This window comes from Dermacentor andersoni, chromosome 9, assembly GCF_023375885.2.
Source record: "Dermacentor andersoni chromosome 9, qqDerAnde1_hic_scaffold, whole genome shotgun sequence".
Lineage (NCBI taxonomy): Eukaryota > Metazoa > Arthropoda > Arachnida > Ixodida > Ixodidae > Dermacentor > Dermacentor andersoni.
The window spans coordinates 17,714,798-17,766,490 of record NC_092822.1 but is presented as its reverse complement, the minus strand read 5'-3'; the positions used below and the strand labels follow the sequence as shown (position 1 = coordinate 17,766,490).

General features: G+C 50.7%; 1 protein-coding gene across 2 annotated transcripts; it reads left to right on the top strand.

Annotated features, from left to right (window-relative positions):
- Positions 1 to 4,059: 4,059 nt before the first annotated feature.
- Positions 4,060 to 50,766, top strand: LOC126527476 (uncharacterized). Of its 2 annotated transcripts, XM_055068583.2 has the most exons (16): positions 4,060 to 4,455; positions 6,742 to 6,798; positions 6,910 to 7,947; positions 16,242 to 16,382; positions 17,348 to 17,383; positions 19,065 to 19,109; positions 23,757 to 23,813; positions 24,339 to 24,374; positions 25,271 to 25,288; positions 25,897 to 26,131; positions 27,209 to 27,365; positions 29,425 to 29,537; positions 32,146 to 32,281; positions 33,542 to 33,715; positions 40,356 to 40,478; positions 50,510 to 50,766. In XM_055068583.2, exons 3-16 carry the CDS (start codon positions 7,854 to 7,856, stop codon positions 50,699 to 50,701), a joined length of 1,557 nt encoding a protein of 518 aa, XP_054924558.1. In that variant the 5' UTR covers positions 4,060 to 4,455; positions 6,742 to 6,798; positions 6,910 to 7,853; the 3' UTR covers positions 50,702 to 50,766. The 2 variants fall into 2 exon arrangements, with proteins under 2 accessions (XP_054924558.1, XP_054924557.1); XM_055068582.2 differs by lacking the exon at positions 4,060 to 4,455 and having other exon boundaries at positions 6,570 to 7,039; positions 7,853 to 7,947.
- The last annotated feature ends 927 nt before the right edge of the window (positions 50,767 to 51,693 follow it).

The window sequence follows — 51,693 nt, the reverse complement described above, 5'->3', positions numbered from 1 at the left end:
TGAAAAAAGTGGCGAGAGCGAAGAGGCTTAGGAGGAAACCGGAGTGGAGGGGGCAGCGGAACCCTGAGGCAGAAAGCAGTGGTGGGTATGGCAAAAGGGTGAGGAGGAAAGTGGAGTGCTGGTGGCGACCAGGCGTGCGGCGAGTGTGTAAACAAAGCGCTGGCGTGAGCTTCGGATCCACTGCACATGTGCTACTTTGCCTGCGGCACCGCCACCGCTAGGGACCGCTCCCTGTGAGCCACGCATTCCCGTGTTCACGCTTGCTTTTTGAACAGTGAGCAATGCAACCGGTGGAAATGCTTCGCTTGCCGCTGCTGCTAAACGAGCTGCCTAAGCAGAAGCTCAGCGCCACCTCCGAGAACACTCTGTCGTTCAGAATCAAATTATTTGCCACAATATATCGTGAATTCAAAACACCTAAAGCTGTGCTCAAGGTTCACATTAGGGAGTATCGTAATTGTTGGTGAAATGTTTTTATGAATGATCTGCATTCACCATGCCTGGGCTATAGCGTCCTTGGTGGTGTTTGCCATTGTGAGAAAGCAACAAACACTCTTTATTTATTCATTTAAAGATAAACTGAAGGTATGTGTCTTACCGAAAATGTGCTTCAAGCTCAGATGATTATGTAATTGGGATGAGGAGCGTGCGAGTGCTTCAGTGGGTAGTGGGCATGGTGTGTCGGTACGGACATACTTGTGAAGTCGACACAGCAGAGCAATTGTGCCCCTAGTTTTCAGATTATGCAAAGAGATATCAAGCTTAATCTGTGTTATATACTAGAGTCTACTGCCACAGTTTCTGGAAATGTGCATTCGAACATGGCAGCTAAGTAATTTTGATATGGCAACCATGCAGACAAACCAAATTCGAGCTGCAGGCAGACAAATGTAAGGCATGCTGATTTACATACATAAGTATTTGAAGTTCACGGATTGCACCACAGAAGACAAGCGTTTTAAATGCAATAGCACAAATGGTGGTGATATGCAATGACCAAGAAAGGTTGGCCGCGAGATTCCTGCCAAGATAGTTATTATGGTTGTGTGTATACTGAATATTAAATTTCAAATCAAGTATCAAACCAAATGAAGAAAAAGGCCAAATAACCAAATCAAATTTTGCGAAGTGACTCGGCTGGCTGGCACAGAAAAGCAGTTGGAAATCGATGAAAATCGTACTTGATGCTAAACATAATGTGACTGGCGTAAAACTTACAACAGCACTGAAAGTAAACAGTTACTAGAAATCTAACAAAAAGGATTGGTAAAAGACTAAAAAGGGAGCAATTGTTGTAGTAATTGTTTACATTTAGTGCGTTCCCAAGTTTTAAACCTGTCAAGTCATGTTTCGTATGAAGTATGACTTGTACATTGATTTCTAACAGCTTTTCCATGCCGGCCGGCCGATCAAGTCAATTATAGTTAGCATTGTGCTCTTTTGTGTCATCTGCCTTGATGTTGCTTCCAATAAAGAATCGGTTGGTAGTCAGTGCATTGTCCTGTCCGTTTTTCACACCTCCCGTCGTCTGCACTGTTTCGCCATATGTAAACCAACAAGCCCAGCTAAAAACCCTCATGTTCATTATATGCTGATTTGTTATCTCCAGTGCAGGAAATGAGCCAGGAAGGAGTCCATTCATTAAAAACAAAACTCTGCATAATAGTGGCATTCATAAAGTTTGTATTATTGTTATAAATTTGTAACAATAGGCCATTTTTGTTTTGGTGCCCTAGCAGTGTTCCTCGATACCATATAGAGCACAATTTTTATATTCCACTAGCAGGACATGCACTTATTTTGATGCCTATCGTGTACACCTGCCCCACCCTCCCTTTATATTTGTGGTACCAATAATATGAACTTTATGAATGCCCCTCATAGTAGTTTACATCACAAAGGTATGCAGATATGAAACAGCATGTAATGGAAAATTGGCAACCAATAACTTGACTAGACCAACAGAGTAAGTAACCAGGAACCATACGACCAAAGAGCTCTTGAACATTGTCTGGGGGGTTATACTTTGTGTTCAAGCCAGCTCTGCTTTACGTTTACCTGAGCACTTTGGGACACCACATGCACTATCTGCTGTACGTGACAGTTGCGTGACTGCTTGCCGTATATAGTGTAGAAAGCTGTGCTAGTTGGAATGGATTCATACTTAAGATCTGTGCAGAAATTGACTGCAACATGGAAAGGCAGACATGGTGTTGTTTTCGTACCACAGTGTTCGTCTTGTGGCCAAGCAAGCCGCCCGTTTTACAGCGAAGAAATGCACAAAAATGTCAATAGTTTTCTGAAAAGCTAGACCACTCGCAATGTTTATATTTTGAGGAAATGTGGGAAACTGTAGTGGTGATACACAGGCAAATTTTTAATGTGTATGTGAAGTAGGGGTTAAGCGAAAATTTATAAACCCTCAATTTCGGCCTGTTTTGAGGCATTATATGAAATGCTTGCAAGATTTCCCACTTCCCTGGGGGCACAGGAAATGGCAGAGACTTCATATTTAGAAGAAATAAGTTATGCTGTATAGGTGACATGTATAGAAAGTTTTGAGTGTGTAGGTTAATTAGGTGATTTAAAGATTATTGTATGAATACTCATCTCCCAATTTGCTTGCATCATACGACGTGTGGAGTTTGTTTTCCCAGTCTGCGCAAGGCATGTTTGCATTTCGTTGAATTAGGAAGCATGTTGCGAGTGACAAACGATAAATGTTTAATCTCTGTAGGGTAATCACAGCCTTTGTTGGAACTTACTTATTCAAGCATTCCAGAGTGTCATACTGCCATTATTTGCAATATTTCCCAGAGATCTAAAACAACTGCACAAGGGTGCCAAGTTCAAGTTCAGTGAAAATAAGGGAATCTTAAGTGCAATATGTGGCAAAAATTTCATGTTCCTGACTTAATTGAAAGTGTTGCAAGAAAGTGAATGAACGCTCGTTTCTTTTTTCCCATTTTCATACTTTATATGTGCGAAGTTCTTATATAGCTTGTTTCCCTGTTGGACTAAACAAGGCACCTTGTTTATACTTGGCAAATATAAGGGGAACGTTGTGCTTAACGTGTAGGGAAACTTCAGAATGTATGGGTTAATTGCGGCCTTTGAAATAAATTATGTATGCAAGTGCTCTGGAGTGTTATGAGTGTGTTTATGGTCAATGTTTTTGGCGAAGTTGGCTGAGTGGAACCTGAACACTGCGTGTGCTGCGGTGACTGTGCTGCTATGTAGGTGAGCTAGCGGGACGCTGGTGATCATTGAGAGCATCGACGCACCATAGTTAAGCGGTCTCGATCTTCAGACAATGCCACGTGAGACACTACCTGCAGGAAGACACTCGTGGCCCATCAAGTAATGAATCAGACTTCTTGTTCGGTCGTAGATTTTTCTTTTTTCTACAAAGAAAGAAGTTCACCGACAGTTACGATACTTCCTAACACTAAATTTGAGCGCAGCCGTCTGTGTTTTCATTTAACGATATGTTGGCTGGCGCGGACAATCTGTCTCGTGCGGCATGTTGCAAATGGAGCGAAGTGTGACGCGACTGCCTCTCTAATCGGGAGATCGCGAGAGGCAGCGCGAGGCTGACGCGTGAGCGCAATTCCCAGCAACCGCCGCAGTCAAACCTCCGCTCATGCAGTGCTTTGTTTCCATGCAGACGACACGCGCTACTCTGACGCCAATGTCGTAGCCATCGTCGCCGCTAAGCCAATCTTTTCACTTTCGACATACCCTTCTCCTCCGCTTTCCTCCTCGCGCTCTCTTCGCTATTGCCGCCTCTGATCCGCGCTGCGCATTCGTTCTTTCATCCTTCGCTGTGCCAGTTCGCTCAGTTACGAGTACGCTGATGGACGACGCCGTCACTCGCCGCAGGAACGAGCTCCTGAGAGCTGTGCTCTAAAATACTTCTCGAGGCTCCGTTTCGACCAACTTGGACTTCCATTGACTTTCAATTTTGCTGTCTCTTGGGGCCTTGGCTCTGGGTTCAACCATGACTGTTAGCGGAATCGGAAGCGAAGGCTGGCAACATAGGAAAGAGAGATGGCGGCCGCGAAGGAAGGCAGTCGTCACGCCGTCTTGAACTCTTTTTTTGTCTTTTATCTATTAAAGAGTGCCCTTCTTTAAAATCTGTGTTCTACGAAGAAATTCCTAACACGACGATGTCTGCCTTTTAACCTGTAATTTCATTTGCAACATAAATAGCTTGTTGCTCTAATGTGACATACTGACATACGTACAACCTTACTTATTTTCTCTCTGCCTTGGAAATTGTCATGCAAATTTTATTTACTCATTTATTTTAAATGCATGCCACCCGCTTGACCCATCCCCAGTTGTGGGGTATGCGCCTTGTTTTGGGATGATCAGCATCACCAAGTAGGCAGCCGAAGGAGCATTTAGGCTGGTGTCCTGTGCCCCGGTCACCTTACTACAGCGATACGATGGGTGAGTGTTGGCGGTACTTTCCAAATGCGCTCTCTATGCATATACTGCGGTAACAAACTGACTTCTTCACGTTCGCCTTAAGAGCTGGCCGCAGCAATAATCCGGGGGTTGTCAAAAATGCGAGGCCGGTTGTGTTGCTGCCGAGTTATACGCACTGAGACGCATTTCACTATGGATAATACACGGTGCTATAATCAACATGGATGTGACGCAAAATGAAAAAAGAAATCATGCAGATCTCATACTGTGGAAATAAGTCTTAAGCACAGCTTTGACAACCGGCAAGACGAAATGGCGCACATCTCCATAAAATACGCACAGCCCGCCTTCCAACCGTCAGTCAAGGTGGTTGACGCCATGGAAAAGTGCCGTCCTGCATGCCTATTCATTTATTAGTTATTGCAATAGCAATTATATGGTCACTTCAGGCACATTTCTGCCGTCGGCGTCGCCGTGAGGTTTCGCATAAAGTCCAAGGGCGATAAAACCGTCGCCGGGCGCCGTATGCTGTATATGCGAGTGAACGCGTGCGAGGGGAAGCCGGCGAACGCGGCTCACCCTCGCACGGGGGTGAGGCGATGAACGGGGGGGGGGGGGGGGGGGGGGCGTTTTCGGCGCGGCCGTGCAGGTGCCGTATCTCGAAAGCGATCTGCGACGCGGCCAAAGTTCGCGCCTGGGCGGGCCTCGTCTTCCAAGCGATCTGCGATGTTTCCAGAGTGCCCGTAGTGCCGGTAGCTTCGTATGCGCTGTGCTTTCGACATTTCGTTCGCGTTGAAGCGAGAGATGCACGAAGGTCAATTCGGTCGCTGCTGCTGCCGCGATTCCTCACTCCAGCATTTTGACAGCGAGCTTCCGCGCTCATCGAGCGAGATGTGTTCACTTTTGCCTGTGCGCGCGTCACACCGTGCTTGTTAATTTAGTTAAAACACTTTGGCGGGCTGGTTGCTTTGAATCCGTGATATAATGCGTGAGCGCGACTGAACGAGGACGTAGGAAGAAACGAGACATACAGAGACCGCGCTGTCTCTGTGTGTCTATTTCTTTCTACGTCCTCGTTCAGTCGCGCTTACATATTATATCATTGTTAATTTAGTTGGTAAGCGAATGCTTACATGTTTATACGGCCGACAAAACTATACTATCCTTACTTCGTATAGCTATCTGCTACTTTGGTATCGCAATCGGCGTTTCGCCTTTCGGGCGAAACTGCGACTTTTTGTGCAGATCGACCGACTATATCACACTTGGTGCCGTAATTGCGTCGGTAGCAAAGTGACCATTAATATGTAGTGGCATTTTTTATTGTTCTTTGACGAGGTGCAACACAAGATCGTTCCTAACGCGATGCTGCTACATTCATAGCTGCTGCTGCTGTCAACAGTAGCTGCGCAGTAAACGATTCTACAGGGACAGAACAATACTGCATTTTATTCTCGTCGAGACCACTCGGCAGTCCCTGTCAGAAATTCATATTATACACTGGAAAATACCTCAACCAGCGCTTCCCTGTTTCCCCACTGGCCCTTTTCGCGGAGCAGTTTGTTCTAGAGAAACCAGATCTCGCTTTAGACGCACCGGCGTCATACAAACCCATTGTAAACACGGAGGCAGTTGAGGCAAGCAATGGACGCGTCACCACGTGATCAAACATGGCAGCGCCCACGGTATCGCTGCTGAAAGGGTCAATACGGGTGCCTATAGGGCCCACGTGACGTTTACGTCACGCAGCACACCTTTTTTCTCTCTCCTTTCTGCACGGCGTCGCATTTCCGCTAATGTTCTTGCGCACACAGCGTTGCGGAGAAATCTCAGAGTTCATTCACGTGTGGACTATATCGCGAGATGTAGAGGAAGACGGAGCGCAACGCAATAAATGTGAGGCCGGAAAGAATCGGTCCGACACGTGATCATAGAAGCACAGTAAGCTGGGCGAGATTGTATGATTGCGTCATGAAAACCAGCGCCCATACACACGGGACAGCGAAAACAATACAGCCAGCGAAGTGTCGTACACTTTTCTCCGTCCGTATGTTTGTGCGCTGGTTTTCATGACGTGATCATGCCACAGTAGGTTTTAGTCTCTCAGCCGCCCCCCTCCCTTCTCGATCCGTCAATCACCCTTGGTGAGGGTCTCTTTGGCACTTTATGCAGCGTAATGATTTACCACGTATCTTCTTGTCTCACAAGGACATATGCGCTCAAAGTGATCTACGTTAATTTTCAAATAAAATGCGCTAGTGACGTCATCTGTTACATCCTGCATTCCCTGTGTCATTCGGTATGCAGTTCACGAACGTGAAGAGGAGGATTCCGTAGAAGACAAGTCCGTAAGCACGGAAAGGCGTAAGTATGGGCTGTCGTCACAATTTTAATGTCTTTTTTTTTATCGTTCATTCTTAAACGACGAGAAAGAGTGGCAGAATGTAACTTTTTTTTTTCCTTTTTTCTATTTAGCGGCGAGGGGTGAAAACGATTCGCCCGAAGGTATGTGCTTGACGCTGGCATGCGACAACGTGTTCCCTCTGTGATTCTATTCAGTTCACGAACAAAAATAAACACTAATTGCAGAGGAGGGAGATGTCACGTAAGTATCTTCCCCATTACGTCGACCGAAATTTCGTAATCACATATGTTTATAGTGTAGCAGTCAGCTGTGTAGCTGTTCAATCGATTGCTGAATTTATTTGTATCCAGGTACCACTTTGTTTCGTTATGGCCTCAACACGCAAAGTGGCGGAGGGCGCTTAGAAAATATATATTTTGTCATAAACTAAGAAATAAACGCGTCAGCATAATTGAGAGCGTGAGAAGGTTTTGCCCTCTGTATTACTATCATGCAGTAATGTCAGTCGTCGCGCTGTCATTTGGCATAGTCTATCCCGCTGCCGCTCTAACGTGTTTATGTTAACACTTCATTATTGAGTTAATTGCAGCTAAAATTGAGATGAGTGATTATCCCAGGATTTCCGAGGTCCGCAAAAATTGTTTAATGTCTGGCCATATGAATAACCTCTTTATCTCTGCTGAAAATTCCTTCACAATATAACTGGTGGACTAGGATGTATATAAGTATAGGGGATCTTTATACGTTCTACCTGGGGCTGCTTTTGCACCACATTCGTGCATATCTGTCGTGTTTTAGGTATGCTAGGCAGCGTAAGCGGAGCGTAGTGCAATGCAGGGCAGGGAGGCAAATCGGGCTGGCGGCAGGTGTCATCTTGGCGTAAACGTAAATTTGCGTGGTCTAGGTACGCCCCATTCACTCCATGCCATAACGATCACGCCTGCACTAATCATATAGCCTAGCTCTACCATTTGCGTGTTGACAAAACCATCGGCCGCTTTTAAGTGCCCAAGTGTTCATATGCACTAACGCGCTCTTTGACGGCCACCACAGGATGGGCCTTGGCGCGATGGCGTGCACCGTGTGCAGTATCGCCATCTTGTTCGTGTTCCTCGCCGTCCTGGTGGGCCTGCTGCTGATGCCAGGAGGTGCGCTTCCATCGTTGCAGGCCCTTGACCCCAAACGAGGCCGTTCTAGCGTTCTCCTAAGCTTGGGACAGAATTCGCGAAGCTTTTCCCATATTACAGGGACACCAAAGAGAAAGTTGAGCTGGATTAGTCAATTAACATTCTACGATACAAAAAAAACAAAACAGAAAGACAATGTCACTCTTCTTGCCGTGAGATGAGGAATGGTAAGCGAGAAAATACACTAAAACGAGGGACCGGTGGCGACACCGGCTTCAAGTTCACGCACCATTGGCCGTGACGTCATATATTTTGAGGGCGTCTGCTCGGGCCTATAGTTAATTATTTATCGGTAAAGACTGACTGCAATGTACTTTAAAGAGCCGAAGACCGAAGCTGGAAAGTTTCCAGAATTTTTTTATCCGGTCCACGACGGCTAGAATGCGAAAAAAATACTGTGATCCCGTGACGCCACATTCACGCGAACTTAAAAAAAATAAAATAGAAATTTAGCATTTTTTATTTGCTAGTGATCAACCTCCTGCCGCATAATTAAGGAAAATGTAGTTTTAAAAGTATGTTATCAGTTTAGGCTGACTTAAAGTTTATCTTTAATGTCCCCTTAGCGAACATGTCTTACTGGCACGCTGAACGGCATCTCGACAAGCAAACTATAAGAAGCACACTGCGGTTAGGCAAATTCGGAATCTGGTTTGTTTTGTTTTGACATTTTAGCAGAAAACAATAATCGTCTTGACTGAATTCTGTGGTCACTGTTGCAGTGCACTATTTTTTGGAAGGAAACTACATAAACGTAATTTATAAATTTTATTAATTCCCACATCCAAGTGCATATCCCACTATAAAGAAAGGCTATTGGGATTTCCAGTTGAACCCATTGGTTTCTTTAGCACAATTTGACCCAATTGGACCCATTGAGACCAACTCGACCCAATTGGTTTCTCATTGGACTCACTGGTACCAATATGAATAAAAAACGAACACCCCGACACAGATACGACACGGATATGCTTGAAATTCCATTCGAGGAGCTTATGCATGCATCAACACACTATGGCAATTCTCTTCAACGACATATTCACCGGTCACCATTTCACTGTGAGAGATCTCTGCCATGTGCGCAAAATTTGGTTGACCAAGTGATGCCAATGGTGCAAAAGCAATCGGTCAGGTATCAACGCAGACTTTTAACTTAACGAAAAGCTAACTGCTTCTCTCCATTGGTCACACCAAAATACGTATACGCGTATTTTACAGCGCAGATGTGTGTGGCTAGGCTACCATAGACTTGTGTCCGCACACAAAAACTATCATCATCAATGGCTCATAGCCCCGTAAGGCAGAAGCTACAAGCACTCAGCCAAGTGACGCCAACAGTGCTTACATTCTTTCTAATCACGCATACAACATGCAGAACAGCATGCCGAAAACTGTCATCAATGGCTCATACCCCGTAAGCAAGTACAAATGCAATTGCTCATAGCCCCGTAAGGTTCATGGCTACTTCACTTTGTGTGGGTTAGTTGCGATTACGCTACTTCTGTAGTCGTTCTCGGTGATTTCAATGTGGATGTGTCAGGACCGAAAAGGGAGCGGTTCACGTGTTCCGTGTTGCAGACTCTTATCTCTTCTGATGCCACACCGATCCGGCCCAGCCGACCACCCAGCGGCGTGTGTGTATCGATTTGAGATTATCAAAGAATGTGTTTGCAGTTGCGAATGTGCCAATCAATGTGTATCATAGCGATCACAAAGCCATTGCGACCGTCGTCACTAAGTGTCAATGAATGCCTATAAAGTGCCAATGAGTGCCAATAAAGTCTTTATCGGAAGTTTTCTCACAACGATGTTTGCAGCTCCTCTGGTCATCTACCTTCGCAGGGCGGAATGGCCTTGAATTTTTTATTTGAAAACTCAGATTGCAATTATGCTATTATGTACATACCTGTACTATCAACTATTTTGTTGTTTCACGGGATTGCTCATCAATGACTTCCAATTAGGTCAAATTCGGACTAAGTGGCACCAACTGGACCTCCAGTTTTGTCCAATTAGTACCACTTGTGTCCCATTGAAATGCACAACTGGACTCAATGTCATCTCTCTCTCTTAACTGGGATTTGTGTTCTGCCGTCTTACAAGCTTAAGACCGCAGTATGCTTATTGTTGGAACGCCGCTGACAGAACAGAAAAAAAAAAAAAATTCAGATCCAACGAACTTTTTGGAACCTATATGAAGCGAGAAATGGGTTCGTTCTTATTCTGTAAATATGTAACGTGCTATCTTACGCAACGCTTGTGTTTATGCGTAGCATAGGTCACAGGTATACTATTTAACCACAGATTTAATCGTTTGCTCTCCGGAACGTCGCGCTTGCAGAAAATAGTTCCCTCGCAGCCACAGGTAACGCATATGCGGGGAGCGGAGGCGGTCGAAATGTCCAGCGACTATTCGAACACACCGCAGTCACGTGCCACTTACATTAACGGCCGGGATCGCCAAGTCACGTCCACTTTGCCAAGGGTGCAGTGAGAAGGACAGCTCGCATAGGCCAGACGCACGTGTAGCATGATGGGTGTACTTTTAAATGGTGCGAGCAGGTGTACACCTGACCTCGCCATGCTTCCACATTACGTTTTCGTGCTCAGTAACGAAGGTACACATGGGTATACAGAATGCAGTGATCCTTTCACAGAAAGGCGTATCGCTTGTACCCAAGTAACGACACACGCACGACAGCGCCTCCCTTGCTCAAAGGCGCCTGTTGGAATCGTACCGCTGGCACGAGTTGTTGGGGTCTCGGTGCTGACGCCCGTTATTGCCAATGGGTCGCAAGCCCCAAGGGTAGCGTTGGCCTGGCGGCCTGGGGCACTGGAAGCATCCGAAGGTCCCGGCAAAGCAAGAGAAGACTGGTAACAAAACAACTTGTTTATTCTAACATAGCAAAAGAGCGGCCGGTCAGGTCGACCGGAGTGGAGAGACGGGAGAGCACGTAACTCAATAGTACAAATCGGAGCCTCTCTTCTGGCGTCCGGGGGCAGCTGCTCTTATACCCTCGGCGTCGCGGTCCAAAAGGGAAGGAGGGAAGGTCACGGGATGAAGGTCACGGGACGGCGCAGCAGGGGCCCACGACGGCGCGAGCGGTTGAGCCGAGAGACCTCCAGGCCCCTAATTCGGGGAACTCCGCTCCCCGGCTGCCGCGCTTTGACAAGCGAGGGCACACACACACACACGCACACACGAAGACACGTGGCACTGAAACACGCCTGGACACGCTTGGCGGGTAGGCGTTGCGGCGTCGTTGAACAGGCCAAAATGTCCGCCGTTTTGAACAAAGCCCCGGCGTCCGTTGCATCCGCGCCGGCATTACCGCGCGTTGTAGGCGAAACGTAACAGACCGCCCCGCCGGGGGAAGGAGATCCCGATGGTCAGGGGACTGCATCCGCTGTCCGGAGGGATGTCGCTCGATGATGCTCATAACCGAAGTTGGGCGTCCTTGGCGTTTCTTGAGCGCAGCGCACAGAGAAGGCCTCGTTCTCACGTTCAGGTGCACACAGGACACTGCAAAGTGACTTCGGGAGAGTTGACATTTTTGTTCTCGTTTCCGGCAAGCGTTAGAACCACGCCTGAAAGTCAACCGCTCAGTCAGCAAGCACGGCACAACCCTCACTAAGCCCTGCCAGGCTCTTTCCCCTTTTATACTGCTGCCTAGTGCCTTACAGTAGTTTAGCAGCACTCAGAACGCGTCCACAAATCGGAAAAATTGCACTAAAAAGCACATCATCACTTTGAAACACTACACAAAAGCAATAAGTTAGAAAAAAATCCTGCCTCAGGAAGAAAAACATCAGTAACAAGCAATTTTGAGGCTGATTCCCACGTTAGGGGCTTCGACTTAAGCCATCGGCGTTACCGTTGAGACTCCCCTTTTTGTAACGCACCTCAAAGGAATATTGTTGCAAAGCGAGGCTCCAGCGCAGGAGGCGGCCATTTTTGGGAGAGATGGTCTGCAGCCATTGGAGAGGGCAGTGATCCGTTTCAATGATAAACCTCGAGCCGGCTAGGTAACATGACAATTTCTGAACGGCCCACACGATACACGCACACTCTTTCTCGGTGGCGCTATACGCCTGCTCACGACTGGTCAGCTTACGACTAGCATACAGGACGGGGTGTTCTACTTCTCCATTTTCCCGTTGGCACAGTACAACGCCCATGCCTCGCTCACTAGCATCACACTGAACAACGAACCCTTTTGTGTAGTCGGGCGATCGTAGCACAGGCTGGCTTGTTAGGGCGCTCTTTAGGGCGCTAAAAGCTCTTTCCTTCGTCTCATCCCAGACGACTGTTTGCGGCTCTGTCTTTCTTAGAGCATCCGTCAAGGGAGCCGCGATATCAGAGTACCTGGGAATGTACCTCTGATAATAGCCGGCGACACCTAAGAACGACCGAATATCGGTCTTCGTGCGCGGTTGCGGGAAGTCTCGCACAGCGGCCACTTTTATTTCAGAGGGGCGGCGACGACCCCGACCAATCACGTGTCCGAGGTAGACAACCTCGGCCTGTGCTAACTGGCACTTGGGAGCCTTGACTGTCAAGCCCGCATCGCGCAGGCGGGTTAGCACTGCCCGCAAGTGCGCCATATGTTCCGGCCAGGATGCGGAGAATATCGCTACGTCGTCTAGATACGGTAAAGCGAATTCTTGCTGTCCCCGCAACACTTTATCCATGAGGCTTGAAAAGCAGTATGGCGCGTTCTTCAAACCAAAACTCAAAACTTTAGGACGGAATGTCCCCATTGGTGAAATGAACGCCGCATACCTACTAGCCTCTTCTGTAAGTGGAACCTGCCAATAACCCCTGACAAGATCTAGGGTGGAAATAAACTGAGCGCTACTCACTCTCTCAAGGCGCTCCTCGATGTTAGGGATCGGATAAATTTGATCCTTAGTGATGGAATTAAGCCTGCGGTAGTCGACGCAAGGACGAGGTTCCTTGCCCGGTACCTCAACTAAAATCAAAGGGGAGGTATAATCACTCTCACCCGCTTCAATAACACCGAGCTGTAGCATTTTCTTTACCTCAGCCTCCATAATATCGCTCTGGCGGGGTGACACCCGGTACGCCTTGGATCGTACTGGCTCTGGGGAGGTAAGTTCTATGTCATGAGTAAGGACAGAAGTCCTACCAGGCCTCTCAGAGAACAGACCTTGAAACTCTTGTAAGAGCTGGTGTAGTTCTGTTTTCTGCTCAGGCGACAGCGATGCTTTACTTATTAAGTCACTAATGACTTGATCGGTGTCTTTCCTGTTTGTCACTGAGCCTAGTCCCGGAAGCTCGACCGGAAGCTCTTCTAACTTTCCCGCATCGGGAATTTCCTCTCCAGTATCTGGTACCCTTAACGCTACAGGCTCAATTTTATCCCGTTCGGGCGTGCTCCGAATACCAGCTTGCTGCGCCTCTGACCCTTTTTCATCGTTCAACAACGTCGGCCCCGCAACTACCGCCTTTGCAGCGAGCTCCCGAACCTTCGATCTGGTTAAGGCCTGAACGCTAGCCTCACCAAACAAAAGCCCCTTCTCGCGCAGGAGGTGATCGGACCTGTTCGAAAATAAGTACGGGTACTGGGGGGGCAGCATAGATGACACTGCGGCCTCCGTCTCAAGTGCTCCGAAAGGTCCTTCAATAAGCACTTTTGCTACCGGCAGACACACGCTATGAGCTTCCACAGCTTGCTTGATCCATGCGCACTCGCCCGTGAACATATCGGGTTCTACGTAAGAGGGGTGAACGACATCCATCGTAGCTGCGGTATCGCGAAGCACTCGGCACTCTTTCCCGTTCACGAGGAGGTCTCGCATGTAAGGCTCGAGAAGCTTGATGTTCTCGTCAGTGCTGCCTAATGAAAAAAACACGACTTTTGGTTTTGTTTCTGGGCACTGCGCCGAAAAGTGACCCGGCTTCTGGCACGTATAACACAGGCGCGCTTGCCTCGCCTCGAACCGCTTTCTGCGTTCGGCTTCGGCTGCCGCCGTCTCCTTACGTTCGGTCGGACACTGCGCCGAAAAGTGACCCGGCTTCTGGCACGTATAACAAACGCGCGCTTGCCTCATCTCGAACCGCCTTCTGCGTTCGGCTTCGGTTGCCGCCGTCTCCTTACGTTCGGTCGGACTGCTTTCACTCGCATCCGAACTACGTGTGTCCCCCTTTGCTCTCATGGGCGTGAACTTTGGCCTCTCAAACTTGGAGCCAAATTCACCCTTTTGACCGTCCTTAGCTCCACGAGCCCGACGCGTCACAAACTCCTCGGCTAACTCAGCGGCTCTAGCCACCGTACTAACGTCTGGCCTATCCAAGACCCAGTACCGCACGTTCTCAGGTAACCGACTATAAAACTGTTCTAGCCCGAAACACTGCAGAACTTTCTCATGGTCACCAAACGCTTTCTCTTCTTTGAGCCACTCCTGCATGTTTGACATAAGCCTGTACGCAAACTCTGTATATGACTCACTTCTGCCTTTCTCATTTTCCCGAAACTTCCGACGGAACGCCTCCGCTGACAGCCGGTACTTTTTTAGCAGACTCGATTTCACTTTGTCGAAATCCTCTGCCTCCTCTCTCTCCAAGCGAGCGACTACGTCGGCCGCCTCGCCGGGTAGCAAAGTGAGCAAGCGCTGTGGCCACGTTTCCCGAGAGAACCCCTGCTTCTCGCACGTTCGCTCAAAGTTAACCAGGAACAAACCAATGTCCTCTCCAAGCTTAAACGGCCGCATCAGGTCAGTCATTTTGAACAATACTCGTTCTCCTGCACCGTGTGCCTGACTTCCATTACGAGCGCGTTCCATCTCTAACTCGAGACGCTTCATTTCCAAAGCGTGTTGACGGTCGCGCTCTTCTTTTTTTTCTTGTTGCTCTCGTTCTATCTGTTCTTTACGTTCACGCTCTTCTTTTTCTTTCTGTTCTTTTCGTTCGCGCTCCTGTCTTTTTGCCGTCTCCCTCTCCTCAATGGTCTCAAGGCATTCCGACAGCTCGTCATCCTCAGCTTCTAACTCAAGAATAGCCCTTAGCAGTTCTGGTTTTCTGAGTTTGTCTGAGACATCCAGACCCAACTCTCTCGCAAGCTCCAACAATTTCGGTTTGCGCAACGACTTCAAATCCATGGCTGCTCTGAATGCTGCTTTCTCTACTGCCTACTATTGTCTTGCCGCAAACTAACCCGGTAGCAACGACAACCACAATTACCAGCTCTGTTTCTAACACTAACAAAAGCCTGGCAAAACTCAGAAGAAGAAAGTCCCGCACTCACCAAACCTTGCAGCCAAGACTTCAGCGCAGTCGTTCCGCTGCAGGCAACCAGTCATCACACAGGGCTCGTTGCGCTGCTCCCGGATGGTCGTTGTGCTGCTCAGCATACAGTCAACCGCATCTCTTCGCTGCTGGCCTCCGTTGTCGCGATCCCACCGCTGGCAACCAGATGTTGGAATCGTACCGCTGGCACGAGTTGTTGGGGTCTCGGTGCTGACGCCCGTTATTGCCAATGGGTCGCAAGCCCCAAGGGTAGCGTTGGCCTGGCGGCCTGGGGCACTGGAAGCATCCGAAGGTCCCGGCAAAGCAAGAGAAGACTGGTAACAAAACAACTTGTTTATTCTAACATAGCAAAAGAGCGGCCGGTCAGGTCGACCGGAGTGGAGAGACGGGAGAGCACGTAACTCAATAGTACAAATCGGAGCCTCTCTTCTGGCGTCCGGGGGCAGCTGCTCTTATACCCTCGGCGTCGCGGTCCAAAAGGGAAGGAGGGAAGGTCACGGGATGAAGGTCACGGGACGGCGCAGCAGGGGCCCACGACGGCGCGAGCGGTTGAGCCGAGAGACCTCCAGGCCCCTCATTCGGGGAACTCCGCTCCCCGGCTGCCGCGCTTTGACAAGCGAGGGCACACACACACACACGCACACACGAAGACACGTGGCACTGAAACACGCCTGGACACGCTTGGCGGGTAGGCGTTGCGGCGTCGTTGAACAGGCCAAAATGTCCGCCGTTTTGAACAAAGCCCCGGCGTCCGTTGCATCCGCGCCGGCATTACCGCGCGTTGTAGGCGAAACGTAACACGCCTCAGCAAGGCGAAGCGGGTAGCTGTAAACAGAAGGAAAGAACGAGAGAAAACCAAATGACGTGATTCGCTGCCGCATGTAGTATACATGTTGCCTTTGAGGGGCACTTGCCGCCGTATTCCTGTGCTACCATTGAGTGAACGGTATTGAATCGTTTCCATTTCTCTTTGCTCCCCGTTTAGCCTCCAAACCTGAGCACTTGAAGTCGGGAAACAGTAGCAACAAGGATGCCGTTGGTTCTGATGTGGCCGGCTTCAGCACGCCTGCCAACTCGTCTGCTTCGACTGCGACGCCAGCGAGCGGCCTACCAGGCCACACGCGACGTAGGTTTCGCGTGCTTACGGCGCGACCCGAGTGCCAATTAAGATCTCCAAGATCCAAGTAGGTGATCTCTGAGGCCGTGGCCACTAGGCAAACTTTTAGGAGGTGCTCCGACTCGCACTGGCATGGGGTGCCTCGATGCGCGCGGAGAGCGCGCACATAAAGGCACCATCCACTGACATAAAACCCCTGGATCTTACAAAAGTAGAGACTACTGCCGTCAGCGCCGCATGATTTGTGCCAAGAGATAAAGGTTTAAATTGCTCGCGCCTGGATGTGCCGCATTACATTAAGAGGTCGTTTGACAGCAGGCGAAAAATCAGCTGGCTCGGGGTCCCTACACAAAGCTGCTCGCTCCTGGCTATCCCTTTCCCTTTGCATGAACAATCGGGAGCTGAGTTCAGGGGGAGCCGGGTTCAGACAAGTCGCCGCGTGCCGATATGTGCACGTTTGCGATTGTGGAAGCTACGTATGAACGCTTGCTGATTGTTTGCGAACGGAAAACGATTGCATGCGCGGCGCGCATGACCTTTTAGCTTCTCCTGGCGCATATCTGTGGGCACGCTGAAGTTATCGTCCAATCGCGTAGCTCGACGGCGAGATCAAAGCCTTTCGCTACTTTTCAAAGATCCAGGGGCTTTACACTGGCGGTATATTGAATAGAGAGCCTTGATTAATAGGAACTCCAAATTGCTTTTCATTGTCGTGACCACATAAATAAACTCTTGTCGTACCTCGTGACGAATCTATGTGTTGTAACGTCGGAATGTTTTGTGATGAGAGCAAGTTTTAGCGACAAGGCTGCTGGAGCAATAAAATCACTAATTGTCACTACCACCACCTTCATGGCCGAAGAAATTATTATCGCAGAGATTGATGGATTGATTCATTCGTTCGTTATTATCCTGTGGCGTATCAATCACTGCATGAAGGGAGTCATGGAGCTTTCCTCTTGTTCCTTTTGCAGAGCGACTGACCCGGGTTTCGAAAAGTTCTACTGCAGGTATGTCGTCAGCATCATCGTTTCAAGTATGTGTGCGCACTTGAAGCCGGTCGGCGCTTAGGCATACTTACTCGGTAGGTGTCCCGAGGTTGGCTTCGGCGTTAGCTTCAGCGTATTCGTCCACGAACCTGCGGCGAAACGCATTGGCGCCCCACTTAGTCATCATGCACAGAAGCGTATGTTCATGTTCGCAGAAGGACGATTAAAGCCTTTGTCAGCGATCTCTAATGTCTCCCTGTCTTGGGATACAGGAAGGGGTCCTTTCACCTAGTTTCTTTTTTCTTGCGCAATTTTTACCCCATTTAAAATGTCTTTCGACAGCTGCTTTCGTGTTGTGCCTGCAATTTTTTGTATATCATTGCTTAATGAACAATGCAGAACAAACCTGTATGGAACACCCGGCAGACTTAGGTGGCGAATATGTCCCTAATACATTAAATTCTGGGATTTGAGGTGATAAAACCACGATCTGACTATGACGCATGCTGTAAGTTGGGGAGGAGAGAGGAGGGGCGGCGGATTATTTTTGGCCAACCGTGGTTCCGTAACGTGCACCTAAATCTAAGTACAGCGTTTCCTCGTCGTCGTGTCGTCTTTTCATCTTGTGTCCGTCCTTTTAGCGCTACCATCAGTTTTAAAGAATGCATCACCAACTAGCCCAGCACCAAGTTTTATTGTTTTATTTAATTAAGTACACGAGCCTTCTTGCATTTCGCCCCTATCGATATGCAGCCACCGCTGCCGTCGTCGAACCCGCAACGTCGAGCTCAGCAAGGCAATGCCGTAGCCACTAAGCTACCGCGGCGGGTGACGGATACATCCCAAAACTGGTCCTATGGTCTTGAGATGCCTATGGGCATGCCTCGAGCACTGACGTCCCAACACTTTCAGTCCCGACTTGCAAGATGTGCATTGATTGATTGATTGATTGATTGATTGATTGATTGATTGATTGATTGATTGATTGATTGATTGATTGATTGATTGATTGATTGATTGATTGATTGAACGCCTCAAAACGACATTGCTGCAATGAGTGACGCCGTAGTGGGGGTTCTCGATTATTTTTAGCCATCCGTGGTTCTTTAACCTTAATGTAAGCATGCATACAAGCGTTTTTGTATTTCGCCCCCACCGAAATGCGGCTGCTGCCTCCGGTAACCAAACCTGCGGCCACGCACGTGCTCGGCAGCAGAATGCCATGTAGCCACTGCGCCACCACGGCGAGCATGTGCAACAACTAAGTTAACAAGAAAGCTTGCTGTATAATTTCAATTGATCCAGTAGTCAATCGTTGAGTATCGCAAAACTTTCTGATGCCCACGGGTACAAATTATATGCCCTGAAAGGAAGCGTCCTCTTAATGTGTGCTGCGCCAGCTTTCAAGAATCACTTGATTTCCTTCGCTGAAGCAGTCACTTCACATTTCACAACCGCGCTTCACCGCAGGGCTGTCGTGCACGAATCTAAATGTCGAGCACGACGTCTCGAATGCCGCTTTCTGGAGGCGAAAATAGAAGCCGGCATCACGTAATTTTGTGTGTACTTTTTTTAATGCTATATTTCGCGTTAGCAATGCATAGACAGCATACCTGTCTGTTATTACGTCGACGTCTGCAGCGACTAGGACAATGAGATTCCTTACAGTGAATTAACGAGGCACGTCCGATTTATTCTGCAGTGAAAAAGGGGAAGAGTACAACAGTGAGCAAGGGACCGAAAAAAGGTGAGCGACATCCACCTGAAATTCATCAAAGTGTAAACATAAAGCACGCGCGCACTGACTCCTAGTTGGAGCAGATCAAATATGTTCCATCTGAAAAATGGCGTGCGAAAACTCCGCAAATGGAACTGACGGTACAGTGAGCCCCCCAATAAAATATGTATTCCCTCCTTTGGGGCTTATTTCTTGTCCCCCCAAAATAACCGCCATCTATCTTGCGTGTCTTACGTTCTTTAATGGTGCGTGCCTGCAGTACTTTCAGGATGAGAACGCTATGCGCGTATCGATATGACTCAGCGTCCTTGACAGGAAAGTCGGGAGCGCCTTGTTGAAGGAAGGAATAAAGGCTCGCAAGATATAGACACGGTAGATGACCATAGAATCAGAACTACCTTAAGACCAACACTCTAAAAGATTTTGCACCATTCAGGGCTTGTGTTCTGCCGAAGCGATAATCGCCATCCATCTTGCGTGCATTTCCTTTCTTTCTAACACCTTGCACTCGCTATTTTTTGTCAAGAGCGCTACGTCAAGCTGATACACGTATGCCGTTCGTGTCTTGAAAGTACCAAGTGCTCAGCATTAAAGAGAGGCAGGCTCGCAGTACAGATGACAGTTATTTCCGCGGTCAAGATAATCCCCGAAGGGGGCAATATTTATTTAATGCGTTAGCATTAAGAGTGTCAAAGTGGAAAGAAAAGACTGTGTGAAGTGTAGGAAGCCGGCGATCACGTAGTAGATCTGTATACAGAGTATCCCAACTGTCATGCACCAAGATTTAAATACGTGCAAATGCCACGTAGCTGTACAGAACCAAGGTAGCGTTGTTTGTCGTCGCTTGGAGATACTCGGATTATTATTTTTTATATTCTGCCGAATTATATACTTAGCCTTAATTAATCAGCTTCTCAAACGTTATACTTAGATGAAAAGTTTTAATGAGAAAAATGCAGAGCGACATGAAAAACTCCCGTTCTGTTGCTCAGTACGTGCTACATAAAGGTTTTTCCGAGCGTGAAACACGCCCGCAAAATTTCTACGTGACTGACCACTCGAGGCACTTCGCGTGTATTCGCGTGTATTTTGTGGCGAACGCAGTTAAAATCGCGGATCCGGCAATTCAGAGATGCGACGTAGTGCTAACACTGTTCTTTCGCATTTACCGGCAAATTGCCACTGATATATTTTCATGTTGCTCTGCATATTTCTCATTGAAACTTTTCTTCTAAGTATAATGTTTGAGAAGCTGATTAATTAAGGCTAAGTATATAATTCGGCGGAATATAAAAATAATAATCTGAGTATCTCCAAGCGACAACAAACAACGCTTCCTTGGTTCTGTACAGCTACGTGGCATTTGCACGTATTTAAATCTTGGTGCATGACAGTTGGGGCACTCTGTATACAGATCTACTACGTGATCGCCGGCTTCCTACACTTCACACACAGTCTTTTCTTTCCACTTTGACACTTCTAATGCTAACGCATTAAAAAACATATTGCCCCCTTCGGGGATTATCTTGACCGCGGAAATAACTGTCATCTGTACTGCGAGCCCGCCTCTCTTTAATGCTGAGCACTTGGTACTTTCAAGACACGAACGGCATACGTGTATCAGCTTGACGTAGCGTTCTTGACGAAAAAATAGCGAGTGCAAGGTGTTAGAAACAAAGGAAATGCACGCAATATAGATGGCGAATATTGCTTCGGCAGAACACAAGCCCTGAATGGTGCACCATCATGATGATGATGATGAACATGACTACAATAATGATTGCGGTCATGACAACTTCAACGGACGTCACGACATCTGGCTGAGGTAACCGTTAACATCTGTATCGCTGTGAAATCGGTGTACGTAGTCGCCGCTGAAACTACGTACACCGATGTCACAGCGATACACATGTTAACGGTTACCTCAGCCAGATGTCGTGACGTCTGTTGAAGTTGTCATGACCGCAATCATTATTGTAGTCATGTTCATCATCATCATCATCATGGTACTTTGGCACAGGCTGCCAGAAAAAAGAAAAAGAAAGACTATTTGTCCCCAGGAGTAGCTTAACCTTAGCGATGTTAGTTCATGGCTGACGAGGACGGCGTTTTGCAGCGCTGAAAACATTGAACGCGCACAGCAGCGCCTGTGCGTGTTTACCTCCGCTTGCGTCCTTGTCCTCTGTGCTACGAAACACCTCTTCGTCCGACGTTCGTTCACAGGTCAGCGTTCACAGGTCGGCGACGTGCCAGATGTCGTGTCATCTTCACACTTGGCGACATGTCCTCGGCGCACACTGTCGCTGAAAATTCGAAGGCAACGATATTTTTTGGGCATGAGTTTGGGTGTGTTTGGTTGCTGTGTACAGCCATAAAGAAGATGTTAACGTTGGTTGTAACGTTCACAGGAAAAGTGATCGTGCCGAACGTTTGGTGAAGTTCGTTTTTTTTATCAATGCGGATTAGAAAAAGAAGTTTGTGAGGCTAAATTAAGGGCAGCGGTACGCCTGGCAAGTGTAATGAAAAGAAAAAGACACAGGCTCAGCATTGCAATAGCAGAGCAAGAACACACAAAACTGAGTGCACAAAAGCGATAAATGACAGAAATATGGACGTAGAACAATTACGCATAAGGTATACTAAAAGTTAAGCTAAAATGGCTCTTCAAAATTAATTCATAAAATACTTTTTCTCACTTGAGTAAGTAAATTTACTTGTGATGAAAAATATATATATATATATGATGCGACTACTCTTCTATCTTCTAGGAAAGCCAGCCTTTCCCTTCCGTCTCTAGCCACGCGTCGAAAACTTAGCCGCGTGAATTTATTTCACAACATATACTACCATACCGTTCTTCAAGACAAATTCATTCTACCACCGCAATATATGTCCCATCTCATTGATAATCGCAATAAGGTAGGTATTTCATTTTGTAAAAGAAAAACTTTTTCCGAATCTTTTCTTCCGCGCACGGCAATCAAGTAGAACCACCTTCCTGCTGACATTGCATCTATCATTGATAACCAACGTTCTCGCGAGGCACTAACCACCATTGTTTAAGTTCATGCCTGTTTGAAATTGTTATTTTAGCTCACTGTACCTTGTTGTTCTCTTTATGATTGTATTTTTCCCACTCCCCTCTGTAATGCAGTTGGCCTTGAGGGTAAATAAATAAATAAATAAATAAATAAATAAATAAATAAATAAATAAATAAATAAATAAATAAATAAATAATAACTGAAGGCGACCTCGTTAGCGTGTAAAATGTTTGGTGGTAATTCAGATCTAAAGTGTTCGATTGTAATTCAGATCTAAAGTGTGTCTGACTGTTTGCAGCTGTTCACCCTAAAAACAGTCGCACCTTTTGGGGTGTATATTTGCCACACAACGATAATCATCATCTGTCTTGCTTGCGTTTCGTTTCTTGAAAACTCTGCGCTCGCTACTTTCTTGTCGAGAATGCTCTGTCATGCTGAACGCGCATGCCGTTCGTGACATGAAAGTACCGACTGGGCTCGCAGCGTTAAAGAAAGGAAATGCGGGCAAGAAGACGATTATCGTTGTGTGGCAAAATGTACACTCCAGAGAGTGCAACTGTTTTTAGAGTGTTGGACCACGCACTTGGCTCTAAGTACATTCGAATGTTTAGCATAAAGCACACATGCACTAGCTTTGTGGTGACATCTTGAGGTGTTATCAACTACAATTCGTTTGAAGCGGCCTTTTTTTATTGCCTTGCTATTTTATTTAAGAAGAGGCAAAATCCTAAAAAAAATGTAGTTACGTGGTTACATCGCTGCTCTGGCACTCTTAGGCCAGCAGATAGTTAGTCACGTAGTTGTTCACTCTTTTAAGAGCTATGCGCGATCTGTTTGTGTACACATACGTTTAACGCGTTGCTGCTTTCGTTGATCCTACCAAACGTATTCTTTAGTTCAATACACTCCTACACTAGTACGCCCACATTATGCTAAGACGATATTTTGTCATAAAGCTCTAGCAAACCGAGAATTTTAACAATAACACTTTTTTTAGCTAACTAAAGCACACAAGTGACTGAAACATGTCAATTCACACCCCAAGTTCCTTGTTGTTTCATTAAAAGCGACGTGCTCAGAATGGGAGCGGAAATCTTCGTGATTTAAGTAGATTAATAACTGGCCCACAGTGGTGGTGTGTTGGGTGGAAACGGTCACCCGTTGTGCTACGGTAATGGCAGCCAGGTGAACCCTGCAGAACAAGCGCATGACTCTCTCCATCCGGCTCACGATATCCAACAACAACAGACTCCATTTGTCGCCCTCATTACAAACACACCACACAGAACACTGCACCAATCCGTCACGCACAATCACGCTACCGAACTGTGCTATCCAACATCATATTGAAAACAAATGGGGGCAAAGCAGCGTGTCAATCATGTGGCAATTACCCCAATTCACTCTATACTTACTGGGCAATGCCCCCCAGATCAATACCTTCTCTATACCTTTCGATTCGCAAACATCCCGTATGCTCCACTAGAATTCACGACGTATATAATCAAAATCGGTGCAGTGGTCAATCGGTGCAGCGGTCACCACATTTCTCCCTTCCCATGTATTTGGAAAGGAGCTCCAGAGTTAATCATTCCTCTTAATTCTTATCTTCAGCTACTGCAGATAAGGATGGAAATACCACGGCAGTGGCGAGCGCCAAGGTTACTACAAGTAAGCCGTTGTTTTTCTACGCCTTCTAAACATGCATGTGACGAGTGTGTGTGTGTGGGGGGGGTGAAGAAATGTCATCAAGATCTACCACGACAAGGTGCGTCATGTGACAAAGCCCTTGCGCTTGCGTCAGGTGCTGGTAATTCCCGTGCACATTTTCTTTAGTTCTCTTTCTTTAACTGCGACAGCAGTTAAATGCCAGGAACAATGTTTGTTTTGCCAATCCGCCCTTTCTTTCTATCGATCTCGAACTTTTCGAGCACGATCGAAGCACGAGCTTCTGTGTATACAACCGGATGTAAGTCAATACGCCGATCGCGCTGTGTTTAGCGGCGCTCTATTTTCACTAAGCTCAACAGAGGTTAAGTAGGGGCACGCTCAAAAGTTATGTGATGAGTGTTACGAATGCGAAGCTGGGATTAGGCTCAGCGTAGTGCAGTCAACTTGTTTCTGCGCGGGACGCGATTCAAATGTGACTCATATATAGAACGCTCGCTTTACGCTGTTGCTGTCGCTTTTTTTCAGCGCCGAGAACGGAGACACCTTCGCCGAATAAACGAGGTGAGCAGGAAGTATGCGGTGTAGCGACTCGAACTATCAGAAGATCACTTTAAGAAGGCAGTATATCGGGAACTAGCTGCCGGTAAATTATAAATGGCTGAAGTCTAACAGTGCTGGCCCCCTCCGCTCAGCAAATGGCGCAGCAAATGGCAGTTCAGTTTTTGTTCGCTCGCTACATATACGTACTCACACTTGCACACTTGAAGATCAGCCCGGAGAGCAACACTGAAATATGGACACTGGGCCACCTACACTGTCTTAACAACTCAAGTCTAATAAGAGCGATGCACACAAAGGAAATCACCACCTGCATCTCACAAATTGTATAGCAATGAGGTAGAAAGCTAATGTACACAATTATCATTAATAAATAGCTTCGACACGTTCACACATTTTCTGACTCGTGTGCCTAATATATATATATATATATATATATATATATATATATATATATATATATATATATATATATATATATATATATATATATATATATATATATATATATATATATGTACTCATTGAATAGTCATTAAACACTTGCAGCCACAAGCGCTAGAATGGGCTGACAGAAGCAAGGTAGGCGTTCAATTTAATGAGTTCTTGTGCAGACGTAGGCGCTCATTTAAGCTGTTGCCAGTATTCCGAACGTCGACTTTATCACGCGAAAGTCGGATTTGATATAGACGACGCCGACGAATGACACAAGGAAGAAAAAAAAAGAACGGTTTGGTGTTTTACACTGCATCTAGCTATTGCAAAGTCTTTATCTGCCTTCCTCTCAATAGAGCAGTGCGAGCCTTTCGAACTTTTTTCGTTAGCAGAAAAAGCAACGTCCAAATACACATACATTGCTGTGTCCAATTGTTGTGACGTGTCCCTATTTCTCTTTCTAGGTGGGACGACGACAACGGGTAAGCACACCACCTTCACAGCGATGCTGACCAAATACAGGGTGTTTCAATTACCTTGGGAAAAAATTTAAAAAATAAATGGAAATGGTACGTAGCTGGACAGAACCAAAGTAATGTTGTTTGCCGTCGCTTGGAGATACTCAGGCTATCTTTTTGTTTTTTGCATTCCGACTAATTAGATAACGGGCTTTAATTAATTAATCTTCACAATTATTATAATTAGATGGAAAGTGTCAGTTAGAATATTGTAGAGCAACATGAAAAACGCCCGATACAGCTTGCCGTAGCTCGACACGTGCTACGTAAAAATCTTTTTCCGAGCGTGAAGGAAGCCCCCGAATAATATTGCCGCGCGACTAGCCGCTCGACGTTTCTGACGTTTCTCTAAAGCCTTGTCGCATAGAGCCTGCACTATGTAAACTTGACGAAACTCACTGAGCATGCAGATGCATGCCTTTCGTGATTCTAAAGATGCGAGAAATGTGGTCAAACTAAGTTTTCACTGAGCGGAATTAATTGACGACTGAAGGGGATCTGGAACTATGTTTGTAAATGACAGGACAACCTCTCGCGCGTGCACACACACGCACTCCCTTTGTTGCACGCAGCGAAGCCCATTCCGGTCAACACCCTGATCTGCATCCTGAACGCCGACATGAACCAGAAGGAGGTATCGCAGCTGCCCGAGGACGGCCTGTGCGATCTTGCATTCTACCAGGCGGACGAGAAAGAGCACGCCATTGTGAACGGTTCCGGCGGTCCATTCAAAGAAACCCTCGAGCTCGTCGTACAAGCGGCCGCCAATCACACCAAGACCGAATACGGTGTCAGCTTCGACTATAGGTGAGACACGGCCGGTGAAAGCCCTTCCATTGCGCTCGCGGCACCGGGACGGGAGAGGTGGATACTCCGGCGGCTTGCGTTCTCGGCGGCCGTCTAGTGCGGGCGAGCGTGAAAGCTGTCTGCGATGGGGACAGAGCGCGCATAGTGCTGACAGCTTCGTGTGCGTTGTGTCATCGCCGCATAGTTCGCGTTGAAGCGAGAGGCAGCACGAAGGTCAATGCACTCGCTGTTGCTGCCGTACTTTCTCACGCCAGCGTTTTGATAGCGAGTGTCCGCGGTCATAGAGTGAGATGCGTTTATGTTTTCTTGCACGCGCGTGACACCATGCTTGTCAATTTAGTTAGTAAGCGAGTGTTTACAAGCTTATACGTTCGATAAATCTACTATCATTACTTCGTATAGCTGTCTAATAGTTTGCTATGTCAATCGATACTTCGCCTTTAGGGCGAAAATCTGACTTCTTGAAAAAGTGAGGTGTCCTGTATAAGTTGAACGGCCAAGAAAACGCGCGCTCTCGGCAAAATCGAGTGCGAGGACACGGGAACGCGAGTTTCCTGGAGACCCGGACTCGCCATTGGAGCGCTTTTTATGACAGAAAGACAAAGACGCCATATAACACACAAATATTCGCATTAAAAAATAAAATACTAAGCATAAAAACGAACTAAATTTAGAGCCTGATCTTACTTTTTTTCCCCCCAATTGTGCATTCCGTTCAAATAGCCAATATATATATTTTTTTTCTTCGATAATAGTGTGTCATCTTTGATCATGTTGTCCGTTTATCATTAAATAGTAGTCTCAGGGGCTATGAGTGTGCATAGTTTTTCTCTCTGTCTGCGTCTATAGATGGCTTTCTCGTGACGTCACGAACATAATAATCAGACCCCATTCGCACATTCCACTGCGTTGCAGGCAACAAGCTAGAAACATGGGCATCGAATGAATGCTAGTACACCATCATTGCGGCCATGAAGCCGTCAGTGCAAACCATCTAGAACTACGACTATGGTTTACACAAAGGCATTGCAGTTCATTTCTTCAACTCCCATAAGTCTGACGTCCATTATATTTCAGTTCGATGAAAGTTACGCGAGAATTGCTGTCGACCGACGTCGCCAGGACGACATTGGAGGAGTTGTGGAACAAGAAGATCTACCACTACGCCTTTCTCACGTTGCCGTTCTTCCATGTAACGAAGCAATCGTACAGAAAGGTGTTTTACTATCTGAAGGTAAGCACGTATCTAGTTTCTCGTATTCGCTCATTACCTCCCAAGGTGCATATACGCGGTAATGATTTTAGAATTATATGCATTTCAGTCTATCGAAATTTTAAAAAGTGCGCCACAGTCGTCGAATTTGCGGTGTTTAACGTAACGTGTGAGTTACGTTTCATGCAAACTATATGGTAGCATATATATGTGTATGTGCGGATGATGGACGGATGGATGGATATGGATCCTTGAAGCAGGATGGTAGCTGATGCCTCCAAGATCGTTATCTTTTCTTCTGTGCTTATTATCGGCTCTTACTACTCGCAGTTTGTGCTGACAAACCGTCGAACATCATAGGAATCTAACGCTCTATGTGAACTTACGTCATTTCATTCTGTATGTTTCTGGCCATTCAAGAACGTAGCCAGAAATTTGTTTCAGAGAGGGCAGCCTCTAGGCCAAACCCACCTAGAACAAGTGGATTATTCGCCAAAGCCACCTAGAACACCTAGAACAAATTCTAGGAGGCGCTGTCTTGGCCCGGGACGGGGAGGGCGCGGGGCCTGGTCAGGCCGCATACTAGCGCAAAAATTCCCAAGAGGACCGGTGCACGTGTCCTCTTCAGCAAACCCCTTTCACGCCGACATGGGTCGCTGTAGGTGCGCGACTGGGTAGACACCGCTGTTTAATGGAACTCTTTGATGCCAACTTGGAGTTCTTGGTATGTACCATTCGGTCTGTGCTGGTCCTCAATGAACCTCTTTGATGCCAACTTGAGTCACTGCGTATGTGCCATGAGGTGTGTGCAGCTCTTCAGTGAACGTCTTTTGACGCCAACTTGGATAGCTAGGTATGTGCCACTGGGAATGTGGCGTTCCTCCACGACGAAAATGATTGCTTGAATTTATCCAATGCTGAGCGGATCGAACCCACGTCATAAGGGTTCCTCAAGGACGGCAACCCGACGTTTTAGCAGGGTGCGCGACAAATACACTGGCTATGTGCCACGTTTCAATGAACGTATTTCACGCAAACGCTTTAGCTAGCTGTGGTACGAATGTAGCTGGGTATGCGCCGCTCTTCAATAAACCCTCTAGCCAACTTGAGTCACCGAGTATGTGCCACTGAGTGCGCGGCAAGCGAGGGAGCAGCGTTTGCAGGTATCGGCGCGCCAGCTTCTAGTCTCGGAGGCCACGCGCGGACTTCGCGGCAGCGTCACTAGATGGCGCAGCTTGTCCATTAAAAAGTGCGACAGAGGAGCCCTGTTGCCGCACGACTCCTTTCTAAGCGTTCGCGCGCACCGTCGCGCCATGCATTAGGAGGCCACGCGCAGGCTTCGCGGCAGCGGCGTTAGATGGCGCCAATTGTACTTGGGGAAGCGACAGAGGAGTCCCGATGCAGTACACGCCTCATACATAACTCGTTTCGACTGTGGCAATAAGTTGTGTCCCCATACTGATTCAATGCCACACGCATTGCCGTCGAGAGTTATTGTGAGGTGGGTTATCTGCCGAATATTCGGCTTCGAATGGCTTAGTCCGCTGCTTTGATTTATTGCAACACGTTGCTCATTTTGATGCGCCGCGTCCCTCGACTGCACGACGTCGTAGTGCACTGTGCTTTCGTGGCAACGCACGGTAATTTTTGCGCGAACATTGCGTAACAACGTGCTGCCACCGTCTGCCAGAATACACAGGAGCTGGGTTTTTTACGGAACTCCTCGTCGAAGCATGGCCCCCGAGACTGGGTGGTGCGCAGTCGCGGCACCCTATCTCAGGGGCCGTGGTCGTAGGAACTACCGACGAAAGCTACTGAAGAGCAGTGCCTCCTGCTTCTGTGGAGGGGCGGCACTGTGTTCCGCTCAATGTTAAAGCCGCTCAGTGTTCATTGAGGAACTTACTCTGTGTTGGGTGCGTCGATGTCCTCCTCGCCCGCCGCACGGAGCGAGAGAAGCGGCGCGCATTGAGGCATCCTATATATATATACTCAGTGTGGAGCCGTGAAGTGCTCAGAGACCCTTTCGGGAATACGGCGATTATGTAGTTACCTGGCTTCTTCCGTCATCTTGCTTTCTCAGGATGTGAGCAAGATTCTTCACAAGGGACTGCCGCCACCGCGACCGTGTTTCTTCCTTATCGGCGAAACCTTCGTCTCCGAAGTTTGGTTGAACTACGCGTTTAATAACATCAGGTAAGCGCGCTCTCCTCTGCATTTTGGCAGCGTTGGCAATTAGCCTCGTAGCGTTGCCGATATATGTATTTAAGCTCACAACACGGTAACATTTATGAAGGGTGCTTTTTTTCATATTGGAAGGAAACAACTTAAACGATATTAGTTTAGCATCATGAAAGCGCTAAATTGGGCCGGTTAGTGCATACTTGGGTGATTGTGTGGCCTGCTGTACGCATTCTTCTTAAATGCTTCTGTTATTATTAAATGTAGAAAAACGGGAAGACCGATACCGCCGGTCACCGGCTGTGTGTGCTCGAAGTTTACCGCTAATATGCAATAGTGAGGAAGTGGTATAGCGGCAACGGCCGGCAGGACGGCAACGCTATGCTAAAGCAAAGTTTCAGGAAGGACATTCAAAGAAAACTTTTCAAAAATGTCTGGTAAAGTATATAATAAAAAAGTGCCTGTATTACATGTTTTCTCGTTGAACGGAATTTTCTGCTTACGTATTTGCAAGCTTATACCCATGAATTTTGTTTTACAGACGCTCTCTAATCTGCCCCAACAGAATAAAATGACTCTCAATTTGTGCAGTATTTGCCGTTATTGTAAGGGGGACGTGTCACAGTCCGCGTCTGTGACAGTGGGAACGTTTGGCCAACGTATGACCAGCGCTAAACGCTGTGGCGCCATCTAATATATAGAAATCAAAGCACCTTCGCCGCTTGGTGGCGCTTATTCTCACGCATAATATCAAAGCAAACAGATGATGGCGATAATAACGGTAAAACATCGCTTATGCATGCTTTGCCGTCAGCGGGACAAGCTATACTAATCGAAGGTTGGTTTTATCATTTATTTGTTGCTGTCGCGAGGGAGCGGAAGCTGCGTGTGCGAATCACGGTCGAAGTGGGCGGCCTATAGACACAGCCATGCTGTTACATTATTTCTACAGCGATGCTGTTAATGACTAGTTTCCCCAGGAACGTGTCCGTGTGTCGACAAAAAACTCGGGCTTTCTCTTTCGGCGTCGGCGTCAGACGCCGCCTGCGTTCGTGCTGTCTAGTACGCGCCGTGATTGACGCGGCCCTGCTAGAATAAAACGTCATTACGTGGGCCGACCCGGAAGATTGTGCGATGCCGGGCCGACCCGCGGCGGAGGTGAAGCAGGCGTTAAGCACTCCCCATACGTGGGCCGATCCCGAAGATAGTGCAATGCTGAAGTGACTAGCGCAAGAGTGGACACGGAATACTAAAACGTCGACTAAGTCAAGCTTGCCCTTGTCGCCTTTTTAGTGTCCCTTGTCCACTCTTGCGCTAGTCACTTCAGCATGGAATACCAACTAGCCCGGTCTCACGCCCTGCGATAGTGCAATGCCGGGCCGACGCGCGGCGGAGGTGCAGTTGGCCATTAAGGAGCCCACATACACAGCTACGCTGGCCATGCTTCTTCACAGAGTGGAAGGGCACGGAGTTTTTTAATGCGATAGCATTCGCATATCAAAAGCGACCTTCGGCGTTGAGCCCACGTTTTTGCCGGTGGCCTGTCCCGAAGACAGGGTCGAAAGTGTGGGTGGGCCGATCAGTCATTCAATCGACCATGAAATCAGTCAGTCAATCAATGATTCAATGCAACTTCATTTCAACAACACAAAAGAAGATATACAGGAATATTTAGGCCGATAGTCTAATTTGGCTAGTTGCCGGTTTAATACATTAAACAAAACAAAAAACGCGAAGGTCAGCTGACAAAGAATAATGTAACTTTAACATAAAATTACCCAAAACTCAAACCATATTTTCCACATGCAATATATATGTTCACTAGTCTTGCATTTATAGAACTAAATACTTGCATGTTAGTCGGAAACTGTGTGTGCAGCTTTTATCTCCAGGGATATCAGCTACCAATTTGAGCTCTATTAAATTATATAATATTTCATCATAAACGTTACGATAGTTAAGTTAAAATTCACGTTCGAGGCATGTGGTGTATTACGTGTACGCTTAAAAACAACAACAGGAAAATGGGAGTTCCGATTAGTTATGTTGCTGACTGAAACGGCAAAGTGTATTCGCGTAAACGGCGTAGGAACGAAAGAACGTGTTGTGATCGAAGAATGTAATCTATAGGTTGACTGTGGCTTATAACTCGCGATATTCGCCGTCGCGATGTACCAATGAAACATGCACTCATAAGGGTCTTTTTGTGTAATAGCATCATGTACAGATAAACACTTGTCCCTGGGCCAATCATCAAGTTGGACATATTGTTAGGAAAGGCTCCATCCAACAGCAAGTAGCTCTTATAAGAACGGGACGCTTCGTGAATTCGACCCCTGCTTTGTAGAAACAAGTATTATAGGGATATATCTAGGGTGCTTTGACGCTGCTCGTGTTTTTTCTAGGAGCTGTAGGGCTTGGGGCCTTCGTTTATCGAAAAAAAAAAGGACAATCACATATGGCAGGTCAATGAATTTTATCTCAGTACATTTTTAAGCGCAACAAAGAAAAAACAGTCGTTGTGCTGTTCTGTTTCGACTGTAGAAGATGCTGTAGACTCGTATATACATCAGCAGTATATGATGTCTTAATTCGCAGATTATCATGACGTGTTTCTCTATAGGGAAAGGATGCACGTTCATGGCACGGTCGTGTACGGGCACATGACGTTCGATGACCGCGGCCAAGGTCAAGTCGTACCACCAAGCTTCTGGAACTCGACGCTTCTAGTAAACAAGCAAACATACCAATATAATTTGGTAAGCCTGAAGCCTAAATATCCTAAGACTGAAACCGCATCGAACGCGCTTCTGTCGTGTTTTGTGTATTTCGATTATATGCGAAGCCGCATTTCGATGGAGGCGAAATGCGAAAACACCCGTGTACTTAGATTTAGGTGCACGTTAAAGATCCCCAGGTGGTTGAAATTTCCGGAGTCCTCCACTACGGCGTGCCTCATAATCAGAAATTGGTTTTGGCACGTAAAACCCCATAATTTAATTTTTTTTATATGCGAAATGCGAAATATGTGAAATATGCGAAAAACAGCGTTTTGCTTAACATTTGTATACAGTATAAGCTTTGGACTGTGAGCATTATATGAAAAAGAAAACGTTCTTGAAACAACTGTAGGAGTTCGTTTTGATGTATTACGGCATAAGAAAACTATGCTAACGTTGCATGTTGTGTACAAATAGAAACTGCTGCAAAATTCTATGCGAAGCGTTTTAATGTAAACTTCGTTCAGCTGGTAATTCATAAAGACAGCGCAGTAAAGTTAGCTTTTTTTTTCTGCAATGCATTATTTGCGCTGCTAGAAATGAAAAATTCCATGGTGATAACTGAGTAAGTTCTTATTTAAATACACCTCACGAACTCTTTAATCCAGTAGTTTATGGAACACATGACGTAATTGAAGACAGTGTTCAATATATGTCCGTTAACTGTAAAGGAATCTTCAGACTGTAACATTAATTTCGAGCTAATCGTACCCAAATTCTGACGCGAAATAAATATGGTGTACCACGTAGCTCGGTCCCGCAGTTTGGAAGGAAAACTCCCTGGCAATTCAACGAAACGACGATGCATTTTGCACAAGTCTGCTGATGGATATCTCAAAGCTGGCCTCGGAATACATGTTAAATGTACATACCGTGGACATCGACTATAGCTTCGATTTCCCAATAGCGAGATGATTCCACGAGTAATTTACCTAAGGGTCAGTAATTTAATAAAACGGGCGAGCATTTAATTATTGCGAAATTCCTTAAACTGTAATCGAGAAAAAGAAAAAAAAAAAACTGGCTCGACGTGAATTATTCAGCAGAAGGAAAGAAAGAAAGGCTAGTGAAAGCTCACCTGGAAAAATATATTTGCCAAAAAAAATAGGAAAAAGAACAAGAACAAAACTTACATCGAATTTTCGATAATTATAAACCGGAAACGCCCAACCGCATTTATACGCAGTCGGTAATCCATACCGGCGTCCGGTATGTTCTGTCACATTGTGTGTTTTCAAGGACTCGGCGCACTGGGCTCTCAAAATGCTTCCGCTACAAAAGCTCGGCTACACTCGGTTCTTCCTCTCGGTGACAACCGGCGCCCGCTACTACGCACCCGTCAAGGACGCCAAGTACGAAATCCTGGCCGACACCGACTACAATGACGAGCCAGTTTACATCGACATTGGACAGGTATGCGTTGCAGCGTTACCGCTACAGCGCATCTGTACGAGCTCATAAATGCTTTTGCGCTTTCCGTCCCTCCATCCGTCCTTTCTCTTATACGTATGTGTCCTTCACACATGCCTTCCAAGTTGTAGACATTCTACGACAAGCTCCCCGCATGCAAAATGATGCGACCTATGACACGTTCGACTGGTCGCTTTCGAAGGCGCTCTCGCAGGACGGTTTGCATTCGGCCGAACGAAATAGCGGTCAGAACGCACAGGGCCTGATTAAGAAAAATGGGGGCCCTGGGCTAATGTGCATGCAGGCCCCTTTCCCTATACTGTCAGGCCCCCTTTCCCTGTCGCCTGCTACGCTACTGGAAATATGCCATGTTTCATTTTAATTCCACCAAATTAAAAATAACGAAGTGCGACCAACGGGATTATCATTATTGTTATTATTATAAGGAAAACAACAAAACTTGCTTGAAACGCGTGCTGTTGTAAACACCAACACATATGTTCACTTTGTGATTAATCTGCATTCTGCTTTCAGCAAAAGCTAGGCTTTAAGGAAAGGTTTAGTGCACTCAAGACGAACAAGAACGTAGAAAAGAACACAGCTCAGATGTCGATCCTTCTGAAGCTAGGCTTTGTTTGCATCACTAAGTTTAATCCCGCGAGGAGACGCATGATTTGTATCCAAAACATTCTTTATTAAAATTCAAGCATCAGACTGCAGTAATCGTTATACACGTTACTCTATAAATATGCAATAGATATATACAATACTTAAGGCAATACAAACACCATAAAAATGCACTAGAATACAGATGAAAATTGCCAACTGTAATTACAAAACATTATTTGAAAATATTTTCGTTAAAGGTAAGACAAGCAAGGACGACACCAAATAAACGTGGCACTATCAAAAACAACAAAAGTACAGTTCTTCATAAGCACGCTAAATATCACAAGAAGAACAAACAAGAGACGAACGACGAATATTTGCATATCTTGAATAACACTGCTCAGTGTTTCATTGGCAATGTGGAGGCTGGGAGGCGACACAACGAACTTATTGGAACTATTCATGTATAGCGCAAACCGTCTTCTTTTATAATGGCATCTTTCGCGACTTCGCTTTGGAGAAATCAGATATAGTCTGTTCGAAGGATAGATCGCGGAGGAGGTCACTTTCAATGGACATGATAGCAAGCGAGTTCACCTTGTCAAGGGGGCTCGAACGAAGGCGATTTTTTTATCAGCGACAACTTGGAAAACGATCGTTCGGTCTCACAGTTTGCCACGGGTATGCTTAAGTAGATTCGCAAAGCAATAGAAAGGTTCGGAAACACATCAGTAAGCTTTCTTTCGTGCAGAAACTTCATTATTCCCAGAGGACCCGTGTCCTGGCACACAGAGTTGTGCAGAAAGTTCGCAAACTGAACGATTTCAGCGGAAAATGCTGGCTCCAAATCATTTTTGTAGGTTTTCACCAATTTAGCCTGCTGTGCCAGAGATGCTTCGCTCCCAACTTCTGTCAGCGATTTTAAGAATCCGAACCTTTTGCAGAGTTCAGTGTAGGCAGCCTTTCGCACTCGCAAAGCAGAGCCTAGACTGTCAAGTACAACATTGTAGGTCTCTACGATAAACTCTACGAAAAGGCGGGGGGCCCCGTCTGCTCGTTCTGGTTTTCTGGTTTCATACATGTCGCTCGAAGTTCTGTTGCCCATGGTTGCATATACTAAGCAGGTTAGAATAAATAGGCCCCCTTCTCCTTCTGTCCACGGTGAGGCCCTGGGCGGCAGCCCTCTTAGCCCCCCCCCCCCCCCCCCCCCCTTAATCCAGCGCTGAAAACACATTCGCCTACAGTTCATTCATAGCGCCGCTCAGTTCGCAGCAGCCAGAGGCGCTCTCACTTTCGACGTGGGAGTGCGATCGAGATCCGACAGAATCCCAATCACGTAGCTACTGCGACAGCTCTGGTATTAGAAGCCGAGCGTTCGGCTGGAGCAGGCAAGCTTCCTCCGGCTCCAATGTCGCGAAGGCTCCGCATCACATGCAAACCGAGTTGGCGAACGGTAGGAAACGGTCGAGTGCACCTTTAGTAAGCTGAAAGTTTCGAGAACACTTGTAAATATCTCGTAAATATTGTGGTGTTACGACACGAAGCAGGATTTGCTGACGTCGTGTCGCATCAATGCTAAATGTGATGCTGGGGCTCATAAAAAAATAATAAACAAGAGTGCTGCGTGCGTTTCTCCTGGCTGTGCTCGGATGGGGCAGCCACAGCGATTGCACTGGTGCGAGCCGATGTACCGTGACGTCACGTCGCACCCACCGCAAAGACAAATGTCGCTGGCATATACATGATGTGAAGACACACCGACACTCCAGCACATCACATACGAATACCCGAGGCGTCCGGCAGACGCCGTCTTTCCGCTAATCACGGACCCATTCGCTAACTGGCCGTGGGAGGCGCGACTCACCGAACTGGACTTGGGAAGCCAGCTGGCGACCCTCGATCAGGGCAAGCGAGCCGCAGAAGCCATTGGGGCCCTGAAATAGGGGCTCCACCCATATACACCACTCAGATTTATGAGTCAATAAAGTTGTTCTCCTCCTCCTCCACATGGGTACGGAAGATGGAGACCGTCAACAAGCTGTAGTTATCAATAACATCATATCATCACTTAAATATTTACAGACCGGGGTTCCTCAAGGATCCGTTTTAGGGCCCATGTTATTTTCGTTATACTTGAATGATTTGCCGAAGGTCCTAAGTTGCTGTGATATTTTAATGTATGCTGATGACACTGCGATCATAGTGACAGCAGACAACCATGAGGATCTAGAAGCAAAGACAAACGCTGAATTGAAAAAAATTACACGCTGGTTTTTTACCAACAAGCTAACGATTAATTCAAGCAAAACCAAATATATGGTATTTAGTTCACGAGCAAAAGTCATTGACAGCTTCCAAATTGACATTTTCATTAACGGCCACTCACTAGAGCGAACACACTCATTTAAGTATCTTGGTGTCATTCTAGATGAACATCTTCACTGGAAAAATCAGATTAGCGCAGTCTGTTCAAAGTTGGCTTCTGGCTGTTATGCCTTATTACAGGCCCGTGATTATTTTAACACACATACACTGCGTACCCTTTATTTTACCCTTATTAACAGTCATCTAACATACTGTGTAGAATCATGGGGTTTAACATACAAAACTTACCTTGATCCTATCCGGCGATTACAAAAACGGGCTGTCCGAATTATAACACAAAGCAAGTATACTGAACCAAGTAAACCAATTTTCCAGTTATTAAATATCCTTCCTTTCGATCTTTTGCGGTCTTTAAAGATAGCGCTGTGTGTAAACAACATAGTAAAATATAACCAACCTTTCAATGCCTCCCTGTTTCGCTCTCCTTCTCGACTCACGAGAAACCTCACACATAGTAACTTTAATCTGCCACCGAATAATAACATCTACAGTGAAAGATTGGTGCAGTTTTCAGGAGCCAAGGTTTGGAATGCTTTACCCCCAGAAATAAAACAGTCCCACGAAACTAATAAAGCATTAAGAACATACTTTTTGAGCCTTATTTGATCTATGTGACAGTCGTTCGCGGTTTGTGTTTGTTGTACAGTGTTGTTCATTACAGATCTTTATTCATTCTCCTGTAAAATGCATATTGTATTATTTTCTCCTCATTGTATAGTGTACTCTGGTCTTTCGCCGTGATTTTGGGCTTTCTATTTTACACAAGTGTTGTGTCATTGCCATCGTGTATTTTTGTATCTGAACCCCACACTAGCCTCTGGCTATGGGTTCAGTCAGTGTCTGATAATTTGTATGGCAAGAATAGAAATAAAACAACAACAACAACAACAACAACAACAACAAACCCAAAATTGCTCGCAGAAACAAGTGTTATATAAATTATTCGCTGCGCTCTGACGCTTGTCAGTATTTTTGCTGTGGTTTGGAAGGCTTAGACCTAAATCTAACGCTACAAAATGACAGGTCGCAAGTGTCATGTCAACTCCACGTACACTTGCCGGCGCGAAGCATCCTTTTAAACGCTTTTTAGGACAAAAGTCCAAGTCACCGTATACGTCATGTATTCGCGAGTCCACAACGGGATGCCCCGCAGGGGCGTCTGCGTGAGCAGGCGTTTGGTGTGTTGCGACACCACGTACCCGAGCACACGAGGGTTGGACCCTCCCGCGTGTAGCCGTGCGTGGATTAGCCGTGTCCGGGGAAAAGGGGATTCCGGGGGTTGAGCCAATGTAGGGTGTCTGGACGTTTACGGCCCCTAGGCGGCGTCAACACACCTCTTTGGCCTCAGCTTCACGTGGACGGCACCCCCGGACTAACCCACCCGGGGGAAATCGGTAGTTGCCTTTCCCCCCCCCCCCCCCCCCCCTCTCTCTCTCTCTCTCTCTCTCTCTCTCTCTCTCTCTCTCTCTCTCTCTCTCTCTCTCTCTCCCACTTTCAATATTCCCTCGCTTCTCTGCACTTCTCACTTCCGAACTTTCGGACGGCAAGGGTTAAGCCTGCGTGGCTAACCAGTCTTGGTTATGCTGTATTTAGTTATAGCAGTGGCGTGCAGCTGGCGTTTGCAGGACACGTCCTTTCACGTCCTGCAGCCTCCCCTTGTTGGGCTCCATGGAGGGTGGCTGGCATTGCTGCCAAACAATTTACCTTTGCATATGGAAAGTTAATTAACCTTACGTTCTGATCGCCCTCAGAAACGAGGGCGCAACGAAGAAGTTTCCAAGCCTCTAGGCCGAAATATTGACAATTTTCCACGATTTCATGTAATACATTCAGAGAAAAAACGAAAGGCAGCCAGAATTATCTCACCTTTTCTGCTTGCAATAACACTGACCGAAGCGTTTGGTTCAGGTTATAGTCTCCAAGTTGTTAAGCGGTCCTTCTAGAACTGCATACCTGCCAAACAACAGCTTTGCCGAAGTGGTGCGTCAGGGGGCAGCACCACAATGGCCTCCCGCGGCTGTGCGGCCCACATACAGTGCGGCGTCAGTGACGCCATCCGCACCCCCGGCGGCGGCTGCAGCTAGCGCCGCGCTGCTGTCTCAGAAGAAGGGGCCATTGACCTCCGGGCTGGTTGTCTCAAGGATCTCGTGCCCTGAGACGAGGCCTTCTCGTCAAACACGTCCCTCGCAAGAGCGCGTGTCTAGAGCCTCCGAAGAGGTAATGGACACAGCACTCATCCGGACGGCGCCCTTAGCGCCAAAGGAGCGGCGCGGATCTCTCGACCGCTCCAAAAGAGACAAACCTCGCATCACAGCGCCCGGAAAGGGCTCTGGGAGCTAACTCCTCTTTCTTAAACATGGAGCACAAAAACCACATTAAACATGGATACACAAATATTAAACTGGAATGTCAGAGGACACCTCCATAAGCTCGATGACGTTAAATGGATCCTACACAGGTTTAATCCAAAGGTTCTGTGTGTTCAAGAGAGACACCTACACAAACAGTTTTTCTCCTGCAATACCTCATTTCTCGGAAAGACCGAGACGACTGTGGCGTAGCAATAGTTACAGACAAATCTGTAGCTTGCCAGCATGTGGCACTCCAGACGGCGCTTGAGGCAGTATCAGTTCGGGCAATACCGTTTAATAAATTGGTCACTGTATGTTCTATATACATACCCCTAAACTATCATCTCGGGAAAACTGATTTTTATAATCTCGTTGATCAGATTCGGGAACTCTACATACATGTGGGTGGTTTTAACGTTCACAACACGTTGTGGGGAAACTCGCGATGTGACCCGAGATGTCGACTTATAGAGAACTTTTTCCTGAACTCTGGTGCGTGCCTCTTCAATAAGAAGAAACAAACGTATTAAAATTTTTATCATAATTCATATTCCTCAATATACCTGTCGACTGGCTCTGCCTCTGTATTCCCTGATTTATAGAATGGCATGTAATCATAAATCCATTTGGAAGTGACCGCTCCCCAGTAACACTAAACCTGGCAACATGACATGAATCCCGTCCGCATGTCCCTCGCTGGGAACTAGCCGAAGCTAATTCGAAATTATTTAAGGAATCCACGTACATATCACGAGACTTTATAAGTAATCTTAGTATAGATCATGCCGTATCATATTTTACCGCTTTTATCATTGACGCAGCAGAAAAGTTCATCCCTCAAAGTCCACAATTTAGACGAGTTCCCTGGTGGAACGTTGACTGCAGACAAGCACGATATTCGTAGCACATCCTCTCACGAGAGGCTGCGATAGTAGCGACCTGTATGGCACACGTCTCCGCGCCCTTGTGGTTAAGGGCCTTGGTGAGGCAGTTGTGCTACCAGTAGCATCATATTTTATGACATCACCTCTTCGTAGTACATCGCTTCTCTATAGCATATGTCATGTATTATTGTCTAGCGTTTACAAATATATTTACCCACTTTCAGGCGAATATTTTTAGGCCTCTATACAGCCGTATTTTACCCACGCCTCGATTATCATTATTGATTTACCAAAGACAGTCTATTATCATGGCGCTCTTTGGTCACTTCTGGCCCTTGCGCCAATAAACTCCAATCGTCATCACAACGTGATGTTGATTCCTCCTTGTTTGTTGTTGTCTTTTCTGGTAATCAGGTCTGCAAGCACAAAGACTGGTCGGCAGGCTTTCGCGAGGAGAGCCCCACTGGCGCCTATTACGCCAACACGAAGATCCACAGGATGGTCACTTACGACAACGAGAAGTCGTTTCGGGCGAAGGTCAGACGCCGTGATCTGCTATGAGAAATATTAGCCAATTGTTTGCTAAACACAAATACGTTGCATTGCATGGTACCTATATGGGTAGTTTTCACGTGATGTCATAGACACAGCATTTCACCGTGCTAGTGGTGAGAGCACCCAAACATGGCGGCTTACCCGCCGCGGTGGCTTAGCGGCGATGGTGTGCCGCTGCAAAGCACGGTGTCATGGGCTCGAATACCGGCCACGGCGGCCGCATTTCGATAGGGGCGAAATGCAAGAACGCCTGTGTACCGTGCACGTTAAAGAACTCCAGGTGGTCGAAATTAACCCGTAGTCTCCCACTACGACGTGCCTTATAATCAAATCATGGTTTGCGCACGTAAAACCCCAGATTTCAATTCAACTCAAACATGGAGGCCACAATGACGTCACAACACCATATTACCTCGCGTACGATGTTTTGCTATTTGATGGTCGCGCCTGTCCTGCTGTCACGTTTCTTGTTTACGCAATTAGTACTCCAAGATGGCGGCCACGATGACGTCTATGCAAACTCCCTATATACTGCTCTCATCTTTACCATTCGGCGTGGCATATCAGTGAAGTGTTGGGTCGAGTTAGTTATACGTCCTTGCTTGAAAACAGCGCGAAATTAATAAACGGTGTGTCATTGCGGACACCGTCAAATACTGCCACATTGCCAAGTTCGCCATATTGGCTGTGTTCTAATACTCGCAATAGACTGCAAAGTAGACGGCTAAGCGAATAGCGGCCATCTTAATCTGTTCCACTTCTCATGGGGACGTCAAAGTAGACAGCTTCACGAAGACAGCATCGAAGTAAAAAACGATGCAGGCTACTTTCCTGTCCAAACAAGATGGCAGAGCAGGGCGCTTGGAAACTCGGCTGGAAGGTCGTCTGCGAACAAGAAAATGTAGACACGCTTTTCTATACTCTTAATCTAAGTCACGTCGTGTTTTCCCATTGGTTCGCAGGCGCAAGGATTTGAAATACAGAAATAATGTGCGCTTTTCTCAGCATTTCTTTGCCACCGCGAGGTGGCGTCACGTCGCAGAAGCGTCTTCCAGACGGCTCGAAACGCGTTCCATTACTTGGCATAGAAGCTGTCTCGGCCGTCTCCTTAGCTGTCTACGTAGACTGTCTCGGATGCTGGCCAGAATTGAAACACACCTATTGTAATCTCTGATTTGTTCACAGCTAGGGTGGCTACGCCCTCCGTGATTGGCTCAAAGCGTCAATAAGGCGGAATCGGACAGTGCAACATTTACGTTGTTTTCAGCTATGGAACAGATATATTGTTAAGTTGTGGTGACAGTGAAGAAAAAATATTGCCAAATGTGTGAATTCAGAATCTAACTCCTCACTGGGCGAAATTACGTACAGAAATACACGCTGCATACACTCGAGTCAGAGCGATGGCGGCAAGCACAGCCGTCAACAGTCGTATTTAAACTCACGGGCAGTGCTGTCACGGGCCAGGTCCCTCGGCTATTTGTAGACGTATCACTGCATTTCAGAGTATATATAGTGTCTCGCGTACGTGAGAAAATTTACGACACTATTCGTGTCGCGCGCGAAATCTGATTGGAAAACACTATGTATCGGAAAATCACAAGTATATAAAGGGAAAATCAGAGATGAAACAGAAAAACAGACCAGACTTGCTGACGCAAACGTCCGCACTTCACTTTAAAACGTTTGCAGACAGACATAAGTTACTGAGCATTCTTGAAACAATGCCCTTCATCCTGTGCAAGTACTACTCTTGTCCAGTTTTAGAGCGCAGCTCTTAGCCGTCCGTTCCAGCGGCGAGCTTGGGCGTCTTTCCTCGGCGTCCTCGTAACCAAGTGAACGAGCACAGCAAAGAATGAAAGAGCGAACGCAGAGCGCGCATGAAAGACGGTGATAGCGAAAAGAGCGCGAGGAGGAAAACAGAGGAGGAGGGTATGGCAAAAGCGAGAGAAGCGCAGTGCCGTGCAAAGCGGGCTTCGCGGCGACGACGGCTACGAGATGGCGCCAGAGTAGCGCGCGTCGTCTGTTCACCGGTGACGCCACCGATACCATATGTGGAAGCAAAGCGTTGCGTGAGCGTGGGTCTGTCAGCTGCGGCTGCTGTGAATCGCACCTGCACGTCACCCACGCGCAGCCATCCTCGGCAGCGAGGGGGCTGCTGGTTTTCATAGCATCAAATGGTTCCCGGCCCATATGGGAATCAATGTGCACTCTGAGGTTGTTAACGCCAATGAGTTGGCCCATGACTGTGCGCGAGGTCTTACACAACGCGGCGGTTCAGGTGGACTCACGGGCGGCGACTTAGGACTGTGCAGGGATTCACTTCTCACCTTCCATGAAATCTTGGCACATTATCAACTCGCTCGACGGGCCTTTCCGCTACCACACCCTAAACTTAATAGACCACAATCGTCGGCCTTTCGCATGCTACAAACGAGGTCATTCCCCTCCAGGGGCCGATTCAGTCACTTCGCACCTAATGTAGAACCCCACTGTCCAGACTGTGGGGAGGCGTACTGCTCCTTATCCCATATGCTCTGGAAATGCCCTGGGTTACGCAGCTCATCGCTAACCTCTCTAACCGACTGGGAGGCAGCCCTTAAGAGCGGCGACCTCTCAGAGCAACTACGGGCTGTCCAGAGGGCCTGCGACAGGGTGGAGGACCACGATCTTCCTACCCCGACGTGGGTGCGGCCCGCGACGGCTACGGGGACTCCCTGAAAAGGGAGGTACCCTAACGCTGTTCCTCAGAAATTCTTTGTCTGTCTGTCTGTCTGTCTGTCTGTCTGTCTGTCTGTCTGTCTGTCTGTCTGCCTGTCTGTCTGTCTGTCTGTCTGCCTGCCTGCCTGCCTGCCTGCCTGCCTGCCTGCCTGCCTGCCTGCCTGCCTGCCTGCCTGCCTGCCTGCCTGCCTGCCTGCCTGCCTGCCTGCCTGCCTGCCTGCCTGCCTGCCTGCCTGCCTGCCTGCCTGCCTGCCTGCCTGCCTGCCTGCCTGCCTGCCTGCCTGCCTGCCTGCCTGCCTGCCTGCCTGCCTGCCTGCCTGCCTGCCTGCCTGCCTGCCTGCCTGCCTGCCTGCCTGCCTGCCTGCCTGCCTGCCTGCCTGCCTGCCTGCCTGCCTGCCTGCCTGCCTGCCTGCCTGCCTGCCTGCCTGCCTGCCTGCCTGCCTGCCTGCCTGCCTGCCTGCCTGCCTGCCTGCCTGCCTGCCTGCCTGCCTGCCTGCCTGCCTGCCTGCCTGCCTGCCTGCCTGCCTGCCTGCCTGCCTGCCTGCCTGCCTGCCTGCCTGCCTGCCTGCCTGCCTGCCTGCCTGCCTGCCTGCCTGCCTGCCTGCCTGCCTGCCTGCCTGCCTGCCTGCCTGCCTGCCTGCCTGCCTGCCTGCCTGCCTGCCTGCCTGCCTGCCTGCCTGCCTGCCTGCCTGCCTGCCTGCCTGCCTGCCTGCCTGCCTGCCTGCCTGCCTGCCTGCCTGCCTGCCTGCCTGCCTGCCTGCCTGCCTGCCTGCCTGCCTGCCTGCCTGCCTGCCTGCCTGCCTGCCTGCCTGCCTGCCTGCCTGCCTGCCTGCCTGCCTGCCTGCCTGCCTGCCTGCCTGCCTGCCTGCCTGCCTGCCTGCCTGCCTGCCTGCCTGCCTGCCTGCCTGCCTGCCTGCCTGCCTGCCTGCCTGCCTGCCTGCCTGCCTGCCTGCCTGCCTGCCTGCCTGCCTGCCTGCCTGCCTGCCTGCCTGCCTGCCTGCCTGCCTGCCTGCCTGCCTGCCTGCCTGCCTGCCTGCCTGCCTGCCTGCCTGCCTGCCTGCCTGCCTGCCTGCCTGCCTGCCTGCCTGCCTGCCTGCCTGCCTGCCTGCCTGCCTGCCTGCCTGCCTGCCTGCCTGCCTGCCTGCCTGCCTGCCTGCCTGCCTGCCTGCCTGCCTGCCTGCCTGCCTGCCTGCCTGCCTGCCTGCCTGCCTGCCTGCCTGCCTGCCTGCCTGCCTGCCTGCCTGCCTGCCTGCCTGCCTGCCTGCCTGCCTGCCTGCCTGCCTGCCTGCCTGCCTGCCTGCCTGCCTGCCTGCCTGCCTGCCTGCCTGCCTGCCTGCCTGCCTGCCTGCCTGCCTGCCTGCCTGCCTGCCTGCCTGCCTGCCTGCCTGCCTGCCTGCCTGCCTGCCTGCCTGCCTGCCTGCCTGCCTGCCTGCCTGCCTGCCTGCCTGCCTGCCTGCCTGCCTGCCTGCCTGCCTGCCTGCCTGCCTGCCTGCCTGCCTGCCTGCCTGCCTGCCTGCCTGCCTGCCTGCCTGCCTGCCTGCCTGCCTGCCTGCCTGCCTGCCTGCCTGCCTGCCTGCCTGCCTGCCTGCCTGCCTGCCTGCCTGCCTGCCTGCCTGCCTGCCTGCCTGCCTGCCTGCCTGCCTGCCTGCCTGCCTGCCTGCCTGCCTGCCTGCCTGCCTGCCTGCCTGCCTGCCTGCCTGCCTGCCTGCCTGCCTGCCTGCCTGCCTGCCTGCCTGCCTGCCTGCCTGCCTGCCTGCCTGCCTGCCTGCCTGCCTGCCTGCCTGCCTGCCTGCCTGCCTGCCTGCCTGCCTGCCTGCCTGCCTGCCTGCCTGCCTGCCTGCCTGCCTGCCTGCCTGCCTGCCTGCCTGCCTGCCTGCCTGCCTGCCTGCCTGCCTGCCTGCCTGCCTGCCTGCCTGCCTGCCTGCCTGCCTGCCTGCCTGCCTGCCTGCCTGCCTGCCTGCCTGCCTGCCTGCCTGCCTGCCTGCCTGCCTGCCTGCCTGCCTGCCTGCCTGCCTGCCTGCCTGCCTGCCTGCCTGCCTGCCTGCCTGCCTGCCTGCCTGCCTGCCTGCCTGCCTGCCTGCCTGCCTGCCTGCCTGCCTGCCTGCCTGCCTGCCTGCCTGCCTGCCTGCCTGCCTGCCTGCCTGCCTGCCTGCCTGCCTGCCTGCCTGCCTGCCTGCCTGCCTGCCTGCCTGCCTGCCTGCCTGCCTGCCTGCCTGCCTGCCTGCCTGCCTGCCTGCCTGCCTGCCTGCCTGCCTGCCTGCCTGCCTGCCTGCCTGCCTGCCTGCCTGCCTGCCTGCCTGCCTGCCTGCCTGCCTGCCTGCCTGCCTGCCTGCCTGCCTGCCTGCCTGCCTGCCTGCCTGCCTGCCTGCCTGCCTGCCTGCCTGCCTGCCTGCCTGCCTGCCTGCCTGCCTGCCTGCCTGCCTGCCTGCCTGCCTGCCTGCCTGCCTGCCTGCCTGCCTGCCTGCCTGCCTGCCTGCCTGCCTGCCTGCCTGCCTGCCTGCCTGCCTGCCTGCCTGCCTGCCTGCCTGCCTGCCTGCCTGCCTGCCTGCCTGCCTGCCTGCCTGCCTGCCTGCCTGCCTGCCTGCCTGCCTGCCTGCCTGCCTGCCTGCCTGCCTGCCTGCCTGCCTGCCTGCCTGCCTGCCTGCCTGCCTGCCTGCCTGCCTGCCTGCCTGCCTGCCTGCCTGCCTGCCTGCCTGCCTGCCTGCCTGCCTGCCTGCCTGCCTGCCTGCCTGCCTGCCTGCCTGCCTGCCTGCCTGCCTGCCTGCCTGCCTGCCTGCCTGCCTGCCTGCCTGCCTGCCTGCCTGCCTGCCTGCCTGCCTGCCTGCCTGCCTGCCTGCCTGCCTGCCTGCCTGCCTGCCTGCCTGCCTGCCTGCCTGCCTGCCTGCCTGCCTGCCTGCCTGCCTGCCTGCCTGCCTGCCTGCCTGCCTGCCTGCCTGCCTGCCTGCCTGCCTGCCTGCCTGCCTGCCTGCCTGCCTGCCTGCCTGCCTGCCTGCCTGCCTGCCTGCCTGCCTGCCTGCCTGCCTGCCTGCCTGCCTGCCTGCCTGCCTGCCTGCCTGCCTGCCTGCCTGCCTGCCTGCCTGCCTGCCTGCCTGCCTGCCTGCCTGCCTGCCTGCCTGCCTGCCTGCCTGCCTGCCTGCCTGCCTGCCTGCCTGCCTGCCTGCCTGCCTGCCTGCCTGCCTGCCTGCCTGCCTGCCTGCCTGCCTGCCTGCCTGCCTGCCTGCCTGCCTGCCTGCCTGCCTGCCTGCCTGCCTGCCTGCCTGCCTGCCTGCCTGCCTGCCTGCCTGCCTGCCTGCCTGCCTGCCTGCCTGCCTGCCTGCCTGCCTGCCTGCCTGCCTGCCTGCCTGCCTGCCTGCCTGCCTGCCTGCCTGCCTGCCTGCCTGCCTGCCTGCCTGCCTGCCTGCCTGCCTGCCTGCCTGCCTGCCTGCCTGCCTGCCTGCCTGCCTGCCTGCCTGCCTGCCTGCCTGCCTGCCTGCCTGCCTGCCTGCCTGCCTGCCTGCCTGCCTGCCTGCCTGCCTGCCTGCCTGCCTGCCTGCCTGCCTGCCTGCCTGCCTGCCTGCCTGCCTGCCTGCCTGCCTGCCTGCCTGCCTGCCTGCCTGCCTGCCTGCCTGCCTGCCTGCCTGCCTGCCTGCCTGCCTGCCTGCCTGCCTGCCTGCCTGCCTGCCTGCCTGCCTGCCTGCCTGCCTGCCTGCCTGCCTGCCTGCCTGCCTGCCTGCCTGCCTGCCTGCCTGCCTGCCTGCCTGCCTGCCTGCCTGCCTGCCTGCCTGCCTGCCTGCCTGCCTGCCTGCCTGCCTGCCTGCCTGCCTGCCTGCCTGCCTGCCTGCCTGCCTGCCTGCCTGCCTGCCTGCCTGCCTGCCTGCCTGCCTGCCTGCCTGCCTGCCTGCCTGCCTGCCTGCCTGCCTGCCTGCCTGCCTGCCTGCCTGCCTGCCTGCCTGCCTGCCTGCCTGCCTGCCTGCCTGCCTGCCTGCCTGCCTGCCTGCCTGCCTGCCTGCCTGCCTGCCTGCCTGCCTGCCTGCCTGCCTGCCTGCCTGCCTGCCTGCCTGCCTGCCTGCCTGCCTGCCTGCCTGCCTGCCTGCCTGCCTGCCTGCCTGCCTGCCTGCCTGCCTGCCTGCCTGCCTGCCTGCCTGCCTGCCTGCCTGCCTGCCTGCCTGCCTGCCTGCCTGCCTGCCTGCCTGCCTGCCTGCCTGCCTGCCTGCCTGCCTGCCTGCCTGCCTGCCTGCCTGCCTGCCTGCCTGCCTGCCTGCCTGCCTGCCTGCCTGCCTGCCTGCCTGCCTGCCTGCCTGCCTGCCTGCCTGCCTGCCTGCCTGCCTGCCTGCCTGCCTGCCTGCCTGCCTGCCTGCCTGCCTGCCTGCCTGCCTGCCTGCCTGCCTGCCTGCCTGCCTGCCTGCCTGCCTGCCTGCCTGCCTGCCTGCCTGCCTGCCTGCCTGCCTGCCTGCCTGCCTGCCTGCCTGCCTGCCTGCCTGCCTGCCTGCCTGCCTGCCTGCCTGCCTGCCTGCCTGCCTGCCTGCCTGCCTGCCTGCCTGCCTGCCTGCCTGCCTGCCTGCCTGCCTGCCTGCCTGCCTGCCTGCCTGCCTGCCTGCCTGCCTGCCTGCCTGCCTGCCTGCCTGCCTGCCTGCCTGCCTGCCTGCCTGCCTGCCTGCCTGCCTGCCTGCCTGCCTGCCTGCCTGCCTGCCTGCCTGCCTGCCTGCCTGCCTGCCTGCCTGCCTGCCTGCCTGCCTGCCTGCCTGCCTGCCTGCCTGCCTGCCTGCCTGCCTGCCTGCCTGCCTGCCTGCCTGCCTGCCTGCCTGCCTGCCTGCCTGCCTGCCTGCCTGCCTGCCTGCCTGCCTGCCTGCCTGCCTGCCTGCCTGCCTGCCTGCCTGCCTGCCTGCCTGCCTGCCTGCCTGCCTGCCTGCCTGCCTGCCTGCCTGCCTGCCTGCCTGCCTGCCTGCCTGCCTGCCTGCCTGCCTGCCTGCCTGCCTGCCTGCCTGCCTGCCTGCCTGCCTGCCTGCCTGCCTGCCTGCCTGCCTGCCTGCCTGCCTGCCTGCCTGCCTGCCTGCCTGCCTGCCTGCCTGCCTGCCTGCCTGCCTGCCTGCCTGCCTGCCTGCCTGCCTGCCTGCCTGCCTGCCTGCCTGCCTGCCTGCCTGCCTGCCTGCCTGCCTGCCTGCCTGCCTGCCTGCCTGCCTGCCTGCCTGCCTGCCTGCCTGCCTGCCTGCCTGCCTGCCTGCCTGCCTGCCTGCCTGCCTGCCTGCCTGCCTGCCTGCCTGCCTGCCTGCCTGCCTGCCTGCCTGCCTGCCTGCCTGCCTGCCTGCCTGCCTGCCTGCCTGCCTGCCTGCCTGCCTGCCTGCCTGCCTGCCTGCCTGCCTGCCTGCCTGCCTGCCTGCCTGCCTGCCTGCCTGCCTGCCTGCCTGCCTGCCTGCCTGCCTGCCTGCCTGCCTGCCTGCCTGCCTGCCTGCCTGCCTGCCTGCCTGCCTGCCTGCCTGCCTGCCTGCCTGCCTGCCTGCCTGCCTGCCTGCCTGCCTGCCTGCCTGCCTGCCTGCCTGCCTGCCTGCCTGCCTGCCTGCCTGCCTGCCTGCCTGCCTGCCTGCCTGCCTGCCTGCCTGCCTGCCTGCCTGCCTGCCTGCCTGCCTGCCTGCCTGCCTGCCTGCCTGCCTGCCTGCCTGCCTGCCTGCCTGCCTGCCTGCCTGCCTGCCTGCCTGCCTGCCTGCCTGCCTGCCTGCCTGCCTGCCTGCCTGCCTGCCTGCCTGCCTGCCTGCCTGCCTGCCTGCCTGCCTGCCTGCCTGCCTGCCTGCCTGCCTGCCTGCCTGCCTGCCTGCCTGCCTGCCTGCCTGCCTGCCTGCCTGCCTGCCTGCCTGCCTGCCTGCCTGCCTGCCTGCCTGCCTGCCTGCCTGCCTGCCTGCCTGCCTGCCTGCCTGCCTGCCTGCCTGCCTGCCTGCCTGCCTGCCTGCCTGCCTGCCTGCCTGCCTGCCTGCCTGCCTGCCTGCCTGCCTGCCTGCCTGCCTGCCTGCCTGCCTGCCTGCCTGCCTGCCTGCCTGCCTGCCTGCCTGCCTGCCTGCCTGCCTGCCTGCCTGCCTGCCTGCCTGCCTGCCTGCCTGCCTGCCTGCCTGCCTGCCTGCCTGCCTGCCTGCCTGCCTGCCTGCCTGCCTGCCTGCCTGCCTGCCTGCCTGCCTGCCTGCCTGCCTGCCTGCCTGCCTGCCTGCCTGCCTGCCTGCCTGCCTGCCTGCCTGCCTGCCTGCCTGCCTGCCTGCCTGCCTGCCTGCCTGCCTGCCTGCCTGCCTGCCTGCCTGCCTGCCTGCCTGCCTGCCTGCCTGCCTGCCTGCCTGCCTGCCTGCCTGCCTGCCTGCCTGCCTGCCTGCCTGCCTGCCTGCCTGCCTGCCTGCCTGCCTGCCTGCCTGCCTGCCTGCCTGCCTGCCTGCCTGCCTGCCTGCCTGCCTGCCTGCCTGCCTGCCTGCCTGCCTGCCTGCCTGCCTGCCTGCCTGCCTGCCTGCCTGCCTGCCTGCCTGCCTGCCTGCCTGCCTGCCTGCCTGCCTGCCTGCCTGCCTGCCTGCCTGCCTGCCTGCCTGCCTGCCTGCCTGCCTGCCTGCCTGCCTGCCTGCCTGCCTGCCTGCCTGCCTGCCTGCCTGCCTGCCTGCCTGCCTGCCTGCCTGCCTGCCTGCCTGCCTGCCTGCCTGCCTGCCTGCCTGCCTGCCTGCCTGCCTGCCTGCCTGCCTGCCTGCCTGCCTGCCTGCCTGCCTGCCTGCCTGCCTGCCTGCCTGCCTGCCTGCCTGCCTGCCTGCCTGCCTGCCTGCCTGCCTGCCTGCCTGCCTGCCTGCCTGCCTGCCTGCCTGCCTGCCTGCCTGCCTGCCTGCCTGCCTGCCTGCCTGCCTGCCTGCCTGCCTGCCTGCCTGCCTGCCTGCCTGCCTGCCTGCCTGCCTGCCTGCCTGCCTGCCTGCCTGCCTGCCTGCCTGCCTGCCTGCCTGCCTGCCTGCCTGCCTGCCTGCCTGCCTGCCTGCCTGCCTGCCTGCCTGCCTGCCTGCCTGCCTGCCTGCCTGCCTGCCTGCCTGCCTCGCGATCTCCCCATTAGCGAGACAGTCGCGCCACACTTCGCTCTGTTTGCAACGTGCCGCACGAGACAGATTGTCCGCGCCAGCCATATGTCGCGAAAACACGTATACAGCTGCGCTCAAATTTCGCACGAGGGAGTATCGCAATCGTAGGTGAATGTTTTATATGCGTGTTATTTTCCATGGAATCAGTAGACGAGAGTCAGCGTTATTCCGCGCTTTCTTGAATTCCTTAAAAGGAAGCTTACCCAGCTCGTTTTGCTGTTCTCTCTGCAGTTATGCAAGGGCAAGAGGCTCATAACCGAGGCGAAGTACGGCTTCGCCATCTACGACGCCAACTTGGACGATCCGGGAAACGTGTGCGGAGACGGCGCCTACTCCCGCGTGCGCTACCTTAAGAAGTTGATGCACTTTTTCATCGAGAAGTTTAACAGTGCCAACGATTACGATGAGTGCATGTGGCAGTAAAGTCAGAGTAAATGATTGTTGAATAATTGAGCGACTTCAGGTCACCATGACCGCGTATGAAACAATCTTCATCGCCGAGTTTCTGGCTGAGTCATCCATCGATTGACATGATCTTTGGTTACCGTGACCGCGTTTAGAATGATTTTCATCGCCAATATTGATTGATTGATTGATTCTTCAGTGGAGGTCTTCGCACCGAATATTCGCCGAGTTTCTGGCTGAGTCATCCATCGATTGACATGATCTTTGGTTACCGTGACCGCGTTTAGAATGATTTTCATCGCCAATATTGATTGATTGATTGATTCTTCAGTGGAGGTCTTCGCACCGAATATAATGCGCGAGAATGTTTTTTTTTTTTTACATTCAGCTCTATTCGCAATGCGGCCACCATAAACGGGAATTGCATCAACAATTTTAGTATAGTAAGCTTTAAGCCCTGGTTATAGGAGAAGCAAATCTGCAGCATACAAGTGGGCTGTAACGCATTCGGCAGATGTTTCAAGCTGTAAGCAGCAGTTTGCTGATATTCTTGGAAAGCGTGTAATCGCTGCATTCTATAGTACCAACCTACGCTCGTTCGGCAACTTTCCATGGACGCTAACGAAGACGCGAAAAAAAAGCTAAGGGCGATGCAAGACGGTGAGGGCAAAAATTACAGGCGCAACTTTGAAAGACCGATGATCAATGGTGCGGCCTACTCTCTCTCTCTTCCTTATATATATGACACGCGGTACTGTAGGAGAGACCTTTGTTCTGCTGTTAAGCAGGTTGATGAAAAAGTTGGATATCGCAATTGAAGAGGGCACACACTACCATAATACTCTACCGGCAAGCTCAACACGTTGCACGTTTAGTCATGAGCGTGCGTATAGTTGGTGTCATATTGAGCAAGTGTAGTTCGTTTTGGATCACGCAAGGCCACTTACAGTTGTCTTTTATACCTGTACACGCTTTTCATTCACCTGTGTGGTGTGCTTTCGCCTAATGCT

Coding starts and splice junctions, on each gene's coding strand:
- LOC126527476 (XM_055068583.2), top strand. CDS start 7,854: ATGGGCCTTGGCGCGATGGCGTGCACCGTGTGCAGTATCGCCATCTTG. Junction 17,384..19,064: donor TTCGAAAAGTTCTACTGCAG/GTATGTCGTCAG, acceptor TTTATTCTGCAG/TGAAAAAGGGGAAGAGTACA. Junction 27,366..29,424: donor AGGTGTTTTACTATCTGAAG/GTAAGCACGTAT, acceptor TTGCTTTCTCAG/GATGTGAGCAAGATTCTTCA.